The 72,089-nt window shown below is 38.5% G+C and overlaps 2 long non-coding RNA genes across 4 annotated transcripts in view; both read left to right on the forward strand.

The window, feature by feature from the left end:
• The first annotated feature begins 12,235 nt into the window (after window positions 1-12,235).
• On the forward strand, window positions 12,236-59,986 carry LOC129205241 (uncharacterized). Of its 2 annotated transcripts, XR_008576667.1 has the most exons (6): window positions 12,236-12,310; window positions 33,073-33,316; window positions 54,422-54,527; window positions 54,656-54,740; window positions 57,228-57,352; window positions 57,977-59,986. It is a non-coding gene; the product is annotated as an uncharacterized LOC129205241 (long non-coding RNA). The 2 variants fall into 2 exon arrangements; XR_008576668.1 differs by lacking the exon at window positions 57,228-57,352.
• Window positions 59,987-71,344: 11,358 nt separating this feature from the next.
• LOC129205240 (uncharacterized) overlaps window positions 71,345-72,089 on the forward strand; it is a 9,829-nt gene continuing 9,084 nt past the window's right edge. For both annotated transcript variants that reach the window (XR_008576665.1, XR_008576666.1), the window contains exon 1: window positions 71,345-72,089. This exon is cut by the window's right edge and continues 30 nt beyond it. This is a non-coding gene — a long non-coding RNA (uncharacterized LOC129205240).

Raw genomic sequence — 72,089 nt, forward strand, 5'->3', positions numbered from 1 at the left:
ATATATTAAACTGTGTTTTCATTCTGTGATACTGGCACCAGTTAAACACGTAAGTTGAGCAATAACTGTATTACAGCTTTTGACTCTGTCTTAAAATCAGTTATCCATTCATATGATGAGTGTCATACTGACCTGTTTACGTATTTCTCACAAAGCTCTATTCTCTCTGATTTGTAACAGCTTAAAATCATGAAAATTTGGACAAATATCCCTGGAGAAAGCGAGGCCTTTGGCAGGCCATTTAGCAAAACTGTATTTTCCTTCATATTCTCCCTCTCTCATCTACATTCACACTGTCCCTGTACATATAGCCAAACATTTGCTATGGGAGAACTTTTTGTTTGATGAGGCTTACCCACAAGCTCTTCCCCACTTCCCAGTCTTTGGAGTAAAGGAGTAAATACTCCATATTTTTGACTCTCCTCAGTCTTTTAAATCTGACCTTTTATATCTGTATCATTCATTGTTTTGGGTGAAAGATTTTTTTAGTCCTCTTTGAAGTTATCTGATTCTCCTTCTAGTGTTTGGCCTCAGGAGTCTCTTCTGAACAATACCTAATATTCCTTCTCATCCACATGCCTGTAACCACTGAAGTGGCCTTTCAGTTATTGTCGGAGCAGCTTTTGCTGGTGCCGAGCAGTGACTCTTGCGCTGAGAATGACTTTCTCCTATATTGCTGTAACTACGTCTGTCATGGTAGGGCAAAGCTCCACAAACACTATACTTCCTGAGCCCGAATTACTCTTTCTTGAGTATGATTTACATTACAGAAACATCACCAAAGAAGTCAGGATTGGCAATGCACACATTGGCATCAGTCTAATATTCTTGCTTCTGCTTGTTGGTGTCGGTGTAGTTACGCATATTGAAATACTTGGCCCTTTTTGCCATATCTGGCACGAAGTGCTTTATCATCTGGCGTTCTTTATTGGGATGCAGCTGGACAAATGTCACCAAGATGTTATTTTGCTGTAGGCAAAGGCTGTCCCCCTCAACACTTCATTGAACACTGCAATACATGTCCTGCCATTTGGAGTGGTGTTTGGAAGTGTCTCTTGGGTTCAGCCTTTGGACAGGCTTGATGAGATATCGTGAAGCTTCAGTATCAGGGAAAAGACCTCACTGTGAGGGCAGTTACTTAATCCTTCTTTCATCTGTTGATGAAGACAGCTTCCCAAGGCCTCCGTAAGAAATGCTGTCCTTCACACAGATCTCTATTGATACATTTTTCAGGACAAAGGCACAGTTCAGACCCATTCTGAATTTCTTCCTGAGGTCATCTTCAATTTAGCTTGAGTCAGAAGATTAATCATAGATTAATTTGTAATTATTTTCTAAGCTACAGCCTGTCATGACCAAGGTTTCCCTCTATAACTTTGTTGATGGGCAAGCTTTCAACTTTTTCTGTTGATAGGCCAGGATGTTTAAAAAGTATCTACCCCACACACACTAGTGGCAGAAAGATGGGATAGGTGTATCAACGTAAAGAAGTTAATTGTGTTTTATTATGCCTGTAACCATCAAGGCCTTTTCTGTTAGACTTGAAGTGACCATCACTGACCTCTGCAAAGTATCTCCATCTCTAAGGTTTGTCTTCAGAAGACATTCTATTCAGCTTCAAAGTCCAGGATCATTCCTGAGGTCAATAATAATTTTATTTAGGTGTCTTTCATAGAGTCACACAGTGTGAAAATTCTTATAAACAAGTAATCATGGGAGAAAGATGTCCATCTACGGTTCTTCTTGAAGATATTTTCTCTATATGTACACTCACAACCACCTTTCTAGCCCTCTCCCTCAGATTATTTGGAAGTTTTGTAGTTCTGAGGCTGAGAAGCACAGTGGGCATGGGATCTATCTCTTCCTTTTAGACTAGCTGGTGCAGCATGCTGGGAAGGTTGAGTTGTCTGCACACCTTATGAACAACACTGAAGGAAAAAAATATGACTTTGGGAACAAAATTGTCTATTTATTGGTATATAAACCTGTAACTAAGCATGGCATTTTTAAGAGGAATAGTTGCCATTCGATACCATTTCTATCACATTATCTAACTGTACTAACTCTGCCTCACCCATGGTGTCATTCTTATCATGTCAGTTACATAAAATGAAGTAGGAGTGTGAAAAAATAAGTGAAAATACTTGAACAACATTATGTACACTTTTCAATACACAGTTGTTTATTTCAGAAATGGTTACTTGTCTGTTTGTTGGGGTTTTTTTATTCATATACACCTTCTTCCTACAATAAAACAATTATCTCCCAATACTGAAATGGCCGAAGAAATAAAATGTATTACAGCCAAAATTGCATATTCTTATGATCTCAGCTAGAGAGGATTGTTGGACTAAAGAACTGACTTAACTTCTTATTTTCTGACTGCTACATCAAAGTAAGTGACTAACAGTCAGAATTGACAATGAGCAGTTAGTCAAACCTCTGAACTAAATAGAAGGAGTTCAAGCTGTCAGCAAAGCACCAGAGAGTCATCTTCCTGTGTTTCTTATCCAATTAGTACATACTTAAACAAATTGGAAAAAAATTGTTGTAAAGCTATAAAGGCAGTGAAGACTTGTGCTTTTGACATAGCTTTTTAGTTGTCATTTCAGGGCATGTTGATTTTCTATTTAATTGTGGGTTCAGTTAGAAGCTTTGGTTTCAAATTTCCCCCTTGGTCACTTAGTTCAGTTCCTATGAAGACAAGCAGAAGGGAGTTCACATAGTAAATATTTTTGCAAACTCTCCTTTCCAAGTTTCTCTGACTGTCATAATAGCATACTTCATGGCCCTTCTGCAATTTTTAAGGAGGCCTGAAAGGATGGAACTGGGGAACCAGGGAAGCATTTTGGGATGGCTGACTGAGGAGCAAGAGACCTGAGAACATGGGGAAGTCAAAACTCCTGACTTATTGTAGTGGTGGAGAGCAGAGGAGCCCCCAAGGGAAGTGGTTCCCATGTGGATGAGGTGATGGTGCTCTTTGGTGCACAAATCTAGTGAGATTGACACTGGAGAGCACTGCTCATCCCTTCTGTGTTCTTCCCAGCCTCCCCATGCTGGAGCTGGGCATCCAGGGAGTGCTGGTATCCTCAGTACTGTCTTCACACTCCGAGCTATGGGCAAACTGCTCCTCATTGTGCCTTTGTAGCTGGGTCCTTCCCACCTACGCTGGAGCCAGCAAGACCAGAATACCTTAAAGCCCAAGGTCTGTGCCACAGCCCTGAAACCACAGAGCTACTCCAGCTCTGTTTTCTGGCTCACTGGTACTCACCAGATCCTCAGTGTTCCTCTTCCAGCTGGTGTGGCAGACTCCACCAGCTGTGTTAACACTTCACAATGTTTTCAGAAGCTCCCAGTTCCAGAGCTGAGGAGTCCTGATACAGATGGAGATGTGGAAATGTTTACAAAAGGTGTTGAACAAAATCAGAATTCCAGGGATGAAAGAAAGGAAGAGAGGAAGAGAGAAAAAGAGAGAGAGAGAAAGAAAGAAAGAAAGAAAGAAAGAAAGAAAGAAAGAAAGAAAGAAAGAGAAAGAAAGAAAGAAAGAAAGAAAGAAAGAAAGAAAGAAAGAAAGAAAGAAAGAAAGAAAGAAAGAAAGAAAGAAAGAAAGAAAGAAAGAAAGAAGAAAGATGTCTCAAATACTTGCTTTTTTATTATACTTCTGGAGGAGTGAATCATAACAACCCTCCACAGAATCTGCCATTTACTTCAAAATGCAGGTGAAACACAGCAAACCAAGCTGCCAGCCGTACATTTCTCTTTGACACCACATGTTCCAGCTCCTCATGAGGCTCTCGGTATCCATTGAGAGTGGTGACTGTAGGTGAATACCTTCCAGTCAGGATGCTATATGATGCTTTGCATTAATATTAACACATAGGAGAGGGGAAAAAGAGGGAAGATCCTTAGGATGAGAATGAGCATTGTGTGTTTGAACAGATCTGGAGGTCAGCTTTTCTACTTCACAGGGCAACACTGCACACACACACACACACACACACACACACACCCCACCCCCCATGAACTTTTACTCATTACTAAAGGAGTTGCTCCTGCATTGTAGAATCTTTTGGGAGGTGTAAAGCTGCTATAGCAGTTCTCGTGACCTTCACTTCCATTTTCTGTGCAGGCAACAGCACCATTTTTGTTTCTCCTAGTGAGGACCAAGACAAGAAAAAGAAGATGTAGGTAAGCTGTTACCACGTTCTGCTGGGAGGAACCACATACTTCTGAAAACCAGCTCTAGACTGTACAGACTGGGACGTGCTTTTTCCTGGATTATTCCTGGACCCAGTGCTTAAAAATAGGGTTATTGTTCTTTGTAAGATTTTTTTGCTTTGCTGGGCCTTCCTGAACTCATTGTTTAATCTCTAAAACTTCAGCTCCTCCATCTAAATATAGTATATTATCAGAACAACCTAGGGGATAATCATTCTACTTTACTCAAGAATTTGAGATTTCAAAATCTGACTTCATTTCAAATTGGGCAACAGCCAAATATTTTGAAATTCTCAGAAAGAAAAAGAGAAGTAAAACAGATTAATCAAAACATTTCAACTGTGATGTGTATCTTAAAAGACATTTAATATCTTAACACAAATTTTATCAAATTTGTAAATTTTAAACAGAAAATCCATGTTTTATTTCAGGACCATCTTCATGGAATATTTTGAGGCTCTTGGAATGACTTTCAGTGTTTTCTGAAGGAAGTTTGCATAAAGCAGACATGGTTTTGAAAACATTTTATTTTCTCTTATGAAATATCTGTGTTAAGATTATAGACACATATTATCTTTGTTTATTCACTAGACCTCCTATGAGCTATCACAAAACTAGAAAGAATTGTAAGGCTTAGTTGTGGAAGCTTGGACAGAAAACATGAAGCAGAACATTAGCTGAAGTAAAAAGTTGTTAGCTTTATTGAAGTCTGCCCTCAGAACTGCGGTCGTCCCTGCTCGGCATTTTCAGCTATATGGGCACAGTTAGACAGGCGCTTTCATTAGGCAGTTCTATATGTGAGAATACGTGTCATCTAATGATGGGCACAAAGCTGAAAATGTAATTTTGGCTTCTGGATGGCCACCCTGTATACTGTGAATATATTAGAAAATATGCATGTTTTAAGCAGATCATCTAAGTTAAGCTGTGCTCAGTATTCCAAATGATCAGATCAGATGTTCGAGCTTAAATATCCTGGATTTGTTTTTTTAATTTCCAAGGAGCTAATTAAAGCCATAGCTAAAATAATGTTTTACATCTCAAAGTAAAAAATTTCCTTGCACAACACAGTGAATCTGCAGTGGTTCGAGATGTTTGTACTAAAAACTTAGAGGAAGTGAAGAGATGTTTTGTGTCTTGATTCCTAGAAATACAAACACTTTTAAAAATGTATGTACAACTTTCTTGTACCCTTAAAAATATTTGACGTGCACTTTTGTTGTGCTACATGGACATTTTCCTCATTAGCTGAATTTAAACCTGGTTTGCATCAAACTGATAGTTTGCCTCTCTTAGCTGCCTCCAGTAATTTTTCAGTAGGGTTGTGTGTGGTGTGTGTGCTTAAGAAAACAACATTAGGTTGTGCTATCTGATCTTAACATGCTGTACTGTTGTGGTGAATTTCTTAATGCACCAGGGTGTCCATCAGGCCCCAGATACAACCACAAAGCCAAGCCAGTGACGCAAATCAGCAGCTGATATAAACAAGTTGACACAAACCAGAAACTAAGCTAGCAGTGAACCTCCGGAGATGTTTCTTTTTTTTCTTTTCTCTTCTCTTCTTCTTCTTTTTTTTTTTTTTTTTTTAATAAAGGGAAACATTTCTCAGCAACTGAAATGCTTTTGCACTTGCCTCCAACTTCACAATTAACCTAAATTTGGCTCTGTAATGTGCAAGTTTATGAGAGAAAATGTGATACAGCCTGCTTGCAATTAGTTTTATAGACAGACTGTGTGTCCTAGACGTAGCGTGTTTGTTCATTTTTAGAAGTACCCCGATGACCTCTTTTCCTATTTATATGCCATTTAATAATCCATAAGAGTACTCACAGAAGAGACCATAGTGCTTCATTGAAGTCCTGTAATTTTTTTTCATCTCCTTACTATTAGATGATTGAATCCATATAATCACTTTCTTTACAGTTAGAAATCTCTCTCTCAGTTTCCTTCTTTCCAAACTGTGTCCTTCTTTTAAGGGTATATGTAGTACTTTATTGTTACTGTTTAGCTCACACTCCTTCTAAGCCCAGGCATCACCTCACCCAGATTTACACCAGGCCTGCTTTGTTAGAGTATTTACTGCAGCTGCATATTCTGTGAGTAGTGCTAAGTGGGAATGCAGCTCAGAGCAGCAGAACTGCTTTGTTCCACGTGGCACCCTGTCGTTGCTTTCCTCCTCATTCTGGGCAAGGAAGGTTTTCCAGCCCGGGCCCGGGTTTGTCCGTGTAACAGCACCTGCAGAGAGATGTTTGCAGCTGGTGCAGCTGTAGCGTTGCAAACCACCCACTGGACAGGTACAGCCGGGCTGGCAGGAGTGCAGCGGAGACCTGGTCAGAACTATCCACCTCCTTTCTTTTCTCTGAATAGTTACTGTTTGTTCTGTTGTGCATTTCTATAAAGTCATTCAAGTACCTTATTCTCTATAAAGAAAGCCTTATTAAATGTGATTATAGCACTGTTTCCAACCAGCTTATGGCTTGTACTATGTAAGTTTCCTCCTGGAAAGCTGTGGTTTTTCTTCTACATATTTATGTCTGAAAGCTCAATACTCTGAACTTACTTTATTTTATTCATCTCCAGATTTTGGTTTCTTTTAAAGAGTATGGCACAAGCGAAACAGCAAACACAACCTGATCCTAAAGGCTGACAGCATTTAAAGTTGTGGCAGCATGAGATATATAAAGACTCCCCAATCTATTTCTGACTGACACTCTGCTTTAAATGACCTCAGTTTAATTGATTAACCTTTGTTTGCAAACTAGAATTGTATTTACAAAACGTAAAGACTGTACATATATTAATTAACTAACATTCAACTAACAAAAATTCTTTTGAAGAATGAAAATGTTGGCTCTTACATATGTAGTTGCAGTGGAAAATAATGTTTGTCTCCTGCTAGGGAAATGCGTATATGACCATGCTAATACGTCTCATCATGCTACACATCTTTTCCTATTAAAGGGATAAAAAAATAGGATGCAAAAGCTCGGTTCCTCAGAGCTTTCATATCGTGTATCCAGGCCTGCTGGAAAATACAAGAAAAGCTGTCAGTCAGGCCTCCTGGAAGTGAATGTCTTCTTTTTCTTAGTCCAGATAATACTGTAACAGGAAATTACTTCCATATGTGGCATACACGTGTTATGAAGAACAGGACATTTTTGGTATCTATTAATAGAGAGATGTCATCTACTGGATATTATAATTTACTGAAGAGTCCCCAAGGTTAGTTAGGAAATGCTAGCTGTGGTTGCAATTATGACCTTTTGCAAAATTGCTTTTAATGCACTTTTCACGAAATTTAGCCTTCTGACAGAAAGTGGGTTGATATACAAAAGATAAGGAAACTGCAGTTCGTATGTCTTTTTTCTGATAATCTTTTATCCACCAAATAAATTACAGATAATATTGCCTGCATTTTTCTAGTCTTCTGTCATTATCATCCCTTGATCTCAATGTAATTTAGAAGATGATAAATAGGTATTGTTAGAGGCAAACATGTGGAGTGTTGAGAGGGTCTGTAGAGTGAGACTTGACATTTTTTCTTTGCCACCCAGCTTTTACTGGTTTATTATCAGCTCAAAAAAAAAAAGAACGCAAAAACCTAAAACCTGGGGCTGCTGTGCTTAGCTCTGTTCAGCTTTATGAAAAGGTTCTTGGGATTTAAATTCAGATTTAAAGATTATGTATTTAAGTTCCAAACCCTACTTTTTTCTGCCTAGGCACATATTCTGCCTACTGCTTAGTGCATTGCAGTATTAATAATACACAGTACAGTACCATATATGTACTGTATAAAATAATAAATAACATCATCTTCACTGTCTTGTTGCTTTTAGCTCTGGATTTTACATTTTATCTGTTGTAAGAAGTGCTGTTGCAATTTGGGGAACTACCATTTGTGAATCACTGTGTAAGGGAACGTTTCCATGTGTGCGGAGTCAGCCAGATGCTGTCAGGCTCCTGTGTCAGATGTAGACAGCACAGGCTTCGATCCCTCAGATGCAGATGGGAGGATGTTGAAACTCTGGCTGGGTATAAGCATGGTCAAACTAAAGTTGGTGTCTGCAGAGATCAACTAAGAGGACTAGCCAAATCATGTCCTGAAAGAAAAGACCGAAAGGAATTCTCATCTTCTTGGGTGGCAGTTGCTGTTCAATTCTGAAACCATGTTACTTTTAAGTGGTAATAGCAGCAGAGCAGTTCTCACAGACAAGGTTCTCACTGAGCAGCTCGAGCAAAATCCACATTAATGGGTGCTGGTAGCCCTGAAATGTGCATGCTCAGCCCCATTGTGCATGGTCTTGCAACTGAAAGGAAAGGTTGTGGTGCTGGTGGACTAACAGAGCAGCGATGGGGTGGGGCATGGAGCCTAGGGCGGTTGCGCTGCCTCCTCTATGTTCAATTTTGCCTACAGTGATGAAAAAGCTTGAGTTGTCCTGACTTGTAACAATGAGATAGCCACATCCTTCATGAAGTCAGTCTTCTCCAGCAGCTCTGCTGGGGATGGTGGTTTGAATGTGGAAATCCCCCAAAAAGGAAGACAAAGAAATGACAGTCTAATGCTGAATCTTAAAAACCGCACTGCTGGCAGGCTCCAGTAGATGGGTGGAGGGGAGGTTTTATCTACACTGCCTTTTGACAGTTGCCTTCAAATGGTACATTTGGTCATTAAGGACAGCAGACCTCCAAAGGCAATTCTTAAATTCAGTGGAGGTACAGCAGGCTGTTAGATACCTCCCAGCATTAACTGGCACAACCAACAGACCACCTGCAAACAGCTGTGTAAGTAGAAGGTGGACGGGCTGCAGAGCGTGTCATGATTGAGGCCATAATTGCAGAAGCCTGTCACACCTTGTGTTGACTTATCCAGTGAAGCTCTCGTGCAGGAAGCGCAGGAAAGGCAGAAAAACAGAGATAATATTTTTATTGTGACAGGAACTCATTGCGGAGCCTGCCAAGAAAGAGGAAAGCATGCTGCATGGAAGGCAGATCACCTGTCTTGGAGGAGAAGCCCTTGGCAGAATTCAGGATGGGTTCAAACTGCATTTCTTGTCTCCTGAGAGTCCTGTGACCTCACCTGAAAGAATGCCCAAAATTTATTTAAAAATAATCTACAACAAGGAGATGCATGCAGGTAATGCCTCAGCCTCACATGTCCTTGAGGGATGAATTGTAACACCGGAGTCCGCAGAGGGCAAGGTGGGAGGATGGTGTAGAGTCAGCCCTTGTCTAGAAGAAGACCTAGGAAAACTGGCCTGGGGGACAGATAGAAAAACTATGCACAGGAAATATTCCCCTGCCTGCAGTTCCACAGCCTACAGGGGCCAGGGGAAAATTGACAGCATGCAGGCCTAGTGTGACTGTGTCTAAATACAGTCTGAATAGTCTCCAGCTGAAAAGACCTTATCAGGACTGTCTGACAGGATTTGTTACAGGCTGCGATATGCGCTGCTACGATCTTGCTCCAGGGACGTTATTAAGATGACAGATGATGCTGTTAAAATGGCAGTCTGTAACAGTGTTATAAAAAAAGTCTTTACATTTGTATTTTTGTCTAGGACTTTTACAAAGTGACAGAAGAAAAGTGCATTGTAAAAATCTGAATGCGTGCTCGTGGAGTGAAAACGTCGAACGTGAACACGAACAAGAGAGAAATGAAGGAAATGGGCCAGCGGGGAGAGTAGAGAGAAGGGGAGAGGTACTACGTGGAAATAGAGAGGTGAACATCTGAGAAATTTAACCTGAAAATCATCATCCAGATCCTATATTTTTCTAAACCTGGTCAAAAATATCTGTGGACCCTGAAACCTTGAGGTAGAAGTGTTTAGAGGCTTTCTTGTAATCGATACTAATCTATACTCATTAGTATTTCTGGGGAATACAAGTTGCTGTAGAACAACATTTCTGCTGTATTGACATGTTTTGTTCTGACCAGAACTAAAAAAATATGAGTGGAGTGAAATTAAAATTATATGAAACATATAATGATTGAGTGGGATTTAGGGTGCAAACTCGTTAGATTTAAGACATTTTCGATAAAAAGTGAGATAGCTATATATGTGTATATCTTCTCTCATGATACAAACCCCAGGATATGCTAATGGCATTTTAAGGTAGTACATTTAAAATAGATTAAAAATAATCACAGAATTGAAATTTAACATGCAGAATGGATTTCCACAGGGCATAAGAGTCTAGAAGTAATGAGGATTCAAGACAGTATAAAATGAAGATATAAGAAACCTAAACCTGTATGAGATTTAGAGAGTTAAGAAGAGGTATAATTTTTGCACTTTGCTGTAATCTTTAACTCTGAATCTGTAGGAGATCTGCTGAGCACTATTGCAAATAGGATAGTAATCACAGCTCCTAGACTGATCACCTTGTCTGACTGGTATGTCAGTTCCCGTGTTCTACATTCCTCCTCCAAAACCTCTTTAAGGCCGAAAAAAATTGTATCAAATTGTTTGAACATTAGCTACAATGGCAACGCTCTTAAGAATTTTAAGAAACTGCCTTTAAAACTGTATTAATCTGGTGGTGCTGTCTATCCTTAGCAGTTCCTTCACTTTCAGCGGGATGTGGATAGGACAGAAGCTTTTGCCTGTACTTGCCGCTTCTCTGCAGTTCTCCACAGCCTGTGCTGGCTTCTTTAGTCAGTGATTCAAGCTCAGCTTAGTCTTTTTCTTAAAGATTCATAGTTCTCTTAAGACCTAGCCTAGCTGCTTTTCTGAGAGATTTCATGTTCACATTTTACAGTCTTAGAAAACAACTTTACTAAGCTACCCATACCAAATCCAGTCCCTAGCATGGGTGCCATCAAGAAGCCATGGGAAGATGCAGTTCTGTAGGAGGACAGTACAGGTATCTATAGGATTACATAGGAAACCTGCAGGATATATTCCTTCATTTTTTTTTATATCAAGCTGTCACTGTATTTAAAAAAAAAATAAAATGCCTTGTAGAATGATGGATAAGAATCATCAGATTACCAGAGCCACCCTGGAGTTTTAAGAGCTCAGCTATGAAAATAGTGAACTAAGAAATGTATGTAACATGCCTCTTGTATAGCAGTCGCTGAGTCTGAGGAGGTGAAGGAGGTAAAGGTGACTTTAGAAGTCCGTGGGTGCTCTGGCAACCTGCAGACTCTAAGTCTGACCCCATTACCAGCCAAATCTTTATAAAGGATAGTAATGAATAGAACTAATAGTCAAATACATAGATTAAAATTTAACATGGCTTTTGTAGAGGGAAGCCACTCTCACTCATGTATTGTGGTTCTTAGAAAGAGTCAACAGCGTGTGGATGAGGGTGGTCTAGTGAGTCAACCATACTTGGATTTCCAAAAACTTTTCACAAAGTCCTTCACAATGGTTTGTGAAGAGGCCAAACTTCTGCAGGAGAGAAGAAAAAATATCCTTTCAAGGAAAGATTACTGATTAAAAATGAGTAAGTTTTCATGATGCTGGGAGGTTTCCATTGGAGTCTCACGAGGGTACATGCTGGGAAATGTGTTCAGCTACTCATAAAGGGACTGAAAAAAGTGATGGAACAAGGATATGAAGAAATTTTCCAATAATCAAAAATTGTTCAGGATGGCCAAAACTATGGCTAGTTGCCAAAGGACTTTGTAGTCCTTAGTAAGTGGGTAAAAACACGATGCTTGCGTCTTAATATCAATAATGTACGGGGGGGGGGAGGGGTGGAAACCTTAATTATGTCTGCAAAGCAATGGACTTTAAATGAGCTGTTATTTTTAAGGAAAGACATCTTGGACTCCTTGGGCAGGCCTCTGAAAACATCAGTTCACATATTACCAGCCAAAACCATGAAAAGAATGAGGAAAGGAACAGAGAGCAAAATAAACAGAGTCATTACACCACTAAATAAATCCAGGATATGCTCACATCTTGAACATTAAGTGCAGTTCTGGTTACCTCCTTCCAGAAAGTAAATATTAGGATATAAAGTACAAAAATACTGGTCAGAAGTATGGAACAGAGGGAGTTAATAGATCGGGAGAGACCCCTCTGGTGTGGAAAAAGACCAGAGGTGGCTTGAGAGGAAGAAGCATAATAAAATCATGGAGAAGGTGAGTAAGGAATGATTATGCACTTTGTAACCCAGCAATTCTAAAAGCAAATCAAAGGAAGCACTTTTTCATACAATGCATAGTTAAGTTGTTGGATTCATTGCCCCAAGATCTTGAGGACAAAAATATGATTGTTTTCAAAATGAAATTTAAAAATATACATAGGATAGATTCATATTGCCAGTAAACGTAATGGCCCAAATATGGCTTCTGTTTCAGAAGGTCCCTTACCATGTTGGCAAAATCCTTCCTGGAGAAGGGCTCACTCTGTCTGTTTTTTATACTCTTTCTCTAAGCATCTGCTGTTGGCTGTTGTCAGCAATACTTTTGGCACCAGTGTAGCCACTCTGCTTATGTATTCTCTTGTTGTTAATCAAAATTGAATACCTTTTGAGTTTTAAAACTTCTAATCAAGGATTTAAAAACTACAGCTCAGAGTGGCTGAGGTTTTGTATACTTAATGATAAAACTTGAAGGCTTCTGCTTCTCAGAAAAGGTGACCATGCAACGTGGAAAAATCCAGTCCCTTTAAGCTATTGCAAAGTGAAGACATGACCCCCTGTTTGAAAAAGTTTGCTTTTATTTGCTTGTTAAAGCATGTTTTACATGTAGAGATCTGTGTGTAGAGTTGGAAAGGTTTCCATTCAGTGTTTATCCATAGTTAATGCCTGTTGTCGCCGTGTCGGACAAACAGTATTGTTTCACTTCCTCTTCAAGTGATGAAGGTACTGAATTCTGCTAGGATTTTTTGTGTCCCACTTAGAAATAGGCCAATTTCAAAAAGTTTTCAGGCTCAGATGGGTTTGTGTAATGATCCCCATTTGAGCTGGAGCTCTTCAGAGAACAGGCACTCTCGTGAGACTCCTGGTATTTCCTGTTTCTCATCAGACCAGAAATACAGTAGCAGAGGAAGAGCTTTTCTCTTAGCACTGTATGATACTTCAGCTTCTGCCTGAATCTAGGAAGAGCCACGGTGCATAAAACTGAAAGCAAACAAGCAAATTTAGTGTAACCTTTTCAAAGCCCAGAAAAGGTTCGTATTTGGCTTGTGTTTGGACAGCAGCGGTTCACCCCTCCCTAGTCTTGTGATATATTTTTCTTCAGAATTAAGGACTAATGTGCCATTTTGTGAAGTTAACTACATGCTTTTTGTAAATATGTCTGCTATAAAGCTCTGACATAAGTATTTTACTTTGTAAAGACAGAGGTATTGTACAGTGGCACTCAACAAACTAATCATAATGTAACACTCCCTTGTAGGACTAAAAATGCTTGTATAAAATTAGCTCTTAATGAGATATGCATTAAATTAAAATAGGGTCACATTGATTTTTCTGAAAGCTAGCTAGTGATTTCTTTCATAAAATGTGCAATTGTGGATATAAATTGATATATATGTAGATTTTAAACCCAGAAGGTCAAACTTTGATTTCAGGTGGTTCCAAAGTAGACAAGTTAGAACCAGCACAGAAGATTTCTATTGACATAGAGGATTATAATAACATAGAGTGACTAAGTGTGCGTTTGTGTCCTTCCAGTACATATGCATACACATATTACATTTTAACAATTAAAAAATTTCACATTAAAATATTTGTAATTTTTTTGCATTTTTTAGTATTTGTATGTTTTAATGGTGTGTTTGTGTGTGTGGATTTCATTAGTATTTATAATATAATACAATATAACTCTCTATTTATATAAAATAATGATGAGGAGTAGGTGGTTTTGTCTTTTATATTTCAAATTTATTCCAGCTGCATCAAGCTTCGGCTGTTATTTTCACCTTGCTGACCACGTGATTTTGCTGTGGTGAATATATGCGTAAGTGAGGTTTTTCTTGTGGATTTCCTGCAGATACTGCAGAGTTGCAGATTATGCAAAGGTAGCAAGACAGTTTATTATTCCGGATGTTAAGAGATGTAGAAGGCTTTTGAAATGTTTTGTTTAAAATATTCCTCTTTTGGTATATTAGAGGAAAACCTACTGTGAGTGCCCAAAACACAGTACCTAATTATCCTATCTGTGGTGTATTGCTATGCTGTGAAACCATTTCCTGTGAATAAATCAGTAACAGAAGCAAACTGTTACCACTACCACTAATTTGAGAAATTTTAGAAACTCCACTCAAGATCTTTTACTAAAGAAAACCTAAGTGATTTATACATGTCCTCAAATTTCTAAATTTTTTTCACTAGTTTTACAAGATTGGATTGAAGGTACTTCAGCATCTGGAGGTGGTCCCACCATTGCTTTAAGCTGCTTCTCTGTTGAATATAGGATCTGCACTGGCCCAGGTTAGACCCATCTGTTACCTGATTTTTTTTCAGTCCATTTCTCTTGGTGAATTCAAAACACTGAATTAGCATCAGGGTTCCTTCAGCAGTGCTTCTGGGAATGGAGTGCGTCAAAACGAGATTCAAAACTGGCAGTACTTTGAGAATGCGACTGCCTAAAATCAACAGGCAGCTGCCTAAGACTAACAAAATGCTAGGAATGCTAGGAAAGGAACTGCTGAGGGTAAACACCCATATTGAATGTTTCCCCTTTCTGGAGCCTGGGGATGATCTGCCTGGTGCTTTAAAAAGGATCTCTCTATTCTGCAGAGGTGCAAAACTCGGAGCACAGCTCTAAGCTCTTGCTATAAAAAACACCTGGGCAGGGCTCATTCTTTTAAAATATGGCCAGAGGCACAGCTGGTGGTGCCCATCTTTTGTACTATAGGTTGCTATTTAGAGCACTTATACAGGAAATACAAGGTTTGGGTCAGTGATTTTCTCTGCTTACAGGCTTTTATACCGACAGCTTTCACCACCTGTAATAAAATCCTAATGAGAGACTAAAGAATAGCAAAGGAGAATATTTTTCATTGCATTTATTGAAAGCATGCAGGAAAAATTCAAGAATCACTCAATCAATCAGGAAGAAAATCTTTGAGGAATCAGGAATCTTGTAGCTTATTACTTACTGCATTTCTTTAGGAGCGAACACTTGTGGTCTCTAATGCCTGTTCTGAGCATCACTGTTGTGTTTCACATGGAAGATTTATTTAGGAAAATACTAAAGCAGTCTCAGGTGATAGTAAGGGCAGGCCTGAATAGAAGGCAAAATGGTGAGTGTGCTAACTTATAGGGTATGATGTACAGAGCACGGGCAGGAGCTCCTCTCCAGGTCTTCTCTTTGAATAGAAAGCAGCATTGCTACCACATTTGTAGGGACTCCAGTGCGCCAGATGTGGTTTATGAATGGTTTAAGAATACCTATCAGATTGGTTATCTCACATATTTTAGCAGAAATATGTGTCTTCTGCATCCTGGAATTGATCCAGGCATTGCATAGTCCAGTTCATTGAAACTTGGAAAATTCTCATCATCCTTAGAAGAATGCAGAGGACTCTAATGGAAAGCATGAAGAAAGAGTGGAGTGTGTCTGGGTTTGAGAATCAGATTTAAATACATAAGCACCATCTAAATCTTAGGTGCATGCTAGGAACCTAAATTGTCTGTTGCATCTGGCCCACAAAGCCATTTTGACTTGCTGCTTTGCTTTTTTTCTTCAGTCTGATCTGTTCCACCTCTGTTCTTTCCATTTAAGATGGAATACTGCAAGGACTTAGGCAAATCCTTAGATCTGTGCACACATGTTAAGTCACTGTTTGAAATCAAAGATGTCTGTATGTTCCTGCAGAACTAGATCTCTACATTGTATTAATTTTACTTCATCACTTCAAATTTATTAGTTAGAATACATGTGCTATAGGTTAAATTGTTATATCAACATAACGTGAGTGCACTGCTGAACAGTACTTTCACTCTTAGTGATTTTAAGATGGTTTCATTTGTTGCAATACTACAGAAATGTGACACTTTTAGAGGGGGAATTCTCAACAGGTTTGAGCCATATGAAGTCATAAGGTATCTAATCAAACTAAAATTTAGACTTCTCTGTAAGCTTTGTCATGTGAATCCAGCTGCTCTAAAACAGGTAATACATTGCTGGTTACGTGATAATCCCTTGTAGACTCTTAGCTCTAACCTCAATAACCCTGCCTTTGATGTCTTCTTTAAACTACATAATACAGAATCATAGAATCATAGAATGGTTTGGGTTGGAAAGGACCTTAAAGGTCATGTAGTTCCAACCCCTCTGCCATGGGCAGGGACACCCTACACTAAACCAGGTTGCCCAAAGCCCCATCCAACCTGGCCTTGAACACTTCCAGGGATGGGGCAGCCACAACCTCCCTGGGCAACCTGTTCCAGTGCCTCACCACCCTCACAGTGAAGAATTTCTTTCTAACATCTAACCTAAATCTACCCTCCTTCCGCTTAAGGCCATTACCCCTTGTCCTGTCATTCTCTGCCCTTGTCAACAGTCCCTCACCATCTTTCCTGTAGGTCCCTTCAGGTACTGGAAAGCCACAATTAGATCTCCCTGGAGCCGCCTTTTCTTCTCCAGGCTGAACAATCCCAACTCTCTCAGCCTGTCCTCACAGGAGAGGTGCTCCAGCCCTCTGATCATCTTCATGGCCTCCTCTGGACTCTCTCCAACAGCTCCATGTCTCTCCTGTACTGGGGCCCCCAGAGCTGAATGCAGTACTCCAGGTGGAGCGGAGTAGAGGGGCAGAGTCACCTCCCTTGACCTGCTGGTCACAAAACTTCTTTTGATGCAGCCCAGGACACGGTTGGCTTTCTGGGCTGCAAGCGCGCATTGCTGGCTCATGTTGAGCTTTTCATCAGCCAACACCCCCAAGTCCTTCTCCTTGGGGCTGCTTTCAATCCATTCCTCGCCCAGCCTATAGCTGTGCTTGGGATTGCCCCGACCCACGTGCAGGACCTTGCACTTGGCCTTGTTGAACTTCATGCGGTTCGCACGGGCCCACCTCTCCAGCCTGTCAAGGTCCCTCTGGATGGCGTCCCTTCCCTCCAGCGTGTCGACCACACCACACAGCTTGGTGTCGTTGGCAAACATGCTGAGGGTGCACTCGATCCCACTATCCATGTCACCAATAAAGATGTTAAACAGCACCAGTCCCAATATAACCTGTTCCAGTGAAGTGTCTTAATTGTTGTAGAAAGACAATGTAGCAGGTAGGCCATATGCAAGGACAACCTGTATTAATCACTACATGACACATGACTTCTTTTTACTAAACTCTCAGATTGCCTTTCCTTTATTTAAAGTTTTTTAAAGGAAATTAAACTTGCAAATATCTGTCTTTGCAGAAAATTCTCTTTGCTTGCCCTCAGTTAAGTGTGATTCTTATTGTTCATAATTCCTCTCAAGACATAGCTACATGAAATTTTCAGCAGGATTAAAGATTTTGTATCTGGCAACTATCCAGTCACACAAAAGACATGTAATATTTCTGAGTTACGAAAATTTTTATCAAAGAGAACATCAACATTTTTTTAAACAGCTCTAAGAGTTATACAGACACGAACCTTGGAAGAGACTTTTAGCCAGTGCAGAGTGTGGCAGGAGGTTAGGTAGTTTGTTTGTTTTGCTGTGTCAGCAGAACACTACTTACTCTGTACAGAGTCCAAAAAAGGTGTCTGCTTTTTGAATAGAAGTATAACTCCCTGCGCTCCATGTTCCCACCAATCCCATGGTGAATGTTTGTAAATCAGTGATTTCCGTAAGTGGGAGAGAAATGAGGATCCTCTGTGATGAAAAAATATGCCATAAGCTGTGGGAAAATGAAAACTTCCTATTTTGTTTTATTCTTTCTGATCCTATATAGTGCCTTTTTTTCTGTTCCTGGCTAGAACTGTAAGTGCAGATGGATGAAAAGAAACCAGCAAACCAAATACTATAACTTCATTTTTTGGCCTGAAATTTGTAAAACACTGTCCATGTTAAATTCAAGGTGAAAATTTTTACAAGATCTTATTTTGTCTTAAAGTTTTCTCACCCCTGATCCAGAATTCTAGCCTAAAGAGAGTATGTGATTCAGCGTTATATACACTGGGATATAGGTACAGATAGATTATTCCTTCATTTCTAGTGTTCCTTACCATGAGTTTTATGAGAAGAAATCTCACAATGATCCCCTGAAATGATCCCCCAGTATTCTTCCATCTGGATGTAGGGCTGGCACTGGTGAAAAAGATTGCAATATCTGTCTAGACTGCATCAGCTACCCTTAAAATCTACGCAGCGTGGAAGGCTTTGCTTTTTATGTCCTGTCAGCTCTTCACCGCTCCTCTGTGTAGACATCCAGAGACAGAGGGGCTGGCCTTCATGGGAGATAGACCCAGGTAGGTACTAATCTTAGTGCGTGGGCACAGTCAAGTCAAAGGTGATTCCTGGAGTAAAATACAGGAGTGTTGAGGGCAGAAGTAAGGAAACATGAGATGAGCGTGGGTAGTAGTGTTTGTGCATTTAAGTGTATATTCAGAGAGGGGATAAGAGAGAAAAAGACCAATGCAGAGAGAGAAGCAAGAACATCAAGTCACTGGTGAAGCTAAAAAACACAGGATGAGTGATATTTTTAGTGTTCTTATAAGATTTTTCTCCCAGATCATCAGTTTGCAGCATAAGCAAAACTTTGGTAAGATCAGCAAGCTGTACCCACACCCAGCTCATCCACCTCTGGAGACTGGGATTGAATAGAAGGATTTCCTGGAATGAAATGTGGAGAAATGTTGACCAAAACATTAATAAATGACTGCCACATAGTTATCAAACACACATCAGTTGTCAAAGTCATCATGAGCCCTGAAAGCCGATTAAAATGGTTAGGATACATTTTCATTCTTTTTTTGGTAAGTGAGGAGACGGTAATACAATAAAAGGAAGGTGTGCCAGAGTAAGGTCTAGAGTTCAAACAAAATATTTCAGTGTAGTCTGTTAGCCTCAGCTTGTTCTGCAATAATGCTGAAGGTATTTCTAAATCAACAAATCCATCTACAAGCAGATGAAAAAAGAAAAACTAGAGAGGAGGAGAGGGGGGGTCTGGCGTGGGCAGGGATACAGGAGATCTGGTTTCTGTTCCCATCTCTCTCATTAGCTTTTGCTTGACAATAATAACTAAGAAGTAAAAACATTTTCCCACTTTCCCTGCTGACGTTTTTGTCACACCTAGTTATTACATCTTGTCTGCAGTTCACACTAATATAAACTATATCCGCGCTGCTGTTACAGCAGTCGGCAAGTGTGTGCGCTCGCCGTGACCCTGCTCAGCTGCCGGTGTGCCTGTAGCCCCAGAAGCAGCCTTGCATCAGGCTTCCCAGTGGGTCCGTTCGCCCCCTGCAGCAGATGGCCTTGTGGCCCTTCCAGGAGGGACCCTGTGACAGCGTGGCATCTCTGCAGCGCAGCTGAAATCCAGAAAGGCAGCAGGGCACGGCACGGCTGCCCAATCCATGCCTCAGATTGCGTGCCGGCGTCCTCAGGAAGGGGTGGCATAAGCCTGATCTCCCTGTTCCCTGAAATAACCCAACTTTGCTCAGCAGTTCATGCTAAAAGGTGTGCAAGGCAGGCCTGTAAATGACCATGGACCCAGCCGTTTACTTGGGATGCAGTTTAGGTGTAGCCATATGGACTGGCAATGCAGGGGGCAAGCAGGCAGTGTGATTCTGTATGTACTAAATGATAATACATGGCATAATAACATTTCTTTCAGTGCACACATTTCTAATCTTTTAAAGGAGTAAGGGAATGCACTCTGGTTTCTACATTGTAATATTGCTTTTCAGATATTTATTTAAAAATATTTTTAAACTTGTAAATTTCCAGGAAATGATTACTTCATTACTACAGAGTTACTAGCTGTTATTGCACGTCTTGGCCTGTTTCCACAAAAACAGCAAAATAACTTTACCAGATGCTGATGAGTCTTTTGTACGGTGGGAGCAAGTCTATCTGAAATAATGAAACAACATGAAGAATGATGCCATCAAAAAGTGTTTCCTTAAGAAAACACTGAGACTCTTCCTTAGGGCTCAAAACTTAAATACACATTTTTCCACTTCAGTGCTATGAAAGGAACCCTCTGTTCAAACAAGGTCACTGGAATGTTTAAAAGTACAGTTAGCAAATAGTTAAATATGAACTAAATTGTTTTTGCTATTGCTGACTATGAAAGGGAAGGTTGCGCCTTTCTTCTCTGCTTCCTTTCCTTTCCATCCCCAGTTTTTCAAAGCAAAATTAGCTTCTCATGATTTCTTTCTGGAAGAGGTAACATGGCACCAACAGTGCTGCTATTGGTACTGAAAGAATTTCAAAACATGTATGAAAAAATAGTGGATTCAGAGGATTAAAGCTTGAATTATTAATCAGGTGGGATTTTACAATCCCATTTCAATCAATGGATATAATAAATATGTAACATGAAAGAATTCAACATGCTTTGTGCAACTACTGGTTCATTCTGGCTACTCAATTTCTGATAATAAATTTAAATAAGAAGTAATATATCAGGCCTTGTAACTATTACCTCTAGCAAGGAGATTTTTGGTTTTTATCTCCTGCCTTCATAATTCGAAGCTGCTTTTGTTCCCTTGATCTCTTACCAAAATTCAGTCTGGATTGTAATGGTTATGTCAAAACATTTTCGTATTATTCTGTAAGATGATATTTGAAAAACCAAGGACTGTAATGATCCACAGAATTTTGTGGCAGTGAGTCTGAATGGAAACATATAAGTGAATATCAAAATTGTATTTTGAAAGACTGAAGGACTACTAGCAGCAGTATTAATAGTGAGCAGAGCACTGTAGCTATCCTACAGCAGAACAACTAGGAAAAAAGAGAAGACCACAATCGTGTTGAATTTACATTGCATATGATCGTGACTTCTCTAGGTTACCTGAACTGGTATCTGAACATCTAAAGTTGCTAGTCTCTAGGCAGAGTGGCATTACCATCCCAAGTCTGTCCTAAGTGGATGTGTGAGTGGTATGTTAGTATGCGAGCCCAGTTCCATGAGATAATTGGGGCCAGCTTGGAAAAAAACACTGTCAGGAAGTTATTCTAAAGCACATCTTAAGTGCCACTGCTACTTAATACACACATAATTAGAAACACTATAAATAGAGCACACAAGTTGTTAGTCTTCTGGTTGCTTCAGCTGTAGCAGAAACCTTTACAGTGCATGATTGTGTAAGGCCCTTCTTGCACAGCCATATGATGAAGGAGAGGGTTGGATGTGACCTATTCATCAGCATGCTGACATTTGTATCACGGGGTTAGAGTAATGTGAGATACATGGTAACTTACGTAATGAACTTTTGAAAACCTTTTTAGAAGCAATTCCAAGAGGTTGGCTTATTTGTTATGGAGAATCTGAGGTTGGGTCCGTCGGGGAATTTGAGCAGGGATCCCAAATATGTTCCTCAATCCTCTTGCAGAAAAGCACCTCAGGAAGACAGTGGGAAGATGGGAGTAGGAAATCTTTGTAAAATGAACAGCTGAGCTTGGAAAAAGAGGCTGGGACTATATCAGTTCTCCCCTCCTCCTGAAAAGTATTTCCCATGACCAGCAAAATTAATCATGAGCTATGATTCTTCTGTGTTTCATCAACTGAAGTCTTGGACATTTAGTTGTAGGCTGCACTATTAGAAAATAGATTACTTTGATTGTTCAGCAGATTCCTAGTAAAAGTAGAATGAAAAAATCTAACCAATAAATCTTGGGAGATACCATGAAATAGAACCCCCTTCTGCTTCACTGCACAGGATTGTTTTGGTTTTGCTTTTGCTGTCTTGTTTTAACCCATTTTGCTTTCCATTTTTTAACCCACAATTTATACTGCCTAAAGCAGAACATATTTCTAATTACTTTTATCTGTCTCAGTGTAGTCACATACAAAGTCATAAACACTTTATCATCTTCAAACCTGTTTGTTAAAACCTATTCGTTAAATCTAGTTGTTAGCAACCTAGTTGTTAAAATGCACTACATCAAGTTTCCTTTCTTTTAATGATCAGTAGTTAAATATAGCACAGTTACAACATCAAACATCTGAATAATAAACTGAGATCTAAATTAGTAAACTAAATGATACAAAAACATGGAAACATCTGTCTCCCATTGTATAAAGCATACTTACTTTGAAAAAAAGAGACATCAAATCTTAAAGTTGTAGTTTTGGACACAGTTTGCTTATTTTTCACAGAATAGATCACTTAATAAAAATATTACACATATTTTTCTGAATTAGAGTCTTTTTTGCTTTCAATTAAATCTAATTTTTAAAGTAATTTTAAATCTGAAATTACTGATCCTGTAATTATAGTTAGGGTTTATTTACCTTTAAATTGCAGGATTTCCTGCAATGCTAAAGATGGCATTCTTGCAAAACATTGCTGGTTTTGAGCATCGGGTCCAAATTTTTCCAGCACCTATAGGCCTCAGGTTAGATAATACCATACTTGGAAAATAGTGTGAGTTGATTCAAGGGATATATTAATACAGAAGGAAGGTAAAATCAACAATGATCCATTTTTTCCCTCCATTCCCTAACTGATAGAAATTTGGGTCTTGAACTGTTCTCAGATGCTTTTAAATTTGTAAAACTCCTGCTGTGCTTGTCCTTGAAAATCACCTTCTTCATAAGTCCTTCTGAAATTTTTTCAATGTTCTGAGTATTGAATAGATAAATGGATGTCTTAAGGTGAGATTAAACTCATCTTTACAATAGGATTTAGTTTATTCACTCTTATAATAGGATTTAAAGTGTAATTAGTATGGAGCAAGAATGGGTGTAGAGAAAAGTAATGTCTCTGTAACAATGTCATACAAATACTAGGGCAAAGATTAGCCCTTGATCTTGCATCTCCAAAACACAGGTTTCTACCACTCCGGGTAAATGCCATGCTTTGGTAAACCGTAGGTTTCAAAAGGACGTATTCTGAAGGCTGAAGTCAGCCAATAGTGAGAAACATGAAAAAATCCCCCAGCTGAACTCCCATGAAAGTTAATACCAAAAGAAGAGCACATTAAAATTAACAGAATCAGAATTTGAACTTAAAGGTGGAGGAGTCTTGAGGACAAAAGCTCTGTTTAATTGTTATGTATTTTCTTTACATGTAATGAGACTGTAATTGTTCAAGAAATGAAACTGTGTGGAAAGTTTGAAAGGTTAATAATTGAGTTTCAGCATCACAAAAGAAGTGAGTGAAAGAGAAAAGAACAGAATCTTAATCTCTGAAGCAATAAACCTTTGTGTTACCCAGGAAGTCTCAGTGCCTTCTTGCTAATTGCTTTTAGCATCTATGCCCATGCTGATGTAAAACCAAGCTGAACATAATCTCTTTTCTAAAAGTACTTTAAGTCATACAACATAAAATAGCTTTTATGTGGAAACAATTAACAAGCACAGGGGTTTTTAGATGTGGGTTTTCTCCTAAACACTCATCAGAGTAACATTTAAGCACCAAAACAGCATTTTAATGAGTAGTCTCTGTGGAAATGTGTAAATAATTTTGGCCTTGCTTTTTTAGTTTGTTATTTTCTTTAAATGGTTTTACAAATAAATGCTTTGATTGCATTTTGTAACCTCAGCTTTTTGTAATGAGTAGGCTTTGTTAGGAACTAATACCATGTCTGAGCTTAGCATGTATAAAATTCAGTACTACAGACCAAGTTTTAACCCAGAATTTCACTTTAATTTTTAGGATCTCTAACAAAAATTTCTGTGATATGTGTTCCTACTGTAGAGAACATAGGGGTTTTTACATCTGGAGTGAAATAAAGAGAAGTGCCTCATTATTTAAGTATTTACATTAGCTGGAATTGACAGTAGCATCTCTTAAAACTATGACAGTGTGATGGAAGGAAGACCTGACACGTATCAGCTATAGAAGCTATATCTCACTCTTCCCTATATTATGTCCATTTCCACTAATATAACAAAAGTCAGTGTCCCACGAGCACCGTGTGAGTCAGTGAAAGCCTCTTTATGCACAAGTGCTGTGGGCGTCTAATGTCACAAGCGTGTAAAGTTTTGTGATTGTGACATACGTTTTCTTCTAAGTACACCTGTGTTCCCACAAGATGTCAGTCGGTAGGAACACCGTTATACCAGGCAGTAACAACAGCTAATGATCTATTTTATTGTTGTCCAACCTCCAGCAATGCTATGTGGTTGAAGATCAACAGCAACGCTCTGAAAGGAAGGCTCAAAGCCCGAGTGAAAATGGGATTTACAAAGAAATGCTAAAGTCTGTGGCAACTAGAGACAAGTCTGGTCCTTTTGAAGCTTTAAATCTGGATGAAGCTTTAAATCTGGATGAAGCTTTAAATCTGGAAGTTGGTCATTTTAGAACTGAGTCAAGTGACTTCCGTAACAGTTTAGTGATGCATGTGAAGGGTAGTAAAGTAACTGGAATGAAAAACTGCCTAATACTGGTAGCTTGCAGTCCGGCGTAACACCTGAAAAGACACAGGCCAAACTCAACCAGTTTAGTTTCAGATCAGTAGGTACCTCAACTATCGTTAGTTAATTCACTAATAAGGTAAGGTCGCCAGTCAGCTAACACAGATAACAGTGATTTGTCATTACTGTGAATGGACAAAAGAAATATGAGTTTACATACTGGTAAGAAAGGAGTTAGGAAAGCAACAAGGATGTAAAGCCAGTACCTTCTTCACTTGCATTTATTCCCTTTTACTTGCAGGACCAAGGTCCATCCCAGAATAAAGAAGAGTCTCCTTTTCCTGTAAAGCAACTTTATACTAGCATTTTTAGGTTTGTTTATATTCCTGTATTTCCTGGGGTATAAGAAAATTGCTCTTTAGTTCTCTCCCTGAGGGGAGAGCAACAATGTTTACAAGCTGTGGGAAGTATCCAGAGATATAACGGGGGTTATTATTTACACCCCTGACGTTTGCAATTAAGAGGTCACCTTGGACTTTCTCTTGCTTTCAAGTAACCATCTGCAAGTAGTGATTAATACTGATATTTATTTCATAGCTTTTTTGGTTGTTTTTTGTAGTCTGTTCATATGCAAGAAGTTGCAATCCATCATGTTAGACACAGGCTTTTCCCCAGCTTGCCATGGTCCTCCTTGCTACTGGAACATCAAGGTTTATATTACAGCTGAAGATGAAGCAGAAATTTTACTGATGTAGAGGGTGATGGTTGGCTTACTAAGTCATACAGAAAATGTGTTTTGTTTTATCAATAGCAGCTGCATACACCAACAGCATATGACTTCATCCCTTCTGTAGTAAATAACACATTGCAATAACTTAAGAATAGATTCACTTAACAATTATGTTTTCACTTTGAAGGAAACATTTTTGTTTACTTACGTAACTATTGTCTTAAATCTGTGCCCCCATTAACATTAACTTCTTGCATTTCCGATATATTTATATTTCAAACACTTTTGCCCAAGAAAGTTTAAATGGTTTAGCTTCTGTCGACTTCAGAGACCATCCTTTCCCCTGGAGTATAAGATAGTAATTATGATAAATGGAAGTATTTAAATGTATTCTCATTTAACAGAAGGGCTTTCTAAATTCACTGTCTTCACATCAGCAATTTACTTATCACTGTCATCTTCAGGTTTATCTAACTGAGCTTTGATCTATTCAATTCTAGGACTAGCTGCAAAACTTATTTCTGAATTTGTGGTGTGGGATTCAGAGATTCTTTTGTTAATAAAGAGCATTTTGGTTTGTAAATTAATGGTAAATAGGCTTGGAGACAGAGGCCTCAAATAGGTCGTTCTAAAGATGAATGTGACTTTGACTTTTGTAGCAGTTGAATTTCATCCGCACCAGATATTAAGAACAGAAGTAAGACAATTTAATTCTGAGGGCTTGTCAGATTTAGGAGTGTATCCATACAGCACAGCGGAGCATAGCACAGAGATGCCTCTACTATGCCTCTCACGAACGTACTATTTCTGGAACGTAACTTACCACTACCAGATTGTTTCAGGACCTTAGCTCTGCCTGGTTTTATGTCATGTGGATGATTTAGATCAGGTTAGCACCAGCATTGACAGGGCTCTATCACATGGTAGAGATACACTTTTAATCCTTTTGCAATTGCTGTATCACTGAGCAAACCTTATGTAACATAGGAATTTTACTGTCTTGACGCTTCTAAACTGAAATGCATCTGACACTTCTCTTTAGGTTGCGTGGGACTTCGATCAGAACTCCTTTGCACTGAGCAATCATATTTAAATGCTGAGCTGTAAGGCTATGGTTACTGGCTGATAGGATGGTAGACTAAACACTAATTTAAATAATAATTTAAATAAAAAAAATATAGTAAGAGTGTCTGGTCTTCTATAAGAAACTTTAAGCATTAATAGTCCACATAATTAGAGTTCAGCTGCACTAGAGCAATAGTTTTTAGGCTACAGAGTATTTCCTTTTAAAAGGTAGATTTCGTTTGTAGTCCATGTGGCTGTCACTTCTACAGTTTATGGTATTGACATTTCTATTACTTTTGATGGGGAAATACCCATCATCTGAAAGATATCCTGTAGATTAGCCAAGCATTTCATCTGGCAGTATCAGTAAATCTTCCTTTGCTTTCTATCAGAGTGTATTGAGCATCAAATGCCCTCCCTGCTGGAGAAAAAAAGTGCTGAGTATTGTGTGATATCATCCCTGGGAGGCAGCAGGAAAACAGGCAGGGTTAATAGAAACACGTATGTGGCCAGTGGATCATAAAACCCCCCGAACAGGTGCTGGGCTGGTTACCAGTTGATTAATCTGGTTGGCAGCTGATGCATTCCTATTTTAAGGTCTCTCTGTGCTATTGGCTTTTCAGCAAAGTCCTCCTGGTATGGTGTTTCTCAGGAAAGTTGATTAAAGAGTTTTGTAGGTTAACAATGGACTGAACTGGAATATCATTTACAGGTGTCTAAGGGCAATACGGCTCATGAGACCACATCTCAGTGTCTCAACTATTTACATAGGATCCTAGGATCTTTTCAAAGAATTCTTCGCATTTTTGGTCTGTGAATGCTTTCTTTCTTATATTCTAGAAAGAAAAAAATATGCAATTGTATCAGACATAATTGCTCTGATGTGGAAATTTCTTCCATGGTACTTACTTACTTTTTCTGGTATGCTAGGAGCTGCTTGTTTTCCTTAGCACTATAAAGAAAATATATAGACCAGAAACGGTGAAGCGTCTTGCATTACCCATGACCTCTCTGTGTCAGCTTGCTCTTCTGAACTGCAAATAAGGCAAAGTTTTGGAAATATTTTAATTTGTAGAGTAATTAAAGCAATTTTTAACACTTCATATGATTACAGCAGAAATAAAAATATCAGTAGGTTCTTAGCATACAATAATTGATTTTAACAGTCATCAGGAGGTATAAGTAGTGTTTTGCTGTACAGTTTATTTATATATCTGTTTTTACAACAAACCAGTAGCTACTAGACCAGCTTGGATCATTTTTAAGGTATTTTTTTGAGATATTTGTTTGACATTTTACTTTATAGCTTAAAAAGAAACCTCCCACAACATTATTCATTGAAACAAAGTGACTAAAAGATTTTCCTCTCTTGGCCAGTGAAATTATAATTCTTTAAACTTAAATGATACATCCTTAGGGCATGTTATGTTCTGAATCATTTTTTCCTTATAAAACTCTGGTATATAGTTTGCCACACAGTCTAGAAGTCTTTGGAGTGATTGATAATATCTTATCAGTTATTCTTTTTCAAGTACTGTATCAGAGTCTCTGGAGGGGCATCTTCAGTCTTATATCAAATGGCTGCCACTATTGAGACAGTAGGCCAAAATCACGTCTTCCTCTATTTCTCAGGCAGTGTCTAACACAGTGGTACTAATTCTAAGTCACATCTCTGAAACTTAACATCAGAATAATATACACTTTTGAATGAGGTTACTCACTGCTGGCTATAAAGAAATTACTACAACTCCTCCTAAATTTGAGCATTCTTCTGGGATAATGCAGGAGAGATTTTGTGGCTCTTTGGAAAATTATCTTTATAATGTGCCGCATGCATAGTTTTATACTGAAGAATAGATTATTAAAGCAAACGAAATAAGAATAAAAACATATAAATGTATGGCTTTTCTTTTTAAAAAGCCACACAACATTTTCTATAATGCGAATTTCTTTTTTTAGACTCTCTGTTCTGATACTGTATGGTAATAGAAGTTGTATAACATATTTTTTTTCGGCATCTCCTTTAGCCTTTCTCACTTTTCTAACTGGTTCGTTCCACTGGACATCTCAGACTTAATTCAACATGAAAGGGTTCAGTGAAAGCTGTCCTTTACTGCAAATTGCTAGGAGCACTGAGGGCTTTTAATTTATTGAGGCAATAGTTATAGCTAAAACCTTTTATGAAGTTGTACCTCATGAGCGAATTAGTAGTTTGAGGAGTGACTTTGTTACTCTAGCATCAGTCATTCCTATCATTTTAATTTCATATGTGTCAGTGGCTTTAAAAAAGGCTGGCTCTTTCAGGTAAGCAAGAGTCTCAAGGAAAAATCAAACAATTATTTATCTTCTTTAGCTTGCAGCCTTACATAATCTTGATCTTGTGAGATGTGTTATCCATGTTCTATCCATATCTTAGTTACGAGAACCACAAAGCCCTAGTGAAAGAAAGGGGAATCCATGTTTTATTTGCAGCATTTTAATCCATCTTTTCTCCACCTTTACAGGCTACTAATCTTTTTTCAAATCACAAAAAGCTTTCTGACTCTCTACATTTTTTTTTTTTTACTCATCCTTCTAAAGCAGGTATTTCAATTAAATCGCAGTTCTCTAACTTAACTTCTGTTTGTGTTTTGAAGGACTCATAGGGAATGCTTGACCTTGAAGGGTGTATGGAGGAGTGAAGGGCCAAGATTTCTAAATAATTTCTTTATATCATAGTCTTCAACATGAGATTTTCCATGTCTTATGAGTCTTCTTAGCCTTTCATGACTCACTACAGCTAACAACCTTGTTAATGTGATAGTTCTTTAAGCTGTAAGTCATGTAGTCTCTCTGTATTTAGTCTTCCATTAAGCCTACTTCCTTGCATGTTTACTGCCAAAATACCCTTTTTGCCTTTTTCTTAGGCTTTTGTAGTACAGTTCCTCGTGATTGTTTCCCTAGATCCATTTTATCTAGAAGCTAAACCAGGTAAATGAATTCAAACAGTGCTGCTTGATGCTACTCTTCTCTTTGCAGAGATTCACACATAGTGTATTGCCTGTTTGCAGAGCAATTTCAAACCTATTTCTGGGTACTTCTTTTTGAGAGAATCAACAAATCTGTTTCTTTTAGTTCTATCACCATCTGAAGGAAAATCCTGTCTGTGCTAGTACTGTGAAGCAGTATGTTGTAACACATTATGATTAGTGAGTGCCAGGAAGAGAGTAGGAGACATGAAAGATTATTCTGCTCCTCTGACGGGGAAGACCGTGATGTTCTTTGCAAGGCCAGCTGGACACCCTCTGACAGGAGATGCACTCCTGTAACTCCATAGGATGACCCTGGGAGACTCAGACAATGGCTGGAGATTTTGGAGGGTGTTGTTGGTGGGCTCAGTCTCACTGATTCTTGTTTTGAGCAGCATCATGGGCTTTGCTAACATCACATATCACACTCCAAACATGCTGCTGATTGCCAGTCATAGTCCAGTGGGATAGTAGTTCAGTACTGACGAGTCCATCTTCATGACTGTCTCTCCTCCACTCCATTTCACGCGTATCCTCATCTGAAATACGAGCATCACATTCCAGTGCTGTGTCACAACATGCATCCCCATTTGGATGGTTACAATATAGTCATGAAGGGTATCCTGGTCCATCAGACATCCTGGTAGGATACTGTAAGGGCCCAAATCAGTCAGTGCCATCAAATTATGTAAGAAAAGGCAAGCTCCTCTTTTTGTGGACTAGCTCAGATTCAATACCTATCACTAGGATTTATAAAGCCTGATGGCAGGTGTTTGGTTTATGCTCAGGAAATTCTCTGGTTGTGTCTAGCTTGACAGTAGAGCTTGTCTGGGCAGTCATTAGCTTGCCTGCCAGAATAGGCTTTGACCTTTGTGTGTATTCTTTTCTCCTTGTTATTACCACTGCCAGTAAAGGAAGACGTATTTATAAGGCAGAATATATACACAACTTAGTCATTTTGCAGAACCAGTTGAAAATACTTTGACTAGATGATGTTCCATCATAAAGACTAATTAATTAGTTATGATTCAAACTTGTTGCAGGAATGGATCAATTCTGACTCCATTTTGATTAAAAAGAATTGAGTCAAAGACAGAGAAAAATACTGTGCACCTGAATAACCAGTTTATCTGGGTTCAGTAATGGCTTGCTGTGTGGCAAGACAGCAAATAGAAAATGGTCTATCTCGTCTCAGATTTTGTCATCTGAAATCAGATAATGCTTGCATTTATTGAAATGTTTCATTGTTTTTGCCATAATGTGCACTGCAGCAGTATTTTATACCTTGGCTAACATCCACAAGTGTGAACAGTGTTCTGCGGCGAAATTGTAATTTTGTTTAGCTTTAATGAGAAGTCCATCCCTACTTTGCTGAAAGATTTGTAAAAAAAATGCAGCAAATTTTCACTCTCTCTGTAGCTAGACGTATGTTTGCACATATATAACAGTTGTTCACCTACTCGCAGATCTCAGCTATAATTTTGGGGTAGTTTATCCCTTCTTATATTCTAGCTACAGGCTTCTACTTCAGAGGTAATTTTGTTCTCAGTGCTCTGGGTCTTGAGTCTTTTTGCCTCTGGCAGTGCATATACTTATCTCATCTTCATAATTCCAGCATTCTTGCAAGGCCTGTGTGACACCTCCTCTGTTTCCTGACCACCTCAACAGAGGCTATGCAGCTCTCCATTTCTGTTAGCATGCCATTGCTTTTCAGTTCTTCCCAGTTCTGCTGTTAAAATGGGCTTGTAACTAAGGATTCTAGAACCCTTGTCTGTCTACTGAAATGAGATGAAGAATGATTTCCTCATCCACTAGTATTTGACAGTACTTGTCTATGACATTGGAAAATACTATTTTTACCATATCTGTGATACCCTTCAGTTGTGGGCATGTGATGTTCATATCTCTTTAGTACTTTTGTTTACACTTTTTGGGCTTTGCCTTGCTTCACTGGATGACAAACCATTTTGGAGGTTTGTTACTCTAGAGAGGAAGTCTTTTTTCATGTGCTTAACTACTCATATTATATTCATTATATTCATTAACTCCTATTATATTCATTATATTCATTAACTACTCCTATTGTATACATATTCCATAAATTCATTTCCTTAGGAAATAGTATTGAAGGCTGCTGATGTTGTGACTCAGTCAGTTTATTCAGTTTGAGATACACTATACCTGGGGATTGAGTCGTTCAAAAACACCTTGGTAATTTTTAGCTATTTTGCTGCTGCTATGTCAGACTGTATTGTTCTCATGGATAGTTTTTTTTGTTTGCTTGCATATCTATTACACTAGTCATTTCTCTTAGATTTAAACTTGTTAGATTCCCACATTTCCTTTCTTTTTTCTGGAAACAACGACTGTTGTAGTTTTTGCACAATTTCCATATTCTTCTATGTTCTTCTGCTTGTGATTAATGTTGCTCCTATGATCTTCTTAAATTTGATTTGCCATTACTACACATAGATCCGTCATCATGCCTGAATGCCCTCTTTTGGGGCACATGAGGTCCTGATATGACTTCAGGAAATGAAGAGGAAATGACTTTTTAGAACTTTACCTAGGATGATTTTGAACCATGTTTGTGCTTAAATGTTGACCATGAAATCAGCATTAATATATTCATATTAAAATGAATATTTTAAATAAAATAAATATTTTTCTATAAAATTGATAATATTTTTAATTTCTACCTCCACTCCCACCATAGTAATTCTAAAACGTTATTGCTTTCCAATTTTTAGGTACAATTACTAGAGGTAAATTGCTGTTCATTATCAAAATATAGATAGGTGCTACCAGGGTATTCCAAACATGTAGCTGCTGGGTTAACAGAAGATGACTGCAACTTCTGACTGTTAACTAGCCTTTTAATTACAAGCTTTAATCTTGGACTTTTGGAATATATACTGGTAGGTCATGAATTAAGCATTTTTCAAGTGGTTTAAATAGAATAACCAAGGAACAATGTTAAGGGATATTTTAGTATCTAAAATAACAAAAGACCTGTTAAGTACTAATTTTAATATTTCATTATAGGCCATAGCATATTAAAAGAGAAAAAGTGCTATTGTGAGTACAAAAAAAACCCCACCCTTTGGATACTGACAATTTCTATATGGCAGCATTAAATTAATGCCAGATATAAGGGTTTTATCTGTCTGGAATGTCACTGGAGTTCATAGACATATATGGACTTTACGTAGGAACCAATGATGATACTCATTTTGGGCTTCAGTTTAGTAAACCTTTCTCTGGATAGCACTTAAGTGTATGCTGTCTTGAAGAGGAAAATACTTTAACAGGTGTTTCAGTGGTTTATTGATTCAAGAATACTTTTTAGGAGAATCAGTCTTCAAAAAACTTGCCTGTTCTCACAGACAAGAAGTGGTTAAACTGGTTATAGAAAACAAAGAACGAACCACAAAATTCCTCCCCAGGCTCAAAAGCTTTACATCTTTTGCAAAGATAGTAAGGAGAGTATTTTTACCTCTGTTTCCAGTGCAAGAATGGAAGGTTTTACATCTATGTAGCTTGGCAGCGCTGTTAGCAGCCTTGCTATGCGAAAGGTGTTTGTTTATTTTGCTGATGTTGAGTTCCATTCTTTTATATTTGTTTTCTTTTTCTTTCCTAGGGTGACAGGGTTGAAGCAACAGGATGAGAGATCTCAAGCACGCTGCTAAATGTTGTGGCCTGACAAAACTACATGGCTTCCTTTATCAAGACAGCTGTGTTTTTACATAAATAATCTTAATTTGGCCTGCAGAAGGATTACGCCTGACACTCAAATGTACTAACTTGAAAGGTCACCTTGACTTCCCCAAGGAGTTTACTTCAAGGCATTCAGGATGCCAGACCAGAAAGCCTCACAGACTGAGGTATGTTATTGTTTACTACTTCAGACAAAAATACCGGAATGAAAAGGACACTTTCCAAAATAGCAAAGAAAGTTATTGCTACTCACAAAACCACCGTGAAATAGATTGCTGAATGGGCTGCTTCATTTTGACAGTCATACCTCGTATGGATCACAGGGAATAGTTAAACTGTGTTAAATTAGGCTCCTGTTAAATAGATTTTTATCTCTGTTAACTGCCCTCCCATAGATGTCATTAGGATTGTTCACAGAAGCAAGACGAGTCTGGGATGATGAGTAATTCACAGCAGTTATATATGCAACTCTGCAATTTGCAGCAATTAAAGAAATTGGTCTTTTATTTTAATAACCACTGATGATAGATGATTTGGCCAACGCTCAGAAAAACTCATTATAAAGAATGTCAAAGATGAGCTCAAAGATGCTGCCCTTTTTATTAAAAATCAGTTGCATGAAAATCATTATTTTTTACTTTCACATCAATCTGTATGTTCATCACATATTATAAAAAGGGGAGATTTAAGAGATAAATGGACCTATTGCTATCTACGGAAATAATATGTGATTGTCTGTGTACTTCTACGTTGATCAAAATGTATAAATGACCTTTTATGTCATGAAAATTTTGAAGATGTTTTCATAGGTATAAACACTGAAAAATTAGTTAAATATGTTCCTCTCTCCTGTAACTACAGACTTCCACATGCTATCAGTTGGCTAGGTAAGATACACACAAATCATATGCTTTAGTGGTGGAATTCATAGCTTACCGTGAGATCAGTAATATTGAGGCTTGGGCTTTTATCTGATTTGAAATCTGGCTGAGGCTGAGGCTATAACTTCAGAGTGAAGAGTACAAAACCATAAAGTCATGTTTTTAATTGACTGACCTTATGCAGAATGGAGAGGCTCACATTAACCCATTCAAGCTCTTCATTTGCACATTCAGATGGGGTATGGGTGCAGTGAATTAAACAAACAGCAGCCATGTCCCGCTTTTGTTATTTCCAGTTGTTTGGCTTGGTTTTTTTACCCTGCCCAAATGTTAACATACAAAGAAAACAGCGTTCTCTATAAATAGTAATTGGACACTAAAGCAGTAGTTCTGAAAACTTCTAGTCTGTTTTTTCTTCTCAGTGTATGCACTACCAATGGGAAACAACCCAAGTTCTTACATTCAGATGCATACTTATTATTTGGACCAAATTGCTAATCGACTCAATGAGAGAGTCTTTTTTTCAGCCTTATTGTTTCACATTTCCTTAAATATGGTGGTGGTGTGGCAAGAAGCAGAAGGGAAGCTGTTTTGTGATGCAACTCGTAAACTTTTCACGATACTACCCGGTTTTTGTGTGCAACTAAACATGCAAAAAATGTCCTGAAAGATCTTACGAGGTCACGGTTAATATCCTGGGCACAAAATGCTGAAATTAAGATGTCCACAGAAACTAGTATGGTAATACTGTAATATTTCCAAAATTTTAAGCAAAGTCAGATATACGAGGGTAGACATAGGGGTTTGTAGAAAGCTCTTTAGCACTGATTTGTTTTGTGCACCATCGCTTATGTCACCTGATGTATCTCTGCAGCCCTCCTGTCTGGGTACGGTTATCCTTACACACATACAGGGTTTTGTCTGTGTCTCTGTTGTACAGAGCTTTACAGTCTGCAGGCAGGAACCCCTGAGAGGAAGCCTTGCTGATCTTGGCTGTGTACCTGCCTAGACTGACGAGCATTGTGTAGAATCAGATATGTGATCACAGAACTGAAGATTATGTAGTATTAAGCTATGCCTAAAAGCAGAAGTAATGTAGCAGATTCAGTATTATACATTTTATTATTGTTTCTTATCAGTAAATATTCAACAACACAGAGCACGGATCTGTCTCTGTAGTACCCAAAGACTGAGTGAAATGAAATCTAAAACATTTGCAGATACTCGGAGAGGGCTCTTCAATGAGATGATACTTTGTTGTAATGAATGTTGATTTCTGAAGTAGAAGGACTAATTTGTGTCTGAACTGAAGCTTGTGATGACACTTACATCATTTAGTTGAGATTATTAATATACTTTTGACCATATGGGTAATTTATTCTTCACATGAATATACATAGTGGAATGTGCACAATGAACAATCTCTCTTCTTTCTTCTTCAAAGTAGTGTCCCCAATTTGTTAGGAGTATGATTATTGTAATATTTGTCATGAAGACTCACATCAGTTTTCAAAAACTCACAGTTAGGTGAAATGGAAAAAGTGTTCTCTTGAATATTCAAAGCTACACCTGTATGCCAAGTTTAATTTTTCAATCTGCAACCATAGGGCTTTTATTCTTAAAATCAAAAGAATTACTTTATGTGTAACTAGCTGCTTCGCTATGAGAGGAGAATAAGATTAACCATTTGCTCTCGAACTTTCAAATATTTCTATTTGTCCTAGGAGGAGAGAACATGTATGGATAATTTCAGCTCACGAATTGAAATTTTCAGAGAGTTATAAATGATTGACAGAATGAATTTTAAATGGAAATACTTAATCTGTCTTAGTTATATCTGTCAGTAGTACTTCAGCTAGAGCTACAGTCAATGGTTCAGCTCAACATTTTTCTGTAACACCCTCTACCCCACTGAGTATTGTATAATACCTACTTTATGCCCAAAGTATTGTGTAATTTCTAGATTAAGTTGAATGGTTGCTTTTAAAATTAGCATGCAATTCATCAATGTAGAATAATAACATTTTGTTTAAAAAATATTTACTATATTATTCATTCTTCATGATGCCTGCTTCCTGATGAATATTTTAAACAATCAGGATAGACAGTAACTACATCAGAGAGATGGGTAGGTAGAGGCCGAGGAAGAGTACAATGAAGAAAAGATTATTCTTATATACATATACAAACTAAATTAATTTTTAAATATAATTTGTGTGTTCATTTTTAGCCAATTTAAAAATGGTTTTACCAGGAGTGATACTGAACTGTGAATGAGAGGACAGTAATTAATTAAATCACTCAAGAGGCTTTGGCTTTTTTATTGGTATATATATACTTGATTGCATGGTGTTTCTATAACAGACAAACAAGGTGCAGTTCCAGAATGCTTAATTTTGCTGTGACTTGTTGGTAACACGGAATAATTAATTAAATTGGAAACATTTTAGACATAGTGTCACTAAAATCACAATTATCATCACATAAAATGTCTTCACTGAAGAGACAGAAATAGAGATCCACTATAACTGTTCAGCATTCTGGGCTAACTCATGTAAAATTAAATCTTAATTATACTGAGTACTAAAAGACAGTTAAGTGACCTGAAGACTATTTTTCAATCTCCTAATGTTACATGTACTTCCATTAGAATATAATGGAATACAAATTGTTCATAATCAACCATCAGAGTGTCTTGTCAATGGAAACAGAAGTGATTCTCACCTAAACAAGAAAATTATAAGTAATGACGTCTACTGTTCTTTCAGGAAATTGGTAATTTTCTTAACCTTACACCATGCAGCACCAAGTTCTGTCATACTGAGCAGAAAATATAACCATAGCCCAACCATCTTCCTCTATATTTTGCATTATTCCGTAGGAAGACTGGGCTATGAAACCATAGGCCATTTAAAGTCTTGGGTAGCCCTCCCTTCCTAGAATTAGCCCCTGCAAGACTTAACATTGATCTTCCTCAGCTCATCAATGACCAAATGATCTGTAAACTAAAACTTTCACCTTATATTAAGTATAATGATATCATCTGTCACCCTGATTAGGCTGTAAATTTGGGCACTTGCCTTCATATTCGTATTTGAGACAGAACTAAAATGCAGCAGTTCTCTGAAGCATTTTCACTGAAAAGTATAAGGCTTCTTAATGTTCTGTTTCTTTAAAGCACATCTACCACACATACATTAAAAAGCTGACAGCAAGTGACTGGTGAAGTTTCAATTTCAGTTGCATTGGAAAACCTCCTCTTCTTCAGATGTGACTGAATCTTACAATACCAGAAATTAAGAGCTCAGCTCAATGCTCAGCTTCTAGGAGGTGGCTAGTATACCTTTTACTTTAGGTACTTGCAGCAGAGATATCTGAAGTGCTCCTGATATTCCACTCTCATAATAGATTTAGATAAAAACATCTTAGATGTCATCCGTATTGTTGTCATTTGATGGAATATCTTTGACCTAATTGCATTTTTTCTACAACTGCATTGAGACAATTTTTTCACCTTGATTTGCCAGAATCTGATCCAGTCAGTATCAGAAATTTTACATACACAAACTGGTAACCCTGCCTGCAGGTTTCCATCATCAGCTCTCAGTACGAGTTCTTCAAAATAATAATGGAAGAGAGCTAGTGATGGTATGCAATCAGATCTAACACCTTTCTTCAAGTTAGTTATTACTAGGCGTGAGTCCACATTACAAAAATGCCGTCATAGTTAATGCAAGTCGAACATGGCAAAATCAAAATCACAGGAGCTCTGAATTGCTATAGTGCTGGACAGTGTTAAAATCTTTTAACCACTCTTTGCAAATAGTCACAGAGTTGGATTCACCCACTGTTTAGACATTTCTTTGGCAAATATCTGTGTTTATGTAATAGACAAGGAAATTGGAATATGAATAGGTGAATTTATTTCTCATTATTTACCTCTCTAGGACTGGACAGCTTGAAATATTTCAGATATTAATTTGGGATTTAAAAGGAGATAAACAATAATTCACATAAAATGAATAGTTACTGCTTATCAGCACCTCAGGGCAGATATTTGTTAATATGTCACTTTAACAATACATGTAAATCTATTTTTGAAAACTGGAATAACTTCTAAGTGCTTCATATAATGGTAGAACTGAATGTCAGATGTAACTGCTTGCCTCCTCAGCAGTCATGATATGATTTAATTTTTGCCAAATGCCGAGGAATGAATTGACAATAATCTGTGATTGTTCTGGTTTTGTTAAGGGCTGTCAGCTCTGTTGGGAATATTTTAGCAACATGGAAAGACATAAATAGTTGTGATATGGCTAAATAGAGGCTATTTATTTCCCAGTACTTTCATCTCAGTTACCAGGTCAGTAAGATGATCCAAGGTATTTTTTTAAATTAAGGAAAAATATGCTCTAAAGCCCATTTTTGTATTCTGCTATGGCTTGCATTATACTGATGAGTTTCTGCTGCTAGTTATGTCTGTGGCAATTTATTTTTCAGCAATTAAAAGGCACATGCAAAGAGATAAGATCGTGGTGCAGCATAGCTGATTTCAATGTTCTGAGAACACTTTTCAGACTGAAAAATTTATCATAAAATCAATGTTGTCACTAAGCTACGGAATGCAGAATTGTAAATCAGTAGTCTGGAAATACAGAAGAAATCATGCACAGGCACAAAGTAATCATAGCCTTCCTAGAAGATAACTGGTGTGATCTGGTTAGCTTAAATCACATACTAGACTTAGACTAGCAAATTGCTTCCAGTGATGCTGAAAAACACCTTCTTGTCCTGATTGTAGAGAAAATTAAGTGCTTCCTTTACAAAGACTGCTTCATTATACACCCAAAATATAGGTATCCATACTGGGAGAGAATGGACAGCCACTTGTTTCTTGGTCTACACAAAGCTAGAGACCAGCTACTTAGAGGTAAAACAGATTATGTATGATCTCACTAACAGTCACGAAGGCTGAAACGAAAGCAGAACCCATGACAAAGAAATGTAAAGAAGGCAGACAGTGTGAATGGCAAAGAAGTTAGCAGAGTCAGAAGTGGAAAAGTCAGTCAAGCTTTAAAACATAATTTCAGCAGGATCTCTGTATGGTGGTCAGACTTCCAGCCACCTTGACAGAGATCTAACTAAGCTGGATGCTGATGCAGGACTGTTATCTCATTTTTAATATGCAATGCAGGCTCCAGGAATTTAAAAAAACAAACCTGAGAACATATACTAGCAAATAAATGTGTGAATAAACAGATTAAGTACCTAAACCAGGTGGACCTGTTTCCATTCATATAGAGCAAAAAAGAAGGAAATTTAGAGTGCAAAAAGAAATGCTTTTATATTCCTAATTTATTCAATAGCAAGTATTTTTGTTTTCTGTGCTATCAAGACCAGATGCCCTTTTCAACAACATAAAATTTACAGTCCCAGGAAAGGAATATCCAGATAAGAATTCTTAGCTTGTGATTCATATGAAGGATCATATGAAATAATCTCTTCTGTCCTTAATCAAAGAATGTCATAAATTTAATTAGCTATAATATCTCCCATTTTGTTTGGCTCATGGTTTGTTTCTTTATCCCTTTTGATCTTAATATTTCATGTATTTATATTAGCATTACTTGTATTTATTATTGTTATTTCAGCCGTATCCAGTGATTGCACAAATGGCAATGGGCACATATTGAAACATGAGAAATTCCATTTAAACATAAGAAAAAACTTTTTTACGGTAAGGGTTGTCAGACACTGAAAGAGGTTGCCCAGAGAGGCTGTGGAGTCTCCATCTTTGGAGATATTCAAAACCCATCTGGACATGCCTCTGAGCAACCTGCTGTAGTTGTCCTTGCTTTGAGTAGGGGGGTTGTACCACATGATCTCTGCAGGTGCCTTCCCATCTCAGCTAATCTGTGAACTATTCTCTGACTATGTTTAGTTGATATCAGTATTAATATTATGGAGGAGTTGTATTTGTATTTATAGATCTGCTTAGAATTAATCGCAAGAAAGGTGGAAACTCAAGATAATGCAATTTCATGTTAGACTCCAGAAATATCCCATATTGCAGTACTCACAGTAGGTCATTCTGAATTTGAATGTGTTACAGATGCATACATTAATGAGGCCCAGTCTATTTTGTACCTTGATGAGAAACCTCTCCTTTGTATTGATGTGGCAAGAAAGCAAAATCAAATTTCAAATGTAACTAGGGATGGCTACAAAATAAAAATGCATCAAAAAATACTGTAGAACAAAGGGGACAGGAAGCACGTATTCTAGAGCAAGTATGGTCTTGGCATAGCGGGTGTCTGGATAATATGAACAAGTGATTTTTCTCAAGCTAGATTTCCAGACTAATTAGTCCCATTTCCAGCATTTGTACCTGAGGTCAACATTTCTAATTTTTCAAGAATGCTCAGTTTTGGGTAGGATGGGAGAGTGCATATGCAGTCTTGATGGCCCGCCAGTCGGAAGTCGCTGCGGTGTCTGAGAACTTGTCATTTCCTGTCGTGCTTTTCCACCGCAGCTCTTGGCTGTCGAAGAGTCAAACATTTCCTGCTCAGCAGCCGGATGGAAAGGAAGTCCCATCTGCTTCCTGGTGCTGGAGGTGACACGGAGAGCAGGACAGCCAGTAAAAGCAAATGTGCAAAGTGAGACAGGATTTGGTGACCTCTCAGAGCGAAGCTTTTTGTCGTCCTGCTGGAAAGCAATCGTCGTTCCTGTGTATAATTAATTGTATGACTAAAACCATATCCACAGCCCCCAAACAAAAAAGATTAGAGGGTTTAAAGGTTTAGAGATTCATGATTCTTGTTTCCGCTTTCTTTCTTAAATGTATCTTATGATACGTTTCTGGACTTAGATCAGTCAGGGTTGTATCACTCAACATATCACCTCAGAAGAAGAAGCTTTTACTGATTGTTTAAGATAATTTAATGCTTATGAAAAGTGCCAGACAAGTTGATAGCCTTAAAGCCTTCCTCTTCTGGAATGATTCTCCTCTGAATTAGATACAGTGCCTCCAGAAACTGCTTGAAACCTGTTTCCTGCATATTAAATCTGTCTCTTTTTTCTTTATTTTCTGATTGGCCTTGGTCCCTATACCAGTTGGTGTAAATCATCATAATATTGTAAAATTAATTTATGATGTGCTGGCTTGCAGTATGTAAGGCATTTGCCCAGAAAGTGTAGGAAGGTGAAATTTCTCTCTGTATTGAGTACAGAAACAGCAGATCTGTTTAAACTAACTTGGAGGTGGTGTATTCAACAAGAGCTATTCCTACTATTTAAATACTTCCTCAGACAGTTTATCTTGTCAGAAGACAGCTTTTCAGTTAGTCCAGGTAGGTTAGCAAAGAGCCATATCAACCCAGATCCATGTGACCACATCCATACGGGTGCTGTCCTGGTCTGCATCCTACACTGGAAGAACATCCCACAGTTACCAGTTGTGCAGAGATTCTCTCTCTGACTGTGGGACATGCACTAAGGTACATTCATTTTTCTTATGAATTTGCCAGCCTTGGCAAAACTGTCTGTGTCAATAACATGAAAACATTTTTTATATAAACAATTTCCGAGTGGAGTTACTCATCACTGACAATAAAATAAAAAAACCCTCCAAACACTAAATTGACAGCAAGAGCTTTCAATGCAAATTTTCTTAAGGAGTTGAGGTTATAAACTATGGATTGATCTGCAGTGCAAATCATAAATGTATCTGCCTTTACATTGTCTAGTTTGTGTTTTCTGTGTTAGCCCTAATTTTATGGACTTTGCTGATACTCCACTACAGAATTCATGACAAACTAGTAGCGATGTCAGTATCTGGATTTCTGAAAAACATAAACGTGGAGATTTTTTTGGATTACATCTTGGCTCACATATTATGAAAGAGCAAGAGAAATAAATTGATTTTTGGCAGTCTTCAGGTAGGTCATCTGCTTCAATGCTCTGCATTTCCTGTTAACTTCAGTTCATTCCTTTTGAATGCTAGGGGGTTTGTTTTGCTGTGTTTTGTTGTTTTGATTTTCAGTAGCCTTATCACTCATTTTTGTATTTGAAGATAATTTTTCACCGTTATATTTGGCTTCACTGTTATTCTTCTCAGCAGTACAGTCAATAAAGCATATAGAATGTGCTACCAATGGAAAGTTATCTTATGGCTATATAAAAAAGGAAACAGCTGAGTTGGTACTATGACAAGTTTTTAAACTAGAATTTTTAGAGGTTTAGTGGTTTTACTCTCATAAAAAACAGATCACAGACAAAAACATTGCTTTCAGTCTCTTAAAATCTAGATCAGTAAACACTATCATAGCCATTACTTTTCCATAACAAGCAGTTTATCTTAAGATAATGTTTATTTTATCTGGTGCCACTGCACCAGATGACATCTCTGCTCACCCCCTGGACACTATCGATTTTGGAAATGGCACTTGTACAGTCATCCACTTTGGTAGCCAGCACTGATGCCAGGCATGGTGTCTCTGATTTATGCTAACCATGTTTTTTCAGACATAGCAAGGAGTGAAGAGAATGATCACAAGATTGTGTAACTAGTTCATTGTTATTCACTGCTTTTATATTTTCTTCAAATGTTGCTGAGTTTCAATTCAAAAATACTGAAAAGCAAGATTATTTGCTTTTCCTTGTCCTCCAGTTGTCTTAGGTGATACACATTGGGAAGAAAAATAAATAATCATTTAATTTAAAAAAATTACTTTATTGAAGTAGGTTATTAGTACTTCTACTTGCACAAAATTTTTCTTTGTAACATCTTTGAACTCTCCAGAAGGGGACACAGCAAGATATGGTGGAATAATTGTCTGGCCCCACGTTTATCTCTGAGTCCATCCCATAGAGAAAAAAGAAGGCATGAGGCATGCAAACTTCAGCTCCCAATAATTATTATTTTGAAATAGAAATGAATCTGGTTTTCATTTGAATTTTTCAGTATTTGAAATTCTGCCATAAGTTTTGTCAGAATTACCCGTAGAAGATAAAATATAGTTTTACCGGCTCTACTCAAGACACAGTAATCTAGTTCCAGAAGAAAATATCTTGTTTCAGTATGCCTGATCCTTTTTCTCTAGTGTTTCACCTCTCAACATAGCAGCAGTTCATCTGCTAGGATGCTGGCAATAGTAATAGGAGAGTTTGGGAGAAGATGAGGTGGGGGAGAAAGCTATGTGACCCAGATGTTTTGCAAGGCAGTATTTAACAATACAATACATAAGCAGTGGGGAAGAAATATAGATTCTAGCTGCAATGTTCTTTATTTCTGCAAATACAAGGAGCAGGACAACTTAGTAGAAAGGAAAACCAAGAAACATCTACCAATAGGGCATAGGCAATGATGAGCAATATTCTAAAGGGATAAGACACCATATAATTGTGGTTCCTTAGGGAGGACTTGGAGTGGAATATATGGTCCAATATCACTTAACTCTTCAGTTTGTGTGATGGTATGACGTCCTTCAAGGGCATGTCCTAGGCCTCCATGAGACATTCAGGAGGTCAGGGATGCTAATAAGAGAAGGAAGGCATCTAGATTCTTCTGGAATTCTAGCAATCACTTTAATAACAACATTTAATAATATCAAAATACTTGGTGGTATCACACTTTTTTGGTATCAATGGTGTGAAAGATTGAAATGATACTGCACATCATTTGATGAGGCAATCACCGAACATGTCCCATAGCAGTTTCTGAAGCTGTGTGTGAGAAGATATAATCATGGCCAAGTTGCTTGGCAGGTCACATTCAGTCTCCTAAAACTGATCTTGCTGAGGTCAAGATCAGAAAAGAGAAACGGTTAGAAAGATAGGATTTAAAGATGTCTCTGAGAACAGAAGGGATGATTGACACTGGGCTGACTGACTGATAGATACCTTTGTCCTCAGAGCTCATGCCAGTTTGAACACTTGAACCAGTTTTGGCACATACTTCTCTGTGATGAGTAACTGAGGACCAAACAGCCATGGAGATTTTAAATCAGGAGCGTGCAGTTCCTTTTTACTGAGGTATGGGGTACTTCTTGGTGAGGTCACAGTCTGAACCTGAATTCATTGGAACTGTGTACAAAGCATTGAAGTGTTTCCATTCTTGAAACCTGAAATGCTCAGGTTTAGAAGTAATTTATATTATTGACAGTACTTTCTCATTTACAATGATTGAAATGTTTGGACATTTGTTTACAAGGTAACATTTCTTGTAGTTCCTGAGAGAGAGAAATTTCTCTTAGAAGTCTACTGGAACCTATTGATATTTTCTTATCAACATTTCCTTCAGCAGATAATAAAATTGAGGTTTAGGATGAAGGAGAGTGAAATAGAGCTATATGTAATATTGTCTCATCTCTACAAGCAATATAGACAACAAAGATATATTAAAAAATGAAAACTATGAGATGAGCCTATGAAATGTTAGGAGTTAGTGTCATCTCAAATCTCTCAAGCTCCTTGTCCAAGCCTGTCTTTACTTCCTCAGGTATGATTACACTGACAATCCTTCCCCTCTGTACCCTACTTTCATATCCTATCTATCTAATCTCTCATTTCATCCCACTCAGTAGTACTCCGTGACTTACTCCCATCACAGTTTACTCCCTTCCCTCTCCCCAAGCTCTTTTCCCTTGCACTTTTAACTACCTAAATCAGAGGTATCAATGGGACACCCAAAGAAGCGTTTGCTCACCTCGGTTTAGGTGCTCAGACTTGGCACTCAGAGCACGAGTCATGAGAACATCATGTTCAGACCTTTGGGGATGACATCTTTGGGGAATTAAACTGTTTAAATCTTAATCTATTGAACATGTGTGAACTTTCTTCCCCCCTCCCCCAGCAGTATGAAATTTAATCAACTGGGGTCAGATTTCAGAGGGACGGCAAACGGCACATCCTTGATACAAAGTGTGCTTATCCCTCCCTCCCTGCCTCCCTCCATCCCAGGTTTTAATCTGAAACTTGAAACACTCAGTTTAAGGTCATTGGACTTAGTTCACATGGACAAAACTTATTTTTCCATAGCCTTGTCCTTGACAGCAGCTGAGCTATTTTTGCTGTAATATTCCACAAACAAACAAATAAAAAAAAATCAAAACTGCCCAGTGGAGACACCTAAGATGGACAATTTTATCCCAAATGATTGAAGCTTGGCAATGCTACAAGTACCTGAAAAAGGGCCATTAAATGGGAGGTGTCAGAGAATCTAAATAGGTTTTACTATTAACTTGATCTTTAAAGCATGTATTAAAACCATTATTTTACAGTTCCCAAGGTGTTAATCAAATGCATTAATTTTCCTTCCCAGCTGTCTACAAATACAGTAACCTAGGCAGCAGTTGTGTAACAGGCAATGGTGATTAAATATAGGTGCTAAAACAGAGCCTGTGCTTTGGTCTTCTAGTTCTCTGTAAGAAGCCCAGCACTATTCATATGCTTTGATGACCCACATGATCCATATGAGTCTAGGAAGTCTATGGTGAACTGACCTTTTACTGCTCAAATGCTTAGTTAGCTTTTTAAGGTGGCCAGATGGCAAAGAAATAGAAGGCATAGGCAGAGCAATCAAAAGTGCCTCTTGTTGTCACTGAAGTTCACTAATAAGAAGAGACCCTATCTGCTGCTGATAATGATCTCGAACAGATTCAAATCTATGGAGGTGGGTTTTTCAGACATCCCTTGGTCCAAAATATGGCGTGAAGGGTTAAAATCCAGTAAGATCAGTGGAAGTCATCAGTGCTGAGTTTAAACCACTGAACTTTAACTTAGTATTCCCCATGTTACATGTCACAGTTCTGCAGTTATTGCCTAATTTCAGGTCTTTGAACACCTTTTAAATGGTTCTTTCCAAAACATTTCCAAAAACACTGGAAGGATCATTTTTCATTCAAAAGTTTAAAAAGAAGGAGAAGGAGAAGGAGAAGGAGAAGAAGAAGAAGAAGAAGAAGAAGAAGAAGAAGAAAGAATAAACAAAACCATTATTTCCAAGAAAAAAAAAAATCAGATTCTAGTCTCAGTTACTTTAGTGGAAGGGAAGCTGCACCAGTGTATTAGGAGCAGAATTTGATCTGTCCTTTCAAATAAAATTACAGTATTTTCATTGTGCAAAATCTTATTACCTTTGATTTTGAGAAATGCATGGACATGAGAAATTATCATTTGCTCATGGGACCCCAGCATGTGCTATTCCAATTAAACCAGAGAATCCAGATGTAAATGAACTGCTCCTTCAGAGTTCACAGGGCGTCCACATTCACTCAATTTCTTTAAGACAGGATCCATACCATTTTTTGATTTGCCTTAGTTAGCACAGTTGGTATCTCAAAATTACTGCACAGGATTAATTTTTGTTTGGTTTTGTAATTTTGGTGTTTTTTCCCTGCAGAATGGCCATCTGTATATATGTCATGGTTACATTACTTTTTTTGAGAAATGAAAAAAAAGATATTGAAGTTTAAACACTAGTCCATTTCCTTTGTTAGCAAAACAAACAAAAGTGGCCCAAGATTTTCTTAACTCTGAAGGAACATTGTCTGCCTCTGCAAAAAAGCGTTGAAAAATCAGCTGCTGTGGCTCAGTATTGACATTTCCTGTGTCACCTCTCCCCATGAAGGGCTGGACAGAAATGGTCCCTGAAGTGTGTAAACAGAGGCAAAGATTTCTGACATCAGCACAGAATTTATTTGCATCCCAAGAGAATTTGCCAGAACTGCAGAAAAAGGAGCATACTACCCAGATTCCGCCATTCTTAAACCATTTAAAGCTAGCTTAATTATCAGCTAAATTAGTGTTAGTAACAACAGGGACTTTGTATACTTCGTATACCAAAGCTTTAGGTCTTGATGATGTCAGGTGGTTGGGAAGGTCCTGTTTGCCCAGTGGTTGTGGTTTTGCTTTCCATCAATATTCCATCACAGGGATCCCCAAAACATTTGGGTAGACTACATTCAACCCTAATGCAGAGAGTGCCCCATGATCTCACTTACCGCATGAGCACTGTAACCATTTCACATACCCTGTCATCATATAACATTCCTCTGGAGGAATGAAGTTGTTTATGCGGGAAACATCTCCTGTATTGTAGGATACAATACCCCCCCGCAGCAGGGGGGTTGGAACTAGATGATCTTTAAGGTCCCTTCCAACCCAAACCATTCTATGCTTCTATGATATTTTTTTTAATGTATTATAGCAGGGGAAAACAAAGATAACAGTTAATTTGCAAAGAGAAATACTAACATTCACCAAGTAGCCCTTTAGAAATACTTTTCCCAGCTTCAATACCATCAGAAATGTTTACTTTGGATTTTGGGGCGTTCGAAAATAGATGTCCCCTCTGCAGCAAGAAAACTAAGAGTGGCATATACAGTTGTGCCAACAGCCGGTAGTTCAGCGTGCTGTCTCTCACAGGGACCTCTATCAGCTGCCTCAGAAAATGTTACAGAATCAACTGGCCACAGAAATGTTCTTCTTAACCCATGTTAGTTAGATGTTGATATCTGCATTAAAGCCTAACTCCCTGTGGGCTTTCAGAATTGCTTGGTTTGGATGTTCTTATTATCCACATACATCCAAGACTCTTTCTGAGTCCTGCTGGACTCTTGACCTAAATGATACTTGGTGGCATGAATCCCAGGCTGATTGCATGTCCTAGGTAATTACTTCATTCATATTCCATTCCCCACACCACAATTTGGAAGCAAAGTTCAGGTTAAGCAGCTAGCTATGTATGCCAGCTCTACAGTGATTCATATTTGTCTAATGTAAAAGAGAACCACTAAGGTCAGCAGTTCAAAGAAGATTAACGTAATAAAGAAGAGATTTCATTCAATGGTGAATAAAACTAGCAATATTTCTTTTCTGAAGGAAAGCGTGCCTTGAACAACATTCTAGCATTAAGACTGAAGGCAGCAGAAGAAAAATCAGGCCGAATACAGAAACTGACGTGGTTTAGTTATGAATGTGATGATAGAGAAGCAAAATATGGTGTCGCTTTGCTACTTGTTTTGCACTAATATTTAATGTTTAATTTATGTCCCTTGGTTTAAAAGAAAAAAGGTCCCTGCCTACCATCAGTGCACAACCCCCTTCTGTTCTGGAAGCTTTGAAACCTTCTTGCACAAGTCCAATGTTTTATACCCACACTGAGTCTCTTGAAGTCTTAGGAAATGAAGTATTGTACCAAGCTGTAAATGAAATACCTACTGGTAAATATGTACATCATAGTTAATCAATATAAATCTAAGATTTTGTTGTGCCTTTATCCTGACAATTTTTACAAATGTTAGTTATGAATCTTTCTGCTTAGCAAGTGGTGAATATCACTGAATCAGAATGATAGTACTTTACATCTGCATTCCTTAGCGTCATGCAAATACGAAGCAGAGCGCAGGGGACCTGCGCTTACTATAGTGATCTTCTGTATCCACATATTGATTTCCTATTTGATTTGGAGACTGAGGCTGCCTCAACATCTGCAGAATGAAAACTGCTTATACGGTTAGTGCTGTACTCAGGCTGGGGGTTGGCGGGGCGGGGCAGGGGGCAAATTTGCACTGGAGACATTAAGGCCCAGGTGGTATTTACTCAGTGCTGCACAAACAGGTAGATTTTCCATGGGGAAAAAATGCAGTTGGAACCTACTGGTGACTCAGTGTGGCCGAGCAGCTGCAGATAATCCTCCTTGCTGGAGCACTCACCTGACAGTGCCTGTCTGATACCTGACTGCTTGTTCCAGCTCCCACACCTGCTTCTCCACTGCTCCCACCTTTCCTGGCTCTCCTTTCCCTTGTGTTTTTCAAACTTATCTCCTTCTAAAATAACCCCATTGAAACCATTTTGTAAAGCCAGAGATGGCTGAGCTAACTTGAATTTTGCAAGGAATCTAACATTCTCTCTCTTATTTTGTTCTGTTTCTTTTTTCTGTTTTTCATTTTTCATAAGGGCTTCAGGATAAGAACTGTATTATTTCAAAGTTCATAAATTATCTAGCATAACATGATACAGTCCACATTTCTGACAGCCTTAAAAAGCAAGATGTTGTTCAGATGCTACAATTCACCACCATCATCTGTGGCTACTGAGACATGGCGTAGGACACATTAACTGCTCAAAAATGCAGAAGAGCATCATGTATCCCTAAGTTTTTGTTAATTATTGATCTGGATTATAATTCCAGTAAAAATTGCATATAAAAATGCCATTGTATCTTCACTAACTAGCGTTAGTCAGGGTAGTGCTTTAGCGTTTCATATACTGTCTGACTTTGTTGGCTAGATGTTATAACCTAACATTCATCCGAAGCAGTGCAGAGTATCCTTTCTCAGTTTGGAGCTACACCAATATGAGGAGGCTGGCTGTAGAACTGAGGACTTCCACTCTGCGAGTGTGAATTCCCTCTGTGTACTGTGAGGCATTTCAGAGACACAAGGAGAAGATCAGTTTAGGAAACAATGCTGAACACATAGCGTTGACCCAGAGCATCCCAAAGAAAAGGTCCTCAAACAGAGAGGACACCCTCAAAGTAAAAGGGAAGAATGAATGTCCTGGCAGAGAGAAGGCACCAGTGTGCTCGCACCAGGACAAAGTCCATCCTTCCTTTTGCACAGCAGGGACTGAAAGCAGGCTGTGAATCATAGTGGATGCTGCCTCCAGCCATCTCTAGAGTTGACCTGGAGCCCGCAGCCACTGGGGCTTGGGTGTGGAAAGTGTTAAACTGGAAGAGGTTATCTTCCCCCAAGACTTCTCATCCTGAATTTCTTGGCAGCTTCCTTTTCTTCTACAATGTCTTAGTTTGTGGGATCTGTTTTCACTAAATCTGTGTGTCACCTTCGATACAGAAACAGAGAAGGGATGGGAGCTGCAGGCATGATCAGACAGCTAAGGGTGCAGTCACACATTGCCCTGTAAGACTGGGGGCTGGCTCCTGTGCTGCCACCCTGTCTGGAAAGCCATGGCTGCATGTGGAGGGAGAGGAGGAGGTTGGCATCAGCATTTCTGTGTAAGAGAAAGAACAGAACGGGGGAAGTAGGAGCAGAGAGCTCTTCCTTTCCTGTGTTGGGACAGGAACCTGGGGTCAGCTGGGAAGAAGGAAGGAGGGTGGTAATGTGACTACAAAATTAAAAGGGAATAGTGTCCTAATAAGAAAAATGATGGAATGTTCCAGGGGTGTGATTCTTATTGTATATATTGGGAGGGAGGGAGCAATGGGCTGCTAAAGTATTAGGCATGATCTTTAAAGCAGTGGAAACTGTAAAAGTGCCCAAAGAAGATGTCAATGCTGCCTAAGTTTCTGCCCTGTTCAGTTTTGCATTGCTCGCTGCTGGAAAGCAGACAATTAAATCAAAAGACGCTCAGTAAAGGCTCTTTCAAAGAACCAAGCTTGAAAAAAGCAATGAAGCATCTCAGTCTCAAATAATTCAGCTTCAAAGCAACTAAGAACTATGTTCATAGTGGGCAGCTCCCTCCCAACAAGGATAATACTGTAGGTCTGGGCAGTAGAAGGAGGAGAGTTAATTTAGGGTGAGCTCAATGCTAGGCTAAGCACACAATAAGAGAGTGAAAGCCTGATTCAAATCATGGGACATTTTTTTCCCAGTGATTTCAATAGGACCAACATTTGACATAATTTGCTTTGTGTCACTTATTTCTTTTTTCTCAAAAATGTGTGTATTAGTATAGCTTTTGGGAAATATGCTGGCTTGACCTCCAGGGCACGAAGGACATCCACTCCCAGCAAAAATACCTCAAGGGCAGCAAGAGACCAAAATGCTTCATAGTGCCCTACTTAGGCTCCATAGTCAGAATCTGTTGTCCTTCTTTTGACAAATATTCTGTTTGTCAGGTAATCCTTTTGAAGTCATGGGGCTACCCATTGTTTGAGGGATTCAAAATCTGACAATAGAGGAGTCCCTTCTAAGAGGGAAAATGCTGATTCTTTGTTCCACCCTTGGTATTTTGGATAGCGTACCTCACAGCCGTGCTAACTGTGATGACTATTGTTTTCATGATGTTGAAATTGTTGGCTAAAGCTTTCATCTGCGTAATTCAGTATTTGATTTTTCATCTGGAGGAAGGAAGATAGGGCTGTCTGATTTTTTTCTTCAGTTGAAGTTTTGTTTTCACAAATAATAAAAAGCACATTAGCTAAAGAACTAAAAAAATAATTGGAGATTAAGGTTACTTTCAGAGTTCTTTAATAGTGTGGTGTCCTTAAAAGCATGGAAGATTTGATATAGCCAATGCACAAAATTAGTCTAGTCTGTGCTTGATATAAACATACATGATATCAGTAGGAATTCTTTTTATATACGAAAGGAAAAGCAAATCTCTCAGTTTATATATACTATGAAAATATTTGTTTGCTGAGTACATGCTGAGCATCTTTCCTGCCTTTTCTCAGAATAGGCCCTTGTCTCTCTGTGGTTAGCCAAACTGGATACGTGGTTCATGTAGTTTAAGGATTGCTTAATTTACAGACCTCTGTCCTTTGTACTTTTCATTTATGCTGCTGGCACATCATGCCAATGGCTGGATGTGCATTACTAATACAGTGTTTGTCACTTTGATTTTGCCATCTTCATCTGAATCATATGTGCAGCACTGGATTGTTACTAAGCCTGTAGAGTTAGGATATTTAGAAGGAAAAGTTCTTTCTTCTGTTCCTGTTACTGAAGAGAGTACTGCTGAAAATAGTGCCAAAGTAGTTTAGCAGAGACAGAAATGCGGTAGAGTCTGGTCATCACCCCCAAGTTCTGTTTTTACAAACTGTCACCAGGTGGTGGAACTGAGCTGGCTGACAGGAACTGCAAAAGTTGGCCAACAAGTTCATCTCTCCTAGGGTACATGGCAAGGCAAGATCTACATGGCAAGGCAAGATCTACGTGGCTAAGGGTGGCAGAAGGCAATAAGTGATTGAAGTTGTTTTTTGTTTACGCTCACCGTTTCTATGATGCAGTTTATGAATTGACACCAAAACAAGTTGTGTATCAGTACTATTGCAGTAGTTACGGATTGCTATGCAAAGGAAGGAATAAAGTAGATAAACTGTTAAAATAGCTTCATCGTAAGAAAAGATGTACCTGGAACCAAACCCTAAGTCTCACAGATTCATCTTCCTTTGTCTTACTCCTCACCCTTGACTCCCATGACCCCAAACAGCTGAATTCTGTATTTATCAGGACTTCAACACAGAAAAATATTTACGACACATCTGTTTAAGTTACCTCTCTTGTGTATGTGCTGTATACACGCTGAGTCCACTTGGCTACCTCTGTTCATGCCTCAGTTGTTCTTACCCTGCAAATTCATAATCCACAGCCTAGGCACCTGAGGAGCCGTTCCTTATAGTTTACAGACCCAGTTCAGCCGTGCACACAAATTGAAAATGAGATTCATTTAGGAGTGAGAACAAAGGCTCATCCATCGATATAAAAGCCACAGGGCTTCCATTTATTCAGCTCTTAACTTTCTTGTTAACCAGGTAGAAATGAGCCAAGAGGCAGGCACGGTAGAAAAATTATTTACTCACAGCAACTGGAATTAGATTAGCTGTTAGGAGGCATTGAACTGGGACAACAGCAAGTATAATGAAAGTACATTGATAGGGGCATTTGGGGGAAGTAAGAAAAGACTTTTAAAAGGCTGCAAAAGTGGTTAGATGAACAGGAAAGATTGTTGCAGGCATTCAGAGAGTGGGTTGTTCTGCTAACTGTGTTTGACAGTAGCTGTGTCTTCACACCCCACTGTTTGGAAAGGTAGGTACAAGAAATGGCTGCCAAGTCCCTGAGCTGGATGTATTCTACCCATGCACTGGCTTTATACATCTCATTTGTGAGGTCTTTCTAAGCAACGTTTCTTCCATAAAGGGACTCAGCACATAACCTTTTGGCAAGTTCTCCCTTGAGTGTGTCATGCCGGTGATCATATCCTGTGATCAAGCCTCTGAATTCAGGGCGGTTTCAGAATGAGTCTGAGCCTTCACAGGCGGTCGCCAGCCCTTGCCCTCCAGAAACCTGAGGAAGTTGCTGGGGACGTGCTGCTTATCCACCTCCCCGGTTATCAAATTGCTCAAGGGCACAGGGGTTCAGAGGAGGACTATACGTGGACCAGCATTCTTGGGACACTAGCGAACAAGAAGAGAATATTAATATCAGGAAACCCAATACTGATTTGCAGATCATCAGCTGCCATGTACCTATGCATGAACTCACATGATGGCATCTGTGATGCTAATCCTGAAAGTTACAGATATCTGACCTAATTTCCTAAAACCGGTCTTCATTACCACTGTCTGACTAAATCTCTGGAGAATGCTATAACCTTCAAGAAAGATAAACCACAGGGATAGGAAGGGGAATGGAAAAGGGGGAACTGCTTGCAGTGAAGATGAAGGGGATGATTAAGAGGCCTTCTCCACCAAGGGAGCAGAATGCAGCTGAGACTAGTACGATCAGTCTAAGGAAAAAAATCCAGGAACACACTGCACAGGACACATTATGGTTGAATAGAAGGAACAGCCTCCATGTGCTGGCCACCTGCTGTACAAGAAGTTGATGAGAATAACTTTCCAAGGAAGAGAGAGAAAGATTTATCAGGTGAATAAAAGACCAACAAACTAGTATGTTTAAAAAAAGAAACATTGACTTATTATGAACATTAATATTTATATGGGATGAAGATTAAGATTTAATAAGAATATCAAGGTTTCCCTAAAACTGAGAGGAAGCTCTGATCATCAAACTAGATTGTTAATACTTGCTACTTTTGCAACCTTCAGCACTTACCAATTTACTTTGAAATTACTGACACCTGTCCCACCAGGTTGTTAACATTAGCAGAACTCAAGAGGCAAAGTTAGCGTTCTTCTTTACCAGAATCAAAGCTGTTGTGGTATTAGCATTGCAGTAGCCATGATAGTGCAGGGATATGTGAGAGGCCAAGCTAATAGGGAAATACACGTAGTTTCCTTGGATAGCTGAGAAAAACAGGCAAGCTTTACAGTTCACATGCCTTTCCCAGTCAGCACTCCAATAGTAAGCTGGGTGAGGGTGGCTCAAGCATTCAGTTCATATTGATGCCTGAAATTGCTAAGCAGAATTCGAGAGCCTGGTTGCTTGCAGCGCTGGCTCCCTCCACCTGCTGTTTGCTCTGTCTCCTGCAATGACAAGATAAGCCACCACTGAAGTGTATATGCACATGAGCAGGGGGCAAATTTGGCAGCCAGTGCTTGCCTTTCATTGCAGGATGCTTTCAAATCCATGAAAGAAGATCACTATAAAAGATGTTGGTATTTATTTTATGGTATTACTAGTACAGCAGCTGCTAGATGGTATGTGGCATCATTTGAAATGTTCTCATGAAATTTGCTATTTGTTCTAGGCACTGATTGCTTGGATAAACCTTGTGAAAAGTTGGTGGATGCAGTATGACTGAGCAAAAGTACTTGACTTATCAAAAACACCATCAGTTTGAATAGAGCTATAAAGTATGTTAAAAATATTTTCTTAAAGATTTCAGCTCTAATAAATTGGCCAGGCTGTTAGCCTTGAAATGAAACCCAAGTGAATAATGCATTTTGAATAATTTGAATGTTGCTTCTTTTTCTCCTCACAGGATAACCAAAACATATCCTGCTTTCCTCAATTGCTTTTCAGAAGTGTTTGAGCATTCTGTGATACAATTCAACTCTAAATTTTATGTAAGCATGTGGTATTTATTTCAGTATGTTGCTTCATTGTTAATGTCAGATGTCATATGGATTCGTTTTCATTTTCAAACAGGTTAAGTATAAAAACAATTTATTGCAAAAAATATTGTGCTATGTGATTTTAAAACCCAACAGCTGTCAACACTAGCACATTTAATGTAATATTTTGTTTTCAATGAATGTATAAACCACATCATCCTGAGTTTGATATCCATGGATAGCATCAAAAACAAGGGGCACAAACATGACTAAAGCCTGTAATGGGAATTATTGTAGAACCAGTGTCAGTGAATTATTGCAGACTGTTTTGTAGTATTCAGTTTTCTCTGCCGGGTTGTTTGATTTAATCTTTTGTTCGTCATTTTAGCAAAAAATGTCACTGCAGTCTATGTTCTGTGTGAAAACATCCTTGATAGTTAGAATTTAGATTTTGTGCCCTTCCTGCCCTACGTTCTTTTCTCCCAGAAGCTTCTACAATTGGTGACAATTTAGAAAAAATGATCCTAACCTGAAGTTAGCACATTTTCCCAGTTAGTGTCTCTTACTTACTTTCAGATAGCAATCTGTTATCCCACAGGATATCTCATTTGAGTCCCTTGGACTATCCTTTCGCAGGTCTTATGAAGTTGCAAGTCTGTAAAATTCCCCATTTCTATGGGTCAGTTGAGGAATTTTATTCTTCCAGTGCTTCATGGGAGTATTTTGTACACAAACTCAGATTCTGCCACCATTTACTTTGCCATTAACCAAAGGCTGTGTTAGAGGAGTGTTTGCAAACCACATTCACTACAAATTGCGGTGTTAAGTTCTGTATTGGTGCATGTTTGCGGGGAAAGATTCGCCCTGGCCCATAGTGTCCACAGGGAGCAAAATTGCATGTATGTGTTGATTCTTATATATTTCCCTGGACTGCAATCAACTGAAGGAGAGAGCTAGCCATTAAAAGTTAAAAACTGCAGAGATGAGCAACCTGCACACTGATGGTAGATATGAAGTGCAACTTTCAAACTTCTCATAAGGTTGGATGGGTCAGCATTGACTTTCTGCTGGTTTGTACCCATTCGCAGTGATATACTTAAAGAGTGTAGCACAGTTTATCATGGAGCAAATGTATGCAAACTGTACCCTCCATAACCTGAGGGGGGATAAGGTAAAACAATGGCATCTCTTCCATTTTAGGAAGGTGCTTTTCAGAAAGTAGGACCTGAAAAAATGCACTTATAAGTGTATTTCATAAGCTCATTTTATAAATCTGCTGCAGGAGATTTATAAGAGCTCCAGCAGGCTCTCTTCTTTGCCTGTTACAGGCACATGATTGCTTTCTGAGCTCCCAAGTTAGGCACAGGCAGCACATACAAGGGCAGGGGCCTGGGGACTTACTGTAGGTCACACTGCTGTCAGCGCAGAAATGCGAATGGGGGCTACCGTCTCTTCAGGTTTCCAACAAATCTATGAGTGCTTGGGGAAGGACAGTGGGCTTTAAAGGATGTCTGTGAATGCTGCCTAATTCTAGAGCCAGCTTTAGGTAGGAGCCTCTGCTGTTTGAAGGGTTCCTGGGTTGCACAGCTGGCCTTACAGTGGCTGAGCTGGGACATGCAGAGGTTCTAACAAATGAACCATGGAACAGAGAAGTTGTGGGACAGCAAACCTGGTCAGGAGAAGAGGAATGATAGGGCTGTGGGTGAGGTCAGAAAGTGGCCTTCTATCCTGGTTTTGGCAGGGAGAGAGTTCATTTCCTTCCTAGCACCTGGCATAGCGCTATGGTTTGGATTTAGGATGAGGATAATGTTGATAGCACACTGATGTTTTAGTTGTTGCCAAGCAGTCAAGGACTTTTCAGCTTCTCATACTGCCCTGCCAGTGAGAAGGCGGGGGGCGCCCAAGAAGCCAGGACAGCTGACCCAAACTGGCCAAAGGGATATTCCATAACATACGAAGTCATGTTCAGTATATAACTGAGGGGTGGGCCGGCAGGCAGGGCAACTCAGGGTCTTGCTGAGCATCAACTTTGGGTGGTGAGAAATTGTGCTGTTCATCACTTGTTTTGTCTTATTATTCTTACTATCATCATCATCATCCTTTTTTGTTTGGTTGGGTTTTTTCCTATTAAATTGTCTTTGTTTCAACCTGCGAGGTTTTTTTCCCTTTTCCACTGGGAGGGGGGAGTGAGCAAACGGCTGTGTGGTTGTTTTAGCTGCCTGCTGGGTTAAACCATGACACCTTCAGAAGTATAAATATAGCTATTGAATACTGTGCTGGTGTTTATTCCTGCTCCTTGAGAAGGAAGGACAGCCTTAAATTCAGGGTTGCCTTATCACAACCCTGGCCCAAAGTCACAGTTTCTAAATTTCTGTAAAGACTATAGAATATATTGGACAAAATGTGCAAATCACTCCTTATCGTGTGAGAGGTCTCTTTAGGCAATCAGAAAAACTTGCAAAAGGATGCTGACTAACTTCTGCATGCTCATTCTGGCAGATGTGGCTCTTCAGTTCCTACAGGACGCAGGAGAGGTGGTAGCTTTCCTCTAGTATGAGGAAGTTAATCCTGAATATTGTCTCCAGCAAAATTACAAGAGCCTGAAAGGCAGGCAGCTTTCCCTGGTATGTGTTGTAGTTCTATCCACTGTGAATTCAGCAAAATAAAAAAGTAAGATTTAGGTTTTGTGATGAGGGTCCAAGTGGTCTTGTGGAGGAGGCAATTTCCATTTGTCATGAGCTGACACAATAAGCAGAGCTTTGCCTTTGCAAGCTCTGCTCAAAGCATGACGGAAACTCCACCAGCCCAAAGTATGTGACCCTGAATTCAATAGGTGCTCTGCCGGTGGGAGGGCTTGCGGCACTGGACTCTGGCCATCACCGTCAGTCTGTGGGTGTCATAATTAACTGCCAACCTTAATGAAACCCAAAATATATTCTCGTTCTCCTTTTCTTAGAAACCCAAATACAAGAGGGACTGACTTTCATAAAGTGCTTTGGCAATACGCATTCCCTAGTTTATCCCATCAGATTGGACTACAGCTGTGCGGGACATGCTGTACTTCCTCAAGGGCACTCTTTTAAATGAGCCAACAATATCAAAACCTCAAGGGCAATGCGAGCCAGCTCTGCACATGCTTTTAGACTTTGCGTCCATTTAAACCACCAATTGCTGTAGTATCTCCCGTTAAAAATGATAAATATAAAGCCTCTTCCAATTTTTTTTGTATTTATTTTATTTTAATGTAGAAGCTTGGATTTCATGAATATCATCTGAGTGCACTAAGGGGCCTTCCTGGCCCTGACAAGCTGCACAGAGGACTCTACCCCACCCCTGCCTGAGGTCCCAGGAGGTCCCTTTCAAGTAACCTTGGGCCTTCAGTCCTACTGCCTCTCTGGTGTAGGAGCAGCCTCCAGCTCAGCCATGGACCCTGTGGACTGGCTTCGGACTTGTTTTGTCGCTACTGACCTGCCCAGTGATCCCCATCTACCCTCACCAGACTTGGCCCTGCCCAGCAGAACTGACCATCCAGCTTGACCTTGGACCTGCCCCACCACCATGAACTGGCCTGATGAGCGGCAGTCCCAGCTGAAGCTGGCACAGGTGTCTCGCTCAGGCACCGCAGGGCTGGTGAAGCCCTGTAGCTGCTGGCCATCTCATTGCGCTCACCTCCTGCCTCTCCATACCCTAGGCAGCCCCGGCCCTCGCTGCACCATGGCCTTTCACTGAAGAACACTTCTAGATAACTTCAGGGGTTTTTGATCTGGATAAAAAGAGCACCAAAATTGCAAGCTAGGATCTCAAAAGTTAAGAACTAGTAGAATCAAGTTTGCTAGAGTGGGGTCCCCTTGTGAAATGCAGACTGTCCCCCATGGGCACACATTGCGGGGTCGGGGGGGTATTAGCAGTGGCTGTGAACAAGCATGAGCACCCAAAGCAGCATAGCTGTGATGGTGTGAGGTGCCCTAGCAGGTTAATTTATTTTGCTGAAGGATAATATGATAATAGCTTAACTGACTTGCTGAAACACTATAGCAGGAAATTTGAGACACAAATAAGGACAGAATTCACTTTTCCAAGGTAGCGTTCATTCGTTAGAGCTGCTTTTTCTTCTTGCACTGACTCATTTATTTTGTTTTCTCTCTCTTAGAAATGAGTACAAGGGCGATACTTCATACAGCTTATTAAGAGCACAAGTCCTTTTTATTCCCACAGGACAACTAATGTTCTAATACTATATGGTTTATGGCAATAAACTGCTGTATTCATACTCACAGAAACGCCAAAACCCATCTAACTTGTGAGTGCTATACTTTGTGATCTGCATTAGAAGAACATGAATACAATGCGGGAGTCCAAATGTGAGTACATACTCATGGTGTTTGAAATAGTCATATATAGGCATATATATATACCTCTGTGTATGAGTGCATGTGTGTGTGTGTGTATCAGCAGTGAGTGCATACGTGTGCTGCATCAGCAGTACAAAGAAGTCGTTACTCACAGCTGTGAAATCAGATGGATATAATATGTTACTTATATTTTATTAAGTTCCATTTTATATGTGTGCGTTACAGGTAACTAGCTACCATATTAAAAAAAAGCAAGACACTAAAATGGCAGTAAAACACACTTAGCTGGAGGGCTTAGGATTGGGGATAGTAGAGTGAGGGAGGCGGGGCGAGAGAGAGAGAAGTTGACAGGCTAAAGCAAACGTACATGGAAATGTCTACAAATTGTTATATCACATCTCTACACAGGCCTGTGATTCATGAATGCTGGAGTTCGTTGCATGGTGTGCAGGTGATACATTCAAATAACTTGGAGGCTTTTTGTATATGTTTACTTTACCCTTTGTCACTACTTTCCCTTACTATCTCATGATTTTCAGTCATTCTCCTCTTCCTGCTTTTTCCTCATCTCTGTACAGGCTTTTTTCCTTCTTCCTGCAGCCTGGACACTAGTAGGAAGGAGATGAGCACCTAAGTCACAGGGTTCTTTATGAACTAGAAAGAGCAGTTGCAGGATCAGTCCAAATCATGAGAGAATCTTTAGATATCTTTTTCTTCTGAAGTCTAGTGTTCTACTGAGCATTTTCTGGCTAGAAGATTTGACCGAATTACAGTTTGGATAATTTTGATGATGGAAGCAGTATATGACTACCTGGGACCTGGAAGATGCTTCTGCCAAATTTTATGTTTGTGGTCCACAGTTTGGAGACACTAGAATTCATCGGTGAAACATTTGCAAGAGTTTTGTAAGGGAAGAAAAGTTATATTTCTTCAACCATGCTGAAAGAAAAAGCTAAATTTTGGGGGTTTTTTTTGTTTTTTTCAAATGGGAAAAACAGTCAAGGCTGACATGGTAAGGAAAAGAAAATCAACTTGAGTAAGATTAATAAGGTCATCAATTCTGGCTTAAAATTTAGCATCTTGATCTGTTGTGACACTTAATTGGTGTGCTTTTTTAGTGTCAGTCTATATATCAAAACCCAGCAAATTCCCTCTGCATTTGACATGGAGACTGTGCTTAAGCAAACAAGGTAACTCTCTCCAGGCAATTACCATGAATCTGTTTATCAGCAGTAATAACTTCTGTGTCATCTCTCATACAAGATCCTGATTCACCTAATTTGTATCAGATGCTACTGTCTGGAGAGGGTATCTTCCTTGTTTAGGCAGCCCTCCTGAAATCTGAACAGCCTGAGGAAAATCAAGGTTACCGGTTAATCTGCTAATCTTCCTCCCTGAAGGCATCTTCTAGAAAGTTCAGGAAGCACAGGTATTTCAGGACAAGGGTCGTAAATATTAAACTAGCATTTCTGAGATTATTGCAAGGAAGTTATTCTGTACGATAGACAAACCTAAGAGGCGTTTAAGACTTTCAACTCTTGAGGACTCTTGATGGAATGGCTGCTGACCCCAGAGTGACAGTACCCCTTTGGGCTCTTGAATTTTACACATTGCAAGTACTCTTGTCTCACTGTCTCAGTCCTCTACTTCTTTTATTTGGTAAATGTAACATTAAAAGAAAGCAGTCTTGGCACTAGAGCCACATTAATAAATTGCTTCTTTTAAAAAGAGATGAAAAACTTTTAATTCAGACTTCACAGCTGTTTAAAATATGCACAATGACTCGTTCATCAAAAGGCTATTTAGTTTCCTTTTAGATGGAAAGCTGATAAAGTGCATTCACAGTAGAGTAAGTGGCAAGCTACAGATTAACATGCTGTAAGATGCGTAACATATTGCAAGTTATACAAGCAGTAAGTGGGAAAATACCAGGCTTTTATATGACATGTTCCAAGAAGGATATAACTCACAAAGAAATAGATTAAACATATAATTAAGTTGACATAATACACTGAATAAATTTACCAAATGGTACCATGTTCAGTAGAATAAAGAAAACATAATATAATGGGTGCCAAGCGTACTGAACAGGGTAAAATTCTTCATGAAACTGATATATAACTCACAACACCAACTAAATCTAATGAGTCGATGAACAAAGCAAGTGAATGACACTTGTAACAAGCGTGTGAAAGATACTGAATCAGAGGGACCACAGGAACAGATGAACTGTGCAGTAATAGATTTTGCTTTGCAAACTCTGTAGGTATCAACACATCAGCAGAGGTATAGGTATCAAACAGAAGCAGAAGTATAAGTACCAACACATCAGAGAAATATATTAGATTCCTTTGCCATAAATTATAAAGAGATGGGAAATTATAACAGTAAAATTATATCATAACACATTATCATTATCGTATTTCAACTGCTAAATACTTTTCCTTAATTGCTTATAGGTTGCTTTGCTTTATATATGAGTTGCAATTTTCTGTAACTTCTATAAGTACAAAGCAAGTTAGAGATGAAGTAAAGTTCTAATTTAGATTCATCATCACAGGAATATACTAGATTGCTTTGCCATAGAATGTAAAGGGATGGGAATTTGTAACAGTAAAGTTACAGATTGTTTTGGTTTATGCATGAGTTGCAATTTTTTGTAGCTTTTATAAATACAAAAACATGAATAGATGAAATAAATTTCTAAGTTAGATCCTAAAATTTAAAAATTATATTTTTTGAGTGTGATAAAGGGTGGTGATCTGGTGCCAATGAGGACAGAGGTTGGATTTTGAAGTCTAAATAATTTTGTCATGTCTAAAATTACCATATTTGAATATATTTAAAATGGGATGGTACTACACAGTAAGTTTGGATGGGATTTACAGTGCTTTCACTACCTTTGTTCACTCTTCTTGAAAGTTTACTCTGTAATCAGGAGCAAACTAATTTATCTTTAGTGAGCAGTGATGCTGACAATGCTCTCACTTTATGGGAAATATCTGAACGTTAGTCACCTAGTCTAAGCTAGGTTCCTTTCCTATCAATGGATAGCAATGAGCTCTTCCAAAGGGCACTTCTGCCTATTCCAAAGATGAATAAATGTAAGCTGGTTGAGTCAGATGAGAATCCTAATAATAAATGAAAGTTAACATGAATAAAAATCTAAGTCTCTTCAATTGAGATATTAATGCAAAGAAGCTCATGTGCTGTAAATTCACGAACTACTACAGTGTCTACTGTATCTTTACATCACAAGGTATAACCAAGAGAGAAGAGTGCAGTTAACATTAAAATGCATTGTTTTTTTTATTCACTGGTTTCCATAATCTGGATAGTTTTCCCTTGCTTAAAATTTCTGTAACTGCAGTTTCTTCACTCCTTTCTTCACAGCCTTCACTCCTCTGACACACTCTTGTTACTTTGTGATGGCAATAAAAGATGTGGCTTTTACTACAGTTCTATGTGAGGACTCTTACAAGCTAGGGTGGTGACAGTTTTGAGGAGGAGTTTGTTCCCTACACAGTCTTGCCTGGGAAGGGTCTGAAGGGAGGTGTGGAGTCAAGCTCCAATTACCAATTCAAATGGTAATTCAGTGACCATTTTTCTTTCCATCTCGTTATGCTGTTAATCTTGCAGCAATTTATTTTTCTTCTCCTTACCCTCAGGATTCCATTTCCATTCCCAGTTTGTTTATATTTTTACTCCTTGTGTCATTACAACATTCTGACACGAATATCTGACAGAAAAATATCTGGCGAGAGTATTCATTTCCTGAAAATGGTCAAAATTTGAGCCTCTGGTAGACAAGCAATTTTTTCCCCATTTGTTTTAGAGCTATTGTTACAATACTTACTTTGCCTGTCTAGATCTTTCAAGTAATGTTGAACAAACCTTATCAATGTCCAGCCTTTGGTAACAAGGCAGGGTTCTGGAGGATAAGACCTGGCCCTGGGAAACAGACTGTATCTCCACCTTCAGCACTGACTCTTGTGAAGCTGGGGAGAAGGTTTAATTGTTCCATGCCTCAGTTTCCTCACCTTTAAAATGGAAAAAAAAATCAATCAACAGTTGTCTTAAGATTTGAGATAACACAAATGAAAAATGCTGGAGACAGAGGTGGCTCAATTCTAATACAGCAGTACAATTCCAGTATGCTGGGGAAATTGGCTTTTTTAAACACCCTTAAAAATTCTGAATAATTTTCCAGAAGGAAGTTGTGTAACACATGGAAACTGATTATTCAAATTAATTTTATTTTTTTCTTTCCTGGTTGACCATTTCCGAAGTTTCATTCTTTGTCAACGTAGTTTATTGTATTTGGTATGAAGACTTAACTTCATTGTCAATACTGTACAGTATACTATATAGTGTCCTGGCTTATCATCATTATTGAAAATAATCTAGAGGAAATATTCTTCTACATTAATTGTTTGGTTTATACCTTGTTTGTGCATTTTAACAAGATTCAATCATGAAAGATTTCTGAACTTGAAAAACATTTCCTAAAGACATTATACTACAATGTAGACTCCTGGAGGAGAATTAAACTTCTGAAATGGCTCAGAATTAATATAGTCCTTAAATCATTGTGGGAAGGGTCACTACCAAAAGCAGAACGTTTTCATATTAGTGATATATGACTGTTATCTTGCTTACTGCAGAAGAAACTTAGAGTGGGAAGGTTGTCTGAATGAGTGAGAAGTGCTTTTGCTACAGTTATACAATTAAATTTCAGGTCACAGTAGACCTAGATCTAGAATTTCTGGCACAGCGTCTTACAGGCTAGAAAGCTGCTGAAAGCTTAAGACCTCCTACCATGATCTGATTTCAGAGAGCTGTGTTAGTTTAACACTTCATTATTTTTTGTTGTGGAATGTGATAAAATAGAGGTGGTGTTTTGAATTTTCTACTTACAAGAACTTTGTACCACAGAAAAATTACTCAAGTTTAGGTATTTGCAGATAAAACCAATATATTATACGTGAAAAAACAGTTACATATTTACGCAATTGCCTCTTGATTTTTGTCCACTGTATTTGCACATAATCTTTGCTCTAGAATGTTTAAACCTTAGAGCATTCATCTTTGTTAGGATTCATGTTTGAAGCCACTAATATATATATGAATGTTCATAACAGTAAGAACTCTGTCTTGATAGAAGATTTTTCTTTTTTCTCATGATTAAATCCATCAGATAACTCCATATGACAGAGAAATGAAACAAAAGAAGACTTACTTCTTAAAAAAAAAATCATTTCTCCCACTGAGAGCCTGAGGCTAAAGTGTTTGTCAGGTTTAAAACGCAGGGTCTGGAGCAGGTCTGGAGCAGATTAGGAAGAGTGTCAAAGAGGAACAAAACCAAACACAATTGGTTCTTGTTTGAAGAATGGTAGCTCTGTAGCTGAAGTTTCTGTGTAGTTCCTGACAGTTTGTGTATGAAGAAACATTTTGTGAATAAACAATTATACTAAGAAATTACTTATGATTTCTCACAAGTGATTTCTTCTCTGAATGCAAAATGGGTGTCTGTCTTTTTCAAAATAGCCATGCCATTATTGCAAGCTTTCTTGCTTCCTTATTCATTACTACCTACTTTCTCTCCTCGTTATTAGAATCACGTACTTTGAAGTGATCGTCCACTGTGAGAGGAGGATCCTGGTCTTCCTTGCAACTTCTTATAAAGCACTAAAAGATGAGTTGTCTTTCCTTCTCCTTCTTATCTCAATTGTTAATTAACCTATGGAGGAAGCCGAATGAAAAAGAATAGTGTCTTAGCTTTATTGATGAGACATAAAAATAGATTTTAACTAATAATTTCAAATATGTAATACACTGCAGTTCATTCAGGTCACCTCTCGACTGCATAGACTGGAGTGCAAGGCAGATACAAAGTTCTCTAGAAATGTAGAGGACAACTAGAGAAAAATTAAGTATCACTTCACTCTTCATATAGCAATCATTAAAAAATGAAAACAGTAATAAAATAGTCTTACTTTTTATCCTAGTTTGTTCTTGACACGCTCATTCAGTCGCTCAAGAAGGAAACCTGAGGACTACTGCACTTCGTAAGCTTGAAACACGCTCATACTATATTTGCAACAGAAGCACTGGTGAAAGAATAAAGGGTTTCATCTGATGGGAAAGAGTCATGCACAATATGCTAATATGAAAAATTGTAAGTTAACTTAAAACACGTGGAAGTAAAGGCTCTACTGCACTGGTAGATATCAACGAGAATAATTACCAGAGAATTCTCAACAACAAAAAAAAGATAGAAATAAGCTTAGGTAAAGAAGTCATCACATTTGGAACAGAAGTGAATGAAGATTAAACATGATGCACAGTGCTTGATGTGTTACAGAAAATGCGAAATACTGCAAGCGCAGAGTACTTGATCAGAATGGCATAGTGAGCTCCATGTCCCAGTCCACAAGATATAGCTGTGTGTATTTTCTGCAGGCCAAAACTAGTCTGCCTACCACAGGAACTCTTCTAGTGGTCAATGGCCAACACTGAAGCAGAAGTTGAGGATGTTATCAGCCTAAACAACAAGGAATCATTAATTTTAAACTTGACACTGGGGTATGAGCCAACATTATAAATGAAACAATGATTTATTAAAGAAAGTAAAGCAACAGGTTGTAGAAGTTAAATGATTAAAACCTAGGGCACACAGATATAGCAGTTTTCCATTAAGGGATTATTTGAACTAAATATATAGATAAATAGCAAACTGGAATAGATTCAGTAGAACGAGGGCAAAATATAGATTTTATCAGACTAAAATGTCTTATTTACATGAAGAGCCAACTCTCCCAAATTCATGCCCCTGGAAAGTTCTTGTTGTATAGGAGAAAGTGCTGGATAATGCTGAACTTTATGTGAACAAAAATGATACAGGTGGCTTCGTAAAAAATTTCCTCCATCTACAAAAAGAGAAATTTTTATACAGATAAATATTTTACACTTTCTCAGGAAAGTACCCTTAAAAGTAACATTTATGTATAACTAAAATCCTTTCTAGGGAGATAATATTTCATCTTACTACCATTTAAATTTTTTTCTGGGCCCAAGGGTTTTCATAGGAAAATGCAACAAATTTAAGAAGGAGTTCTTAGTACTTCCTGGAATTTTATTAAAGGCTCTCATGCAATTCCACATGCTCTCCAATAAAACATAAGAAAAGCATATGTGAGGATTTTTCTAAGAATTAAGAATCCATGATAAGGACAACACCCCCCTCCCCACCCCACCAACTTTCTAGAGGCCTCAAACAGCAATATTGCAGAAGCTTGATTTATCACACATGGAGAATGAATAATCAGGAGACATCTCCTGTTGGTGGCACAGGAAAAAGCGTCCCTCTTGCAAATTAGACATAGTTTTGTTTACAATTGCTAAAAATATCAGCTAGAGAGAAGAAACATCCTATGTTTTCAACATTATCCACATTTCCTTAAAGAAGTTCTAACATGCACAGTGGCTTATACTGAAAAAAACCCCTATTTTTTTTATATCCACATCTGGCATAGTAAACTCTGACAGACATGTATGCAGTGTGCCATGACATTAAATGGTCTGTAGTGAAGTAGAGGCTTCTACGTGTACCTACTGGGTTCTGCAGTCCCTTCATCTAAACAACAGAAAAAACCTGTCAAAGCTACACAGAGCTTTCAGAAAAAAGGATGCAAAATTTTATAGCAACCTGTATTTAGCATGATTATTTTACAGAATAGCACCAATGAATCATGATTTGTAAGCACACGATTTTCAGTTCAGAATAAGAACTTCAATTCGCTTACAGAAAATAATATCAGAGTCACCAGTGCAAGATGTTGATGTAAACTCATCCAATGTGGGTTGTGTTATATATTTCTCGCTCAATGGTATGAACAATATTCTGCAATATTAAAAATGTTCCTTTTCTCCAAACTTTAATTCCTGGAATCAGTCTTCTTACTAAGATACACCAACATGCTGATCAACATTCATTTCCGATCTCACAGCCAGAAGTGCAGTAACTCGTTAGAGAATAATGTCCTAGGACATCTTGCAGCAATTCTCAGTCAGTAACTAATTTGTTACTTAAAGCCATTTCACTTCCATGGGTTTTGGGTTATACACATATTTACATGGGAGTCAAAAGGAAGGAAAAAGATTGTGGAGATTTCCACATTTTAATGTAGGAACTAGACAAATGAGACCTGAATTCCCCCTCATGTCCAGCTTTATGAAGAATATTCTCTGTCAGCCCAAGAAATTTAAAAATGTGAAGATTTGAAAAATGCAAAAATAATATGATTTAAGTACAAGAAATAGCAAGTTTTAAATCCTGAATCATGTTTCTAATACTGTCTTTGATGTCAGGCCACTCAACTTCCCTACTTCCATTTCTCTGTAAACTTAGTCTTTCTTATTAATGCAGAGTTTTTGAGGCACCATTGAGGAAGAATTAGATTAATTTAAAATGGAATGAAATTTAGCAGTAGAAAATACTAATCTTGTTAATAATGGGAATGTCCTCTGTAAGATGGATATTCAGTATCTGGTAGTAAGAAAGGAGAGAAAAAAAATCAGTATAGATTAGTTAATTGGAAAATAACCACAAGTCCCCTACTTTTGCTGTAAAGAAAAGGCAAACACAATCTCAAGATGTATCCAGAGAGGTATTTTCTAGAAAAGATCAGGTAGCTCGTGAAAGCCTTCATCTAGAAAATTACATGCAGTTCTACCAGCTTATTTTTTAGGTGCATTTGTTGAAATGAAATACAGATCTAAAGGATGCCTGTGGTGGCAATCAGGGAAATGGAGAGATTGTTATACTAAATGAGAAAAAGAACTTGGTTTGTTTACCCTAGCAAAGTGAAGGCTGAGAAGAAATAACAGTTGTTCTCTACAAATGCGCTGAGAAGGTACATTTATACCAGAAAAAGAGAATAACTATTAAACTTGTCATAAATAAACTTAGGCGGGAGATTAGAATAATGTTTCTAACCACCGAAGGTACGAGACTCTAAAAGAGGATCCCAGTAGGAGTAGTGTAGGTAGGCATCTTCGCTGCTTTTTGATTCCTTCATGAAAAGGACTATGTGACATGGAACAGCAAGAGATTGATAGGCTTTTATGTTGTCAGATATGTAAATTCAACATTATAATTCCACCTAGGTTTCAGTTATAAAAATGACTTTTTAGTGAGAGACAAGAATATCCGTGCTTGGGTAATGGAGGAAAATTTGAAAATGCACACGGTTTTAAGGGGAAATATGCAGCTTGTTGCTTTTGTACATTTTCAGTGAGAAAGCCGTTATGAAGTAATGAACTGTCCGAAGACGGCGATGATTGTTTTATCTAGGATTTGTCTGGAATTGGATTTAAGGTAGCATGAAATTAGCTCATTGCCGCGATTTGTTTATAATATTTGAGAGTGATTGTGTCCGTCCTTGCAAAGAAATTGTGCATGGATATTCGCTAATTGACTAGCATTCAGTCCAGTAAGCCTGAGGTAATCTTGGTCAGCTATCGGAGGTAACTGGGTGTGTGTAGAGACCATACCTGTTCCTCTTATTGAATGTTTCTGGTTTTCATCTCATGTTTACCAAATACTGCGGTGTTGACGCCAGGCTGCTGTAAAATAATCACACTCCAGTATTGCTGAGGAAAGCTATTCCCCATCTTTGGTTTGCAAACAGCTTCAGTCTGCTTTGAGCACAGACCAGGGCTTTTTCCATTCTGAGATTAGATCGTTTGCACGTATTACGAGGGATTGAACTTTAAATCAATCCAGAAACCATAGCTGGTACAGAATGTGACACCTGACACTTAAACACTGCATTTTGGCAGCATACAGGCCAAACTGAATTCTCACAAATGTCCGTGCGAGTTTCCAGATGCAGTTGGAATCATTTTGCAAGAATGATTTAGAACCTACATGTTTCAGAAACAGTTTTATTCCCTGTATCATTCTGCCACAGCTCTGCTCAGTGGAAGCATTTGAGCTGGGTCAAGAAATTAGAAGAAGAAATGAGTAAAAAAGTAAGAGAAAGAACAATCAAAGATAAAGATTTTTTCTTTTAGGGACCTCCAGCTTTGAATCTAGTTTTTTCTGTCTCTTGTTTGGTCTTATATTACCAAAATTTAATCTTCTTGTGTGCTCAAGAGACCGTTAACCTCTTTACCCAGGTGTCAAAAAAAAGCAAAATGGAAGAAAATGACATTTGTAAGAGAGGACAATGTTGTTGGATTTTATTTTTATTGTAGAATTGTTTTGTGGGTATGAGAGTATAGAAGCAACCTTTAAAGATCAGGTTAAAGATTGGGACACGTACTCTCCTCTTCTATGTTAGTTTTTACAACATAAAAACATGCAGTTGCTTGCAATTCATTAGGTAATGCATGACTGAAACACTGGAGACACCAACTATCACTTCTGTTCTCCAGAAGGCATTACTTCAGTCATGACTTCTTTTCCTCAAGATCCCAGCCATCAGTACTTAAAACTTATATTTATTACACTCAGGATATGAAAGAGATGTATAAAAATCAAAAGTCAAGGTTTCTTCTGTTTGTTTTTAATTCCAAAGAAAGGCTCTCATTCTTTCTTGCGTGGGGATTTTGAGGAAGATGACAAATAAATTACAAAGCTTGAGAAAATTGCTTCCAGACAACACTAGAAAAGAACAAAAAGCCACTGAAACCATTTGACTCAGCCTTGGTTTCTTCCAATGAAAAAAAAAAAAAAGATCCAGCTGGTCTCAGAAGCAGAAGGATTAAACTTTAGAATGAACGGAGATTGTGATGAGTAAAATACAGACTAAATGAAAAAGCTTTGTTTGTGTGCATACATGTGAAAAATAGAGGTGTTCCAATGGAATATTCCCACCTTGGGAAGCAAAAAGTTGTGGGTTTTGTTGGTTTTTTTAGAAGTTTTTACAATCAGCTCTTATAAAAAAAACTATAGAAAAAAAGTACCATGGTGGTACACTTTTCTGTATGTGGAGAGCTCTATTAATATCTCCCACAATTGTCTCTTCATATGATGTGTGTTGGCAGCTCTGTGTTGAAAAACATACGAAGTGCATCAGAGCATCATTAGATCGTGTAATGAATGTACCAAAACAAGTAATAGGGGAAGGGCTGCACATCTCCCTGCTGCATTACTGTCCCTTGGCTTCTTACTGCCATGGCCTAAAATACTAGATTCATCTGGTTAACAGGTTGCTTGGCCAACTCTTTCTAGCAGATGTGAGTCAGAACACTCCAGAGATGCTTCAGAACTGCACAGCATTATGGTAACATACAGATCTGGTTGGGAGAGCATTTGTGGGAGACTGTTGTGAGAATCTCATACTCCGTGCGCAGGACCTGACATGAGGCTTCCACTAAATGGGCTTCTTTGTGAGATGGTGATCATATCAAGAAAGATATTAGTATGTTCAATATTTCAGTGATAGCCTCTTCAGAGAAATGATACCATCATTTAGTACAAAAATATTGATGCATTTTAACTATAGCCATGCTGAACACAGTGCAAAATGTAGATGCAAGAGAAAGCATCTGCCCTGCCCAATCCGCAGTATAACTTTGGACAGAAATGCCTACTTCTTGGAAGGTGGATGCACAAAGAAGTGAAAGGTCTTGCCCAAGCAGCTGGTCAGTGATACCACCAAGGATACAACTCCCTAATGCCACTCTTTTAATGCCCTGCCAGCTGAAATGCTGGACAAATGGTAGAGCTAAAATGTGTTCTTACTTATTAATGAAATTGTAAGAAGCTGTCCTACTCAAAACATATTCCAGTTTATGAAAGCATTGATTTGGCTTGGGGGGTTTAACTATGATTTTCAAGCATAAAATTCAAACTATTGCTATATTTAAAATAAATGAAGTTGCAAACAAAAAATACATGTTCTCTCCTTACTAAGCTACAAAGAAAACTGAAAAGTGAAGGTTTTCCTTTTAGCCAAGTCTTCTCAAACCAGGAATAAGTCCCAAAGCAGGGTTGGCTCCTTCAAAAGCAAGGGCCTGAGGCAAAGCGAGAGCCTGGTAGTGCTGCTTTCATCTCCTTCAGCTCAAGCAAACAGACGCACTTCTCAGCTGAGGAATGCGAGGCCGTCGCCACCGGGTCAAGTCCTGGGAGGGGAGCGTAGGCAGTGCCCTTTCACTCCGCTTTCACAATGCGGTGGAAAAAAAGACATCCACCCATGTACTTGCACACACGTGCCCGCTCACACTCGTGTACAAACAGCATCTGCATGCACGCGTTCTTTTCAGTGTTTGCCAAGCTACCTAGTCTGCTTTATTTTCCTCTTATTTTTTTCATAATCCAGCTGAGGCAGACTTCTCTGAGCTGGAAAGGAAATATCAATAGCAAGAGTTTCTGTCTCACTGGAACAACACCTGACTGCTTTGTCCACGTTGCCTGTGCTGTTGGGTAGCCACTCCTACTTCACGAGCACATTCTTCCAGCATTATTTCCATTGTTATGAATTTTTACCATCCTTCATCACTCTCTGAAATGAATTGACTTTAGCTTTGGCAGAAAAGAAAAGGGGGGGGGGGGCAGAAAACCACAGTTCAAATAAACCTATCTGAGCCTTCAAAAACATTTGATGCATTATCAAAATAGAAAAACAGCTGTAAGAAAGTGTTTTACTGTTTACCGTGTAATCATAGAGGCACACATTCTGTAAATCACTGAAACTGCAACCGGAATGTGGCAAGGGCAGTGCCAAATGACCCTGGGATGCCGTTAATCACAATTCTCATCAAGCCTATGGTTATTTTTGAGCTGTGTGATTTACTCTGAAACAGTCCTTAAATCAGGCTATATATCTGAATTCCCTGAAGTGACCTACCGCAATGGGGCACTTAGAAACATGGTCCCACATTTTGCTAGAAAGTCTCATTGCCTTCTGACCAAAAATTCTTAGGGGGAAACCCTGAAGCTGCAGATGAGGACTCTGTTTCGGGTTACCTGTGGGAGTAAATGAGCAAATGAAAGATCGGG

This window comes from Grus americana, chromosome 3 (genome assembly GCF_028858705.1).
Source record: "Grus americana isolate bGruAme1 chromosome 3, bGruAme1.mat, whole genome shotgun sequence".
In the NCBI taxonomy this organism is placed as follows: Eukaryota; Metazoa; Chordata; class Aves; order Gruiformes; family Gruidae; genus Grus; species Grus americana.